General features: G+C 34.4%; 3 protein-coding genes across 4 annotated transcripts; 2 read left to right on the top strand and 1 right to left on the bottom strand.

Moving 5' to 3' along the window:
- The first annotated feature begins 11,165 nt into the window (after nt 1-11,165).
- LOC132280948 (uncharacterized) lies at nt 11,166-11,528 on the top strand. The gene has a single exon (XM_059782698.1). It carries the CDS (start codon nt 11,166-11,168, stop codon nt 11,526-11,528), a length of 363 nt encoding a protein of 120 aa, XP_059638681.1.
- Nucleotides 11,529-12,876: 1,348 nt separating this feature from the next.
- Nucleotides 12,877-17,175, top strand: LOC132314507 (transcription factor GTE8-like). Of its 2 annotated transcripts, none has more exons than XM_059813367.1 (10): nt 12,877-13,013; nt 13,938-14,585; nt 14,720-14,939; nt 15,025-15,077; nt 15,185-15,257; nt 15,340-15,423; nt 15,530-15,648; nt 15,757-15,823; nt 16,438-16,559; nt 16,664-17,175. In XM_059813367.1, the coding sequence occupies exons 2-10, from the start codon at nt 13,956-13,958 to the stop codon at nt 16,826-16,828; spliced, it is 1,533 nt and encodes a 510-aa protein (XP_059669350.1). In that variant the 5' UTR covers nt 12,877-13,013; nt 13,938-13,955; the 3' UTR covers nt 16,829-17,175. The 2 variants fall into 2 exon arrangements, with proteins under 2 accessions (XP_059669350.1, XP_059669354.1); XM_059813371.1 differs by having other exon boundaries at nt 13,856-14,585.
- Nucleotides 17,176-18,648: 1,473 nt separating this feature from the next.
- LOC132314499 (eukaryotic translation initiation factor 4E-1-like) lies at nt 18,649-24,843 on the bottom strand. The gene is made up of 5 exons (XM_059813360.1): nt 24,393-24,843; nt 21,418-21,583; nt 21,204-21,329; nt 19,122-19,187; nt 18,649-18,995 (listed from the first exon to the last, which is right to left on the bottom strand). Exons 1-5 carry the CDS (start codon nt 24,662-24,664, stop codon nt 18,945-18,947), a joined length of 681 nt encoding a protein of 226 aa, XP_059669343.1. The 5' UTR covers nt 24,665-24,843; the 3' UTR covers nt 18,649-18,944.
- Nucleotides 24,844-58,151: the final 33,308 nt, after the last annotated feature.

The raw sequence follows: 58,151 nt of genomic DNA, 5'->3' as shown, positions 1-58,151 counted from the left end.
TGTTAGGCTGTTTTATTCTATTTTTTCTAATAGTGTGCTGCATGTATGTTTTCATGGTATCTACACATAATGTTTATTCATTATGACTTTCTCATCCTAGAAGATTAAAAAAATGTGACAGATTAAATTATTTTCAGTTGTGTTGTTTGATCTAAAATATGTTTAGTTGTGTTGTTCGATCACATTTTAGATCATTAGAAAATTCAAGCAAGATTTTAAATTATATTAAGAACTAAATTCATACTTACACGCAACCCAAAACTACATGAGTTATTTGCTATTACCATTTGTTGAAAACTTTCATTTGTTGCAACTTTACTGATAAAAATGTTGCAATGCATCTCACTGGAAATGCGTCCAGTGGACAATGACTAGTGATACATTTGTATAAATCGATACATTTGAAATGACGGGACTTGTGTTTGAATATGAGAACATGATTAGTGACATTGGATACAAAAAGCTATACGAATTTTAGTCTTAAAATATGAAAGTTATACTTTCTTACAGTCCTTGTATTTCCAAGATCACCGCGGACATGGATTTTAACATTTGACACATACAAGCCTCTTCAGTTAATCTATGTTGAAAACAATACAATCTACAAGGGAATTTCTGATAACAACTTGAAAGGCTACTGGCAAATAATACGTTCTGCAAGTTGACTTCTGACTGAAATCTGCATTCCTCCTAGAACACTTGTAATTACACTATATGTTTATAAAAGAGTACACAGAAAATTGATATTATAGAAGGAGATCCGGGTATCTCTCTCGCAGCTAGTGGGTCCCACCTCCACATCAGGCTCTCCATCATTTTCCTTTACTATATCTGGTCTCTTCTCCTTTCGAGAAAAATGGTAGTACCAAATTTTCGAAGTTTAAAAACTGTCCTTCAGAGAATTAATTAATCTTGCTCTCACCATTATTATTTTCTTCTTTCTTTCTATATGCATATTTCCTGCTAACAGTAGATTTGCTAGAGAGCTTTTTTAATTCGCACAGAATAGTGTCTGAAGTTGTGTGATTCCGAGATAACTTTCTTTTTCAGCTAGTGTGAATATATATTATAAAAGACAAAAATGTTTTACAACACTGAAAATTAAGTACAAAATTTTTTAATATTTCATTTTTAAGGGTCGAAGTTTTAATTTTCAGTGTTTTACAACACTGAAAATTAAGTACAAAATTTTTTAATATTTCATTTTTAAGGGTCGAAGTTTTAAATACTAAATTTCTAATTTTTACTTTTTTCTTAAGGATAAATGTATCAATTCAATAACAAATTATCACTGATCAACTTTTTTCCCTTCTCTTGTTAGGTAAATGCTCACACAATGACAGTTTGGCCCAGGCAAAAAAAAAAAAGAAAAAGAAAAAAACTCACATAGTCCTCCCAATAAGTGTCCACTAATCCTTATTTGGAAAGGAGCGGTTATACCATATAGCCTAATGGCGCAGTAGTCACTTAGTATATTCAGTGATAATTTGATAAATGGGAGAAATATCTACAATACCTTTGGCTTATACACCATTAATCCCCTGTCCCAGGAATTTATCAGTAATATATACTGTATATCTAAAGTCTAAACGCTTGGCTCATATTCGGGGTAAGAGAGAGAGAGATTTGTGTGACGAATGAAGTTTGAATAGACTGATTGATGATTCCAACTGGGTTGGTCTCCACTTGCTCAGTTTGCAGTGATGCAGCTGGAACCTTTTCTCTCTCTATCTTTCATTTTCATTTTCATTTTGGTTTTATCAGTTGACCTCTTGTATGCAAATTATCAGTGAGTAAAATTTCCACTTGGTGATTGTTTTGTTTGGAGTATATATATATATATATGAAGAATTTGTTAAGAGTTTCTCTGCAATTTGCCATTTCTTTTCTACTAGGTTGTCTACACTGAAGAATTTGTTCTTTCCTCTGTTTAGCTGATGAGAGAAATGGTATGGAAGGACAGAAAAGGAAATTTTCTGAGTCTTTTTTGTTTTTTTGGACATGAATACATCCACAGCGTTGTCGAATTTATCAAAAGTAATATCTTGCATTTGGTTTCAGTATCACCTATGCGTATAAAATGACAATTTAAAATTTTAAAGTGTTTGGCTTTTCTTTTTTATTTCTTCAAAATTTACTCAGCAGCCAAGTTCATCATTTATGAATTTGCATTAAATTTTTATGCATTTCTGAAGCATTGAGAAATCAATGTAAACTTGCACACAGCTAAAACATTTCCAAGGCAGTGTTTCCCCTCTGAGATGACTGGTAATGTTTCTCGAAGATGAAGACATAATGTGCTAGGATGTATTATTTGTGTTTCAAAGGGGTCGTGAACATTGTATTGGACTTTGATTTGATTCATTTGTGTCTTTAGTCTACAGTAGATTTGATTTATTCTATTGTTTTGTTTGCTACAGTCAATTCAGTAGGAGCAGTTTTCCAATTAGTCGACATAAGCATCTTCCTCGTATATGCTGAGAAAGAGAAGAAGGTGAACCTTAATTTAGGTTCACAAACATTTATAGATAATTTTGAACTTATGGTTCTTTGATTGCCCCTGGATGTGGATAGCAGGTAAAGATATTGGGATTGTTGCTAGCAGTTTCTGCAGTATTCTCTATCAGAGCAACCTGAGCATCAAAGTACTAGCTCCATCTTCCTACTCGACAGATCTTTGTTGGTGTTGAAAAGGAAAGATTTGGTAGTAATACTACCAAATATTATTAATTGTAAATATAATATTTGGAGAATATTTTCTGTAAATAGAATATTGGTCAAATGTTGTAAAATAGGAAATTATTAAATAGGCCAGCTGTACGTGTATTCTCTCATATAAAGAGAACATGTGTAAACTCGTTAATTGTGTGCTAATACAGAGAAAAATGTTTTTTCTACTTTTCTTTCCTTTATTGTTTATATGGTATCAGAGCCACCCTAAGGGCAAAAAAAAAAAAAAAAAAACCCTAATTTTCTTTTCTGCACAATTTCTTCACTCATCAGCATGTCTGACGGTTCCTCCATGTCATCCTCGCCTATCACAACCCAATCAACAAATCCGACAACCCAAGCCCCCAGTACCGATTCTCACTTGGTTCAGATCACCAATATTCGCCTTAATGGTGACAATTATTTACGGTAGTCCCAGTCCGTTCGGATGTACATCAGAGGGCGGGGAAAGATTGGGTACCTGACGGGAGACAAGAAGGCACCAGCATCGGAGGACCCAACGTACGTGACCTGGGATGCAGAAAATTCAATGGTGATGACTTGGCTTGTGAACTCCATGGACGAGGATATTAGCTCCAACTATATGTGCTACTCCACAGCTAAGGAGCTCTGGGACAACGTGAATCAGATGTACTCTGATTTGGGAAATTAGTCTCAGATTTACAAATTGGCTCTAAAACTTGGTGAGATTCGGCAGGGAGAAGACTCGATCACCAAGTATTTCAATTCATTAAAGCGCATTTGGCACCAATCACTACAAACGGACCGTGGAGGCTCATCGTATTTACAAATTTCTTGCTGGGTTCAACGTGGAATTTGATGAAGTACGAGGACGGATCATTGGCAGGACTCTACTTCCTCCAATTGGTGAAGTGTTTGCTGAGGTTCGAAAAGAAAAGAGCTGCAGACATGTAATGTTGGGGAAGAAGACTACCAGCGGACCTGTTGAAAATTCTGCCCTTATTGTTGCCGAGACTGCTGCTAATAAAGCAGTTAATTTTCAGCGAATACCTGAAGAAAAGCCACAGGTTTGGTGCGACTTCTGCAGCAAACCACGCCATACTCGAGAGAACTGCTAGAAAATCCACGGAAAACCAGCGAATTGGAAGAGTAGCAAGCCTGGTGACAGAAATATGCGCGCGGTTCCTACTGCCAATGAAGCTGAGACAAGTCCCTTAAACAAGGAGCAGATGGATCACCTTCTGAAGCTGCTGAAATTTAATTCCTCATCTGGTATTCCTAATGTTTCTCTTGCACAAACAGGTAGTGTACTTAATGCCCTTTCTTGTTGTTTAAATTATACTCCATGGATCATCGATTCTGGAGCCTCAGATCATATGACTAGCCTTTCCAATCTTTTTAGCACTTACTCACCATGTTCTGGTCTTGAAAAAATTAGAATTGCAGATGGTAGTTTCTCACCTATTGCAGGAAAAGGTTTGATAAAATTATCCGATAATATAAATCTTAAAAATGTTCTCCATGTCCCTAAACTAGCCTGTAACCTTTTGTCTGTGAGTAAACTAACCAAAGAATCTAATTGTCGTGTAATTTTCTGTAATTCTTACTGTGAAATTCAGGACCGGAGCTTGGGGAAGAAGATTCGCAGTGCTCAGATAATAGATGGACTTTACTACTTTGATGGGGACTTCTCCAGTAATAAAAAGGCTCAGGGCCTTAGTAGTGTTAGTTCTAACTCTGTTTATGAACAAATAATGTTTTGGCATTTAAGACTAGGACATCCTAGCTTTCCATATCTTAAACATTCGTTTTCTACTTTATTTAAAGGTTTGAATTGTTCATCATTCTATTGTGAAAGTTGTTGCTTATCTAAGAGTCATCGTACTACTTATTTGCCAAAACCTTATACTTCTTCAAAACCATTTTATTTAATACATAGTGATGTTTGGGGACCTTCAAGAGTCACTACTATCTCTAGGAAAAAATGGTTTGTTACTTTTATAGATGATCATACCCGTTTATATTGGGTTTATTTGATGAATGAAAAGTCTGAGGTTGGAAATTTTTTTAAGGATTTTTACATAATGGTTGAAACTCAGTTTCAAGCAAAAATTAGTATTTTTCACACCGATAATGGAACCAAGTATTTTAATGAAATTTTGGGGAGTTTTTTTAAAGAAAAGGGTATTCATCATCGGTCTACGTGTGTGGATACCCCTCAACAAAATGAAATTGCTAAAAGAAAAAATAAACATTTACTTGAAGTGGCTCGTGCTATAATGTTTTCAATGAATGTTCCAAAATATCTTTGGGGGGAAGCTATTTTAACAGCTTCGTATTTGATTAATAGAATGCCTTCACGTGGTTTAAAATATAGCATGTCATTAGAATGTTTCAAAAGAACTTTTCCATTATCAAGGATATACTCAGATTTACCTCTATAGGTTTTTGGCTGCATAGCTTTTGTTCATATACCCAATAATACTCAGTCCAAACTTGATCCTCGAGCTGAAAAATGTGTTTTCATAGGGTATGCTTCTAATCAAAAGGGATATAAGTGTTATAATCCCCAAACAAGAAAATTTTATGTAAGTATGGATGTCTCTTTCTTTGAAAATAAATCCTACTTTCCCAAAAATTCTCTTCAGGGGGAGAATGAGGTGATGGAAGAAAATTTTTGGGATTTATCTCCTACTCCTTTACCAAATGTGATTTTGACTCCTTCACCTCGTCCTACTGTTGTTCCCGAAATTCAAAATCAGGAACAATGTGATAAAACCAATGAAAACAATGAAGAAAATCCTAGTCAAATAGTGCCAAACATTATTGTATCTGAAACAGGGGAAGAATCACTACAACCGGGCACAAAAGTTCCCAATACTGAGCCTCTGGTTTATACTCGGAGAATATTTCATCAAAAGAGTCGAAGTCAGCCTATTCCTCTTGGAATTGATCAATCTCAATCTCCGGGAACTGGACTTCCAGATATCATAGGTAATTCTGATCCTAACTCATCTTCAGTTCCTATTGTTTCTCCTACTTAAGAACTATCAGACCTCGATATTCCTATAGCTGTTAGGAAAGGCATTCGAATTAAATATCCAAATCTAAAATATCCCATTGCCAAATACCTTTCTTATGAAAAACTCTCTCATACTCATAGAGTTTTTGCCTCAAAAATCTCACACTTGTTTGTCCCGAGAAACATTCAGAAAGTTCTTGATGATCCGAATTGGAAGTTAGCAGTGATGGAAGAGATGAATGCTCTTAGAAGAAGTGGTACTTGGGAGATAATTGATTTACCTAAGGAGAAAAGAACAGTAGGCTGCAAGTGGGTCTTTACGGTGAAATGTAAAGCTGATGGTAGCATAGAGAGGTACAAGGAAAGACTAGTAGCAAAAGGGTTCACCCAGACCTATGGAATTAATTATCAAGAAACTTTTGCTCCTGTAGCCAAGATAAACTCAATCAGAATTTTGTTATCTTTAGCTGTGAATTTTAGCTGGCCATTACACCAGTTAGATGTAAAAAATGCTTTTTTAAATGGAGATCTTAAGGAGGAGGTCTTTATGAATCTACGACCTGGGTTTGAGGGAAAATTGGGACCTAATAAAGTCTGTAGACTGAAGAAATCTTTATATGGTCTCAAACAGTCCCCTAGAGCTTGGTTTGAGAGATTTTGAAGAGCTGTGAAGAATTGTGGCTACTGTCAGAGCCAAGCTGACCATACCATGTTCTACAAACACAGTAGAGAAGGTAAGGTTGCAGTGTTAATTGTCTATGTGGATGATATAGTCTTGATAGGTAATGACAATGAAGAATTGGAGAGACTGAAAAAAAGACTTGCAGCTGACTTTGAGATCAAGGATTTGGATGCATTAAAATACTTTCTTGGAATGGAGTTTGCTAGATCCAAAGAAGGTATATTTGTGAATCAATGTAAATATGTTCTTGATTTACTTAGTGAGACAGGTCTGCTAGGATGTAAACTAGTCGAGACACCCATTGAGCCCAACCTTAAGCTGTAGCATTCTAAAGATGAAGAAGTTCTAAATAGAGAGCAGCATCAAAGACTTGTTGGAAGACTGATCTACTTGTCACATACACGTCCAGATATAGCTTTTGCAATTAGCATGGTTAGCCAGTTCATGCATTCACCTGGAAGAGAACACTTTGATGCAGTGTACAGAATTCTAAGATACCTAAAGGGGACCCCTGGAAGAGGTCTATTGTTAAAAAACCGTGGGCATTTGCAAGTTGAAGCCTATACTGATGCAGATTGGGCTGGGTGTGCTATTGATAGACGGTCAACTTCTGGCTACTGCACCTTTGTTGGAGGTAACCTTGTCACCTGGCGGAGTAAAAAACAGAATGTAATAGCGAGAAGCAGCGCAGAGGCCGAGTTTAGATTAGTTGCTTATGGAATTTGTGAGGTGTTATGGATTAAGAGACTATTGGATGAATTAAAGGTCTCTAATCCATTACCTATGAAATTGTACTGTGACAATAAAGCTGCTATTTCGATTGCTCACAATCTAGTGCTTCATGACAGAACAAAGCACGTGGAAGTAGACAAACACTTCATCAAGGAACAGCTCGAAAATGGATTAATCTATATGCCATACATTCCTACTACCAAGCAAGTTGCAGATGTGCTTACAAAGGGACTTCCTACAAGACAGTTCGACCGACTAATTGGCAAGCTGATTATGGAGGATATCTTCAAACCAGCTTGAGGGGGAGTGTTGAAAAGGAAAGATTTGGTAGTAATACTCCAAATATTATTAGCTGTAAATATAATATTTGAAGAATATTTTCTGTAAATAGAATATTGGTCAAATGCTGTAAAATAGGAAATTATTAAATAGGCCAGCTAGGTATGTACGTGTATTTTCTCCAATAAAGAGAACTTGTGTAAACTCGTGAATTGTGTGCTAATACAGAGAAAAAGGTTTTTTTTTTTTTTTTTTCTTTCCTTTATTGTTTATAGTTGGATATTTGACCATTGCTTCTCCTCTATTTATTATTGTAGGTTCATTCTGAATATTTACCTTTACATCATAGATGGCTCATTTCCTTCTAACTGATACGATTTTATTTTAACAGAATTTGGTCATCAAAACCAAAAGCTCTCGTCGAATACATGCCATGTTATTTTTGACCTTTTTGATGAGTCTATCGCTCTTTGTTGATCGAAATATTTAAGCGTGACCTATTCATATCGGTAAGTAATCAACTAGCTTTTGATTTTTCTGCACACTTGCTTTAGATTCCAAATAGGACATGTTGACCCTACTAACATTACAACAGATACAGCTCTTTCTGTAAACACTAGTTTATTTGAGGGCACATAAGGTGGCAATATTTTAAAATTACACTATCAACTTTTCTGTTATAAAGCTTTGGTTGCTGTATCAGATTGATTCAAACCTCTCATTGAATGTTATGAACCCTTTATTCTTATGAAACTCTTTTTGTTGTCTTTATTTTCATCAAAAAAACAGGTCCCAAATGGAATTGGAAGCATTCTGGGTTGGGATTGTACTATTATTATCGTATTCATATCAATTCAAGAGAACCTTTGCTAGAATCTTATTCATTAGCAAGTTTGTTGGCAGAATTTGCTTATCTGCCTTTTTTTTTTTTGGTCCAGTGGGGAATTGGGTGTCCTTTTTCTTCTCCCAGTGAAGGAAAGTTGGGGGTAAATTTTGAAGGAGATTATATTGTAATCATTGTTGCATTTAAATTCTACGTTTTGTATTATTGCTGAAATTTCTTAATAAATGTTTACTCAACTGGTTGTGTATAAAAACCTTTCCCCCCCCCCCCCCCCCCAAAAAAAAGGTCGTGTATGTGATGTATTGTGTGAGAAAAAAAGAAGATGATGTATTGTGAATTAATCAAGAAAAAAATAATAATAAATAACGAAAAGCACTAGTATAATATTCATCGGCTAGTTGTGGATGCTGCTCCTACCCCCTTGTCTGCAAAGAGGATCCCAAGCTTTCTGGCACCATGAGTTTCTCTAACATTGAAGTATGAACATCCTAATTACAAAAATAAAATAAATAAATAAAAAAAATAAAAAATTGCTTTGGAGTAGTGATGGAGAGTTAGGCTTGGTAATTTGTGTTCGTAGTCATAATCGTATTGATGTAAGGTTGTTATACTAAGCAGATAAATTCAAACCCAACCCATTTAATAATCATGTCAAGAACCTTCAATATTAACCCAACTCGTTTAGTACCCAAACCCAACTCATCTAATAATCGTGTTAAGAACCTTCAACACTAACCCAATTCGTTTATTAAACGGGTAAATGTGAAAAATTTGTCACAATTAATCCAAATATTTAAAATAAGAAGAAAAATCATAAGGCATAGACAAGGTTTATGTTGAAATGACTTAACTATCTATAATAATGAGGTTTAAACAGGTAACATATTACATATGTCATATTCACGATTATAACACGTTGATTTAAACGAGTTACACGGGTTGAACATGTCAACCTTAATCCAATACAGTTAAGTAAAAGAGTTAATCGTGTCAACCCATTTATGACTCAAATTCATTTAAAATTAACCCAAACCCGCTTATCTCGTATTGTGTTCGAATCGTGTTGGTGAGTCGAGTCGTAATTTGCCATATGAAAAGTCTACTTTCTCTCTCTCAATTGGTGGACCCGTTAACAACTGCATGAGAATCGAATAAAAGAAAAATATCTAAACTTTTAACTTCCTACGATTTATTATTGTTATTATTTTTCCTCAAAAGCTTACAAAAACATGAGAAATTAGCAGCCATTGAGGCCACACATCCCATTAATATCACATGCCTACAACACTTAGTTTGATTAAATTTTCTTAGTTTGATTCTTGGGCTTGTACAACTTGATACAACTACACACACACACACACACAAATATATATATATATATATATATATATATATATATATATAATAACAAAAACAAATCAAGCCCTAGCTCAAGTGATAAAAATAAGGTCAGATTAAGCTCTAATTGGGGTATCTTATTGGGTCTGGCTGGGCCTTAAGCTTGGGTTACACTTTTATATATTGGGTCTGTAAGTTGCACTCCTAATTTGTAATTTGCTTTGTACATATTTTTGATAATAAGTGAAATCATATTTTTACCATTTTTAAGTGTATTTTTAATTTTTTTTATTGCATCTCATAACTAATATTATAATATATTTTTTTGGCATACTGAATAATTTTCTTTTTCCTTCCTTGTGTTTATTCAGGGACAATATTGCTTGGTGCAACACTAAAAAGTTACGTTCAGGTAAAATATACAAGTTTGGGATTTCTTATTTACTGTCTAAAAGCATTTTTATTTTAAAAAATTGCGTTTAAATGTGTTTGGTAATTATTAGAAGCGATTTTAATGGTTATCAAATTTAGTTCAGTTTAGTTCAGTAGGATGCGTTTTGAATAGAGGTTGAATATTTTAGGTAATTTTTTTTATTAGATAATTTTGTCCATTTTACTTATAATGATAATTATACCCCTTCCTTAATAAAGTTACTATTATCAAATATGGTAATATCATATTAAATTATATTATTGTAAAATTAGCAATAAAAGTAAATAATTTTATTGTCAAAACTAAATCAAAAAATCCAGTAGGCAATAACAATTATGTAGTAATTGCATAGGGTTAAATTCTGAAAATAAAACAATTACAGATAGTCATTTCGGTCAAATTTTTTTTTTTAAAAAAATTAAAAATAATTACAAATATGTTACTTGGTACCCAAGCATTTCACTGACTAAATACGTCTTTTCACCATCATAGCGTTTCATTGAAGCCGAAGTACATGACATAATTGTGTCCCAGCTTCGGTCATCTGCACCAGCCTTTCTGGATTTTAAATTTCTAAAACTGTCACTTCAGCTTTTTTAAGAGCCACATTAGCAATTCCAAGAAATACATCTCTCCAGAAACATGTACTCCATTAGGCTCTCCAAATTTTCCTTCTTAAAAAAAAAATTAAAATTAAAATTAATTAAATTAAATTTTTTATTATTAATTTTTTTTGACTTTTCCTAACGGCTATATTTTTCATCTTATATATTGAATATTCATTTGCTCATGTGAAAATCATCACTACATTCATCTCTCTCCATTGTAGCAAAATATCATTATCCATCTTTTTTAATTTTGAAATTTCAATGATTTCGTCATCACAAGTTTTTCTTTTGGCAGACTCTAATTCTTCATTTTCCCCGTCATGCTCTTCGGAAGATGACTTTATTGCCGCATTGATTCAACGAGATCAAGATGAATTCTATGAAATAATAAATTCAGTGAGGCCAGAGATAATTAAGCAAGTATTTCAAGTCTATAATAAGAAACAATAGATTCATCATGACTAAGAGGGAAGCCATTATTAGCTAATGAAGACTAGTTCAACGAGAATTACGCATATCCATTAGAGTACTTTCACATGCGATTCAGGATGCGACGAAAACTTTTTCTTTGTATCCTTAATGATGTCAAAGCTTATGATGACTACTTTGTCCAAAAAAAGGATGTGACTGGTCGTCTGGGATTATCTTCTATACAGAAAATAACAACTGCTGTTCGTATACTCACATATGGTTGTGCAGCCAATCATTATGATGAGTATATTAAAATGGGCGAGAGCACTGCCATTAAATGCTTGAAGGCATTTTGTAATGCTATTATTGTTGTGTATGCAGAGGAGTATATGCGCCCACCCAACGAAACCGACATAACACGTCTGCTTGAAGAAGGGGAGCAGATAGGATTCCTATATATGCTTGGTTCTATTGACTGTATGCACTAGGAGTGGAATAATTGCCCAGTGGAGTGGTACAACACATATAGGGGACGCTCTAGTAAGAATACTCTCATATTGGAAGTAGTTGCCTTATAAGATTTATGAATCTGACATGCATTCTTTAGAATGCCGAGTTCACATAATGATATAAATATGTTGGATCATTCCTCGGTACTCAACGGTATCGTCAATGACCAATTACCTTCGGTTAATTATATAGTGAATAGACATCACTATAGAGTAAGTTATTACTTATCTGATGGTATATATTCTAAGTGGACAACTTTGATGCAGACTACCCCACACCCAACCACTGGAAAAGAAAAATTGTTTACTCAACGACAAAAGACATGCAAAAAAGATATGGAACGAGCTTTGGGGGTATTACAGATCAAGTGGGCAATAACGCAAGGACCAGTGCGTTATTGGGAAAAAGATGACTTGCGCCTCATAATGAGAACGTGCATCATCCTTCACAATTTTATCATTGAAGATGAGCGTCACACAAATGTTGGAAAATGGACTCCACCACCGGAGGATGCAATCTCGATTCCGACTTTAAGTCATTGCCCATCGATTTTAGCGGCACACATATTATCTCGCCAACTTTATATTTGCAACAAAGAGACAAATAAACGGTTGATGAATGATTTGATGGAAAATTTTATGGAACCACTATTGTGATGAAGATGTTTAATTTATGTTGCATTTTGTTTGCTTTTTAGATATTATGACATTTCGTATACTAGAATTTTTATTATGTAATGATTTTTTAAGATTAAAAATAATGAATTGGAATAAGAAAATAATGATTACAAAATCCTATCGGAATAAGAAAATGAAATTTTAATTGTTTTTTTTTTAAAGAAAGTCTTACAAAATTGAATTTTTTAAACTTTTTTTTTTAAAAAAATTATAGCCGTTAAGGCACTATTTGTATCAGCCAAATAGCGTTGTAACAGCCAAATGCATTGTTTATGGCAGCAATTTAAAATTTAAAGCAAAAAAAAAATTATTTATTTTTGGCCCAAATAATTTTTTTTTTTGGACAAGCAATGCCTAAACAATATATTTTTTATTGAATGAATTTTATTTTATTAAAAAAAAAAAAAAAATGAGCTCAAAATAACCTATTTTTGGGCTTTTCCAAAAAAAAGAGCTGCAACAGTGCCTTAGTTTAAAAAAAACAAAAAAACCTTCAGGAAAAACGTCGTCGTTTTGCTAAAGGCAGGAAGGAAAAAAAAAAAAAAAAAACCTATCGGGCTCCGGCTCGCAGTATTCCGCGATGTGGGCCCGCCCACTTTCCCCCAGGCCGCTGCAGGCCCATTTTGGTCGCGGAATATAACTTGCCCTACACTAAAACCTATCGATCGGTTCGTGGTCTTTTCTCCAACTCACACACACAGTGACGATCAATACTCGCTTTCGCTTCTCCTCTTTGCAACCAATCGATCGACGAATCAAAGCTTTTGCTGTTCTTCTTAGATTCTGGTAAGTTCTTCAAACCTTATCCCTAATTACTGGTTCTTTAATGTTTCCTATTAATTCTTTTATATTTATTTTAGGTTAGTGTTAATTTTACGTTTATATAAACTACTGCATCAACGAATTGAAATTCATGCGATATTTGGAATTGGATTTAAGGACTAATTTTAGGTTATCCCTAATTACTGGTTCCGTATTAATTCTTTTGTCCTAATTTTTTTGAGAGTGAAAAAAGCAAAGTATGTATGAAGGTTAGTGTTAATTTGATGCATCAACGAATTGAAATTCATGCGATATTTGGAATTGGATTTAAGGACTAATTTTAGGTTATCCCTAATTACTGGTTCTTTAATGTTTCGTATTAATTCTTTTGTCCTAATTTTTTTGAGAGTGAAAAAAACAAAGTATTTATGAAGGTTAGCGTTAATTTTACGTTTATATAGACTGCATCAACGAATTGAAATTCATGCGATATTTGGAATTGGATTTAAGGACTAATTTTAGGTTATCCCTAATTACTGGTTCTTTAATGTTTCGTATTAATTCTTTTGTCCTAATTTTTTTGAGAGTGAAAAAACGAAGTATTTGTGAAGGTTAGCGTTAATTTTACGTTTATATAGACTGCATCAACGAATTGAAATTCATGCGATATTTGGAATTGGATTTAAGGACTAATTTTAGGTTATCGTTAATTACTGGTTCTTTAATGTTTCCTATTAATTCTTTTGTCCTAATTTTTTGAGAGTGAAAAAAACATAGTATTTATGAAGGCATTGCGAATAAATGAAGTGTGTTTAGTCCTGCATTAATGATTGTTCTCTGTTAATATGAAGCACATTTTGTTGCAGTGATTTGTGCATTGCTTTCTTTAGGTCAATGATTATGGTGTATGAGAGTTGATCTGGAAATCTGAACTCTGTTCCTCTTCAGTTTTTGTAGTTTCCAGCTATGTTTGCTGCTGAAACTATAGTAATGAGGAAGTTGAGGATCAAAACTGAATCCAAACAAACTAAGACTGAATCTACGACTCGATGCAACTTTGGCCAGCAGGCTGTCTTAAAGGTGAAGTTGTCGGAACCAGGCTGTCACATGCGAAGACCTCCAGGATTGGTAGAAAGTCAAAAGGTGAAGAGGCAGAAGATAGATCAGAGCGTGTCACAGCAGTGTTCTACCATTCTGAAGAAATTGACGACTAATCCATCTGCCTGGCCTTTCAATCAGCCAGTGGATCCTGATAAATTGAATATTCCTGATTACTTTTCTATAGTTTCTGAACCCATGGATTTGGGAACGATAAAGACCAAACTGGAGAAGAATTTGTATTCCAGCGCTGAAGAGTTTGCTTCTGATGTCAAACTGACCTTTTCCAACGCCATGCTGTATAATCCTCCAGACAACTATGTTCATCTCATGGCCAAGGATTTAGACAATATGTTTAATTCAGGATGGAAGTGCTTGGAGGCAAAATGGAATTGTAAGAGCAAAAGAGATGAACAAATGTTTATTTCAAGTGAAAGACCAAAGAATATTGATGTTTTAGGGCAGAATAGGAGTTCTTTGGAGATAAGAGCAGCAAAAGTAAGTAATTTTCGGGTGATTACCATATCAAAATTACTTTTACCTTTTAGTTTTTTGCAGTTGGTTCTAAAACTTCGTGTTGGTTTGGGTTCTTAAATGTATTATCTATTTGACCATCTCTCTTCTTTACACAGGCGGAGCCTACTAAAATGAAAGGAAATGGCAGGTTCCAATCTTCAGGGAAGATGTTCCACAATGGTATGAAGTGGCAGAATACAATTTCTGTTACGGGTACTAGAAGTGCTTCAGGTTCCAACAATATCAAACCTTCATTGGCTGTCTCCAAATGTGCATGTGGCAGTGTGAGATGCCAATGTGGACGTCAAAATGATTTTGTCTGTTCATCTTCAAGTGGTTAGTTGATATTTTCTCATGCTGCTTCTCTACTCTGGATTTCCAGTAGTTGACTGACTTAATTCCAATCTTGCTTTTGGTACAGATTTGTCTTCAGAGAAATCATTGGAACAAGATCATCATGATGCTTGTAGAACGGTACATATCTCAGTATTTTGTTCATGTCATGGATTTATAACGAGATTTATTATATTTGATTTGCTTGCTATTCAAATATGAGTAGAAATCTTTGTATATAAATCTAGGACTGCGAGGTACAAATGAGCACATCATCCCTGATGAGCACATCATCCCAGATGAGCAAATCAGATTCTGATGGTAAGGATTTGTATTAACTGATATTTTACCTGTTGTTTCTTGGTAATCTAAGAATTGACTTGACATCTGAAATTATTTAAAGGGGCCGCAAGTGCTTTGGATGAAGAAAAATTTTGTTCTAGTCCACAACTTTCGACACTTGCTACTACTTCTGCTTCTGGAGAAGGTTAGTTTGTTTGTAAGTTATGTCTGACTTAAGTGTTTTTAAATGCAACCACTCATATACTCATATATACATCCTTGCATTTCCGCTGTTTGTTCATTTGGTTTAGCTTGCACACCACTTATTGATGTCCAACTGTCACCAAAGAAGGCTCTCCGTCATGCAATGCTAAAGAGTCGCTTTGCAGATACTATCTTGAGAGCAGAACAGAAGGGACATTTAAATCATGTAATGAATTTTGATGTGCAGAATTATGATAGTTATTTCTAGCAAAGTTAGAAGTAGTATAGTGGTCGAGCATGCAGTGTTGCTTACTAAGTTTGTCATTGATCTCAGGGTGGTAAAGCTGATGTGTTAAAAATGAGGCAGGAGAAGGAAAAAATGAAAAGAATGCAGCATGAAGGTATTAAATGAACTTCGTACCTGTCTATAAATAGATATATGCTTTCAGTATTATATATTTGTATGTGCTACTGAGCTAACACATAATTCTCCCTTTTTAATATAATAATGACATTTCTTCTTAGATTTGAGTGAAAATTTGAAGGTCTAGAGGGTGGTTATTGACCTATCATGCACAAAATATTTAATTCTTTAATCTATTTCAAGCTGGTTGGGAATTGATGAAACGAAATTTGAAGTGTATTATGATGGTATTACAAATAGAATAGAACAGAACAGAATTGGGACAAGGAAAATGTTAAAGTAGGATGTGAGGACCTTTTAAGTGCCTGGTTTATCAAATACCCAAATCCTAAGACACATGGACTCGATAAACATTTATCTCTCTCTCTCTCTCTCTCTCTCTCTTGTGCGTGCGTTAAGGGATGGAGGCTAGACGAGAACATGAAATCTGTGATCTAATCAACTTTGGCAGCATTAATTCATCCTATCATATTATTTTTATTGGAGTTTTTATTCATTTTTGTTCTTACTATGAGGTGCTTCTCTTTTTATGGAAAAGCTATAGAAAGTTCTGCAACTTTGTTTTTGAACTGGTAATTTTACTGTTCACAGAGGTGTTAAGAATTCAAGCTGAAATCAAGGCTGCTGAAGCTGCCTCGCGACTAAGAGCAAAAGCTGAACTCAAAATGCAGCTGGAGAGAGAAAGAGAAGCTGCCCGACTTGAACTAGAGAAGGTATGTCTATGTCTCAGTATCTCTTTCATGTAGATGTTCAAATTTGTTGAGACACCTTTATTACAAAAGGGATCTTACCTGTTGTAAATCTTACCCACATTCAGATAGAGAAGAGCGTGGAGATTGATGAAAATTTGAAGATCTTTAAAGAACTTGAGATGCTTTGTGGGTGTTCGCCATTTGGTCGCTTCTGTAATGCGTTGGAACAGCTCGGTTTGTATATAAAGGAGGAGTACCTGGTGGGTGAGAACGAGGATATATATTCATAAATCTGAAAACTCTTTCTTTCGTCTGTGATTTTCACCAACTCTGATTGTATATTCTTGTTTAGTGGAGTGGGAAAAAAAAGGTTGGATGTAAATGATCTTCTCAGTGAAGGATTTTAGATGAGGCAAAAAAAGTGTAGCAATATAGATGATGAGTGGAACTTATTAGGTGGGGCCTCCTTCCCGTTCTCATCTCCATTTTTTGAGAGGGGATGTATCTGGATTTAGGGATATTAGAAACTGTTTATAATATATAGCTATAGCCTGAAGAGGGGGCTTCCATTGAGTTTCATATCCATGACTCTGTTGTATTGTCAATGCAAAGTTGATGTTTACCATTTTTCAGATTATGCGTCTGCTTTTCCCTGTCCCTACTACTATTTGATTTTGATACAAATATTATATATAGTACGGTCTTAAGCTGCGGTCACAAACCATCACAATCTGGTCTCAATTTTATAAGGTCTGTTGCATTTTGAATTTTCATGGTGACTTGTAAGGTTGTAATTTAATGTTTTCTTCTTTATTGCTGCTATTTTAAAACTAGGGGTGACAATTTATGCCTAAATTCATTAAACCCTTCAAGGAGATCTACTAAAATTAAATCGTTTGGACACTCAATTTAAGTGTGTTTTTCTCTTTCCTTTATAAAAAAAATATTATAAACATTTTTTTTTTGGTATTCAACAATCATAATAGTAATAATTATTAATATTATTGGAAGTTTAGGAGTTCTAAATGGTTGAAATCAAAATTTTAATGTAAGAACGAATTTTTTTTTTCATTTTAATATTCAACAATCATAATAATAATAATATTATTAATGTTACTAGAATAGTAGAAGTTTTCATATTATTAATAATATTTTTTGTAATAATATTAATCTTAATATTTTCTGTTATATATTAATATATTATTAATATTTTCCGTTGATCTCTCTATTCTCATTTTTGTCTCTCCTCCTATTCTCTAATCCCATGTTTCACTCTCATATTCTCTCTTCCCCGTTTCTCTCTCCTCTGTTTTCACGTTCTCTCTTCCCCGTGAGACCCAAAAATTAATAAATTTAATATAAAAACATTTTTTGTAATTTTTTTGGTATTCAATAATTAAAATAATTTGACAGTCTGTATTTAAAAATATTTAAGTAATTGGGTTGGGTATCCATTTAATACCCAATTCTTTTATGACCCATCATAAATGGGTTATTGATTCGTTCGTTCATGATCAACCCAACGCCCAAATCCACCAAATTGCTACCCCTACTCAAAATCATAATTTTAAAGAATCAGAAGCGTAATCAAAATCATAATTTTAAAGAATCAGAAGCTAAGGGGAGGAAGATAACTTTAAATTTTGTAGGATTTTAAATCACAGTAACTTCACTGACACAAAAGATTCCCCAAAAAAAAAAAAAAACACCAAAACAAAAAATTTCCCTATTTGTACCATCCTAAAAAATTTAGCTCTTTAAAATTTTCAGTATTCATTGTCTTTTGAATAATAGAAAATCCATTGATCATGTTACGAAACCAACAAAAAAAAAAAAAAAAAAAGACTACTTACTAATGAAGGATACTAAAAAATTTGTGTAACCCACGTAAAGCCACAAATTAAGAGCTCAAAGAGGTCAAAATTTAGTTCGAACATAGCTCTGTTCATTAGCTAAAAAATTTAGAAATTCAACCTAAAGATAAATCACATGATAGTTGTTAGAATGTAAAAATTATAAAAAAAGGGGGAATTGTAAACATGTACGAGTTATGAGGCACAAATCTACAAAAGTTACTCATTGGCCCTGTCAAAGTAAAAACATTCCCGGGAATCCAGAAAATAAAACCAGTGCAAATTGAATATTAGCATATACCTAACAAGAAGGTGCTGCAAGTTTCAAGAGAAAAGTTCACTGATAAACTCAACAACTCAAAGAGCCTTCCCTTCAACTATTTGGAATTGGGATTGTGCCGGGAAAATGTCAGTGATCTATGCTAAAAATCCACAATGGTAAAGCAACAAATCACAAGAAAACACGCATAGTTCGTTTAACATTCTGAATATAGTATCCAGCCTCTACTGCAATCCCAGACAGGCATATTGCATCCTCTTGGAACTGTACAGTTCATACGGTGTACTTATTCTTGGCAGCTCTGTCAAGTTTCTTTGCATCATCCTGAAATAGAAAGCAAAACATTTCAACTTCGTCGTAGCCGATCACCCACATAGGCCTTATTATGAGCCAGAAAGATTTGAGAAAATAAAGTTATTCTCGTGTTGCACACAAACCATAAATCCTTACATGAAATATATACCCTATACTCTCATTGTAATCAAGAAACTCCTTCCATTGCCTGCCAATGCTAATCTGCAAACAAAAACACACATCATACATGCTGCCAATTCTATCATTGGATACAAAGCAATAATTATAATAATAGTAATAATAATTATTATTATTATTATAATTAGACAGGAAAAAAATAATTAAGAACACAACGTGGCTTGTGCCAACACTTCATTTTGGCAACACAATACTCATCACTGATGTAACAATACATGATTCTGATGAATGCATATAATTACCAACTCTATGAACATCCACATTTTTATATTTGTTCTTTTTTATGGTCTGATTCAAAGGAGAAAGGAAAAGGAGAGGGATAAATTTTTCACTGTTTTGCTGGGACAGAAGGGAATTGAAAGGAAGACGCACCGAGAACCATTTCTTTTTCCCTTTTTTTCCTTTGGACCCACACCATATTCATCGTATCTTTATTATGCTTTACTTAATTATTTAAAGCATGCTATTATCAAACTATGCAATAACTTTTTCCTTCCTCTTTTTCTTCCTACTCAACCAAACAGGAAAAGATCCTTGCTATGCTTGGAAATACCTCTTTCGTCCCTCCTATCTTCTAATTTTTCATCCTTATTACCAAATGGAGTACTAATAAATGCACACCTACTCAGTGAGTAGCCTTCACAAATTCAGGTAATGAGCCACTCATATACTCTATCCCTCATTTATCACTTCTTGGAGAGCTCCTTCCTTCATGGAATTTTATCTTCCAAGACTCGCTGCAAGTTTACCCAAATCATGGCTCAAATAACAGTGCTCGATTCCATAAAGCACATCCATATATTCTCCCTCTTTTTCCCCATGCACTTCAATTTAATTTGTTTGAAATTTTAGTATCATAAGGCTACTAAGCACAAATGCACCTCAACAATAACTGATTCTTATCCTGACCAAAAGATATATTTCATGTAATTTAATTTGGTTGGGTTTATTCAAAATCCCTTATCAGTGCTTGGATTCCTAAATCCACATTTTAAAGTTAGTCCGCTTAAAATCTGTAGATCAAAATCCAAAACATTTGTGTGTATTATCCACCAAGTAATCTAAGAAAAGACACATATACAAAATATACACGTAGACACACGGAAAGAAGATGTTTGTGACATATTTACTTCATGTAGAAGAAATCTGATACAAATTATGTGAAAGCAGTAAAATAACAAAAACATCTCTACTTGGCAACAAATTTAAACTGTCCAATTAAACATAATTGGATAACTGATTAAACTAAAGCAAGAGATATCCCCACAGATACTAACAGATTGGATATAGCAAAAAACTAAAAAGGCTTCATTATTTCAGCGAAAAACTAAGAGGCTTCATTATTTTCTAGAGAGCAAAAAAGTTTTAGAAAAGCATCATTCAGTATAGTATAACCTTTGGAACTATTCATCATGACTTGTATGTTTCACCTTCACGTTGTTCAACATGTGTGATAATGTCAACAAGAGAAAGTGACCAAGAACTGAACAGTGCAAATCAATATATCCCTACAATGAATAAAATGACTAAGGCGTTGGAGACTTGGAAGTATCAGATGACAAATATATAGATTATCTGTGTATAATAGCTTGAATGCATTGTACCATATTTCCAGCTTTAATTACAAACGTGTTAAGATGCCATGTTGCAGAAAAAACTTGAGGTAAAAGAAGAAGAGGAACAATCACTCCAATCCCCAATAATTTATAAGTTAATTTTCTGTGATTACTCTGTTTCTTGACAACCAGGTAGAGAATTTTAATAAAAATAAGTAAAACCATCTTTGGAGATAAACCATTTTACTGCAAATGCAATCCGCATCATGATAAAGTTAAAGACCATTCAGGCATGATATGGTAATCCACAAGAAACCAAGTTAACTGACTATTACACTATCACATAGCATTTCTTAATAGACAATTCAAAATGATATATTGACACTTCTTTCCTTTTTCTTTTTCTTTTTTTGCCGGTAAGTAAGAACTAATACTTAGTTGAACTTTGAATAATATGGATTGATTTATTTATGCAAGTAACTACCTGAGCAGCTTCATTTGCAGCATTCTTTGTCCACAAAGCAATTTTTTCCTGCCTATTTCTGACATTGACAACTGCTCCACAGATTTCATCTCCATGATCAAACTGTTCTCCAATCATCGCCAGCAACTGTTACAAATTCATATAGAAAATTAGAGGGCAAATAAGAGTTTAGAATTCAATAATAATTTTTTTTTTTTTTATAGTTTAAACATACCGTATACAGCCAACAAGTGTCAGACTTCCCCTTAGCAAAGGTCACAGTCCACTTCCCTCCATTAGAACAAACAGGGTCCTCCCATTTTGGCTCAATTTTATATTTGAAACAATGGAAGTCTGCTCCCACAGCCAACTTGCTTGGATGGTGTATATTATTGTAAAGGCTGCATGCAATAATAAGGAACTTTTATATTATTGTAAGAAAATTAAAATAATCTAGGTATGTCAGTTCAAGAAGGTGTAAAACCAAAACCAACAATAAAAGATCGCAGTATTAAAGAAAGAATTTTTCCATCATGGAACAAACATTTACAGATCACTATAAAATTTTAGAAGGCAATTACCTTGAAGCAACATTCTAGGAAATCAGGTTGAGGTGGAGAATAGAGGTTTATGTCCTAAACAGAAATGCTGAAACCTAAAATTTAAAGGTAGAAACAAGGTACATCTCATGATACAAAGTCTCACCATACTTTCAAGCAATTTATTCCATGCATTAAATGAAAATAAGTTTCTCATCATCTTCACAAAATTATGATTGATCACATAAGATAAAAATAGAGGCACTGAAGACAGCACTAACTGATCAAGGATTACTGGAAAAAAGAATTAAGAACAGAGAAAACATTTTATTAAATTTGATGAGGTTAACATGGTAGTGAAACAATTTTCATGCTTTATTTCCTTTTCTCTTCATATCATTTTTAATGTACATCAAAATGATTATCAAATAGATATCTAAACAACACTAGCAGAAAACATGGTTCTTGTGAGCTTAAATAGCTCAAAACCCAAAAAGAGAAAAAATAGTAGACTCAGGTAGCTGCTTAACTGCTTCCAAATATCTAACATGCTATACATGTGTATATATATATTCTACAATCTACACTAATTAGAAAATATGCAACACATATAAAGTTCTACATCTCTATTTTTTTTTACTCACATTTTCACAATTACACTTGAACAATATAATAATTCAACTCCAAGCACCTACCCACACCGGATACTAACATGGCTATTCATTGTACCATATGTAAAAATTATATTGAACAATCAAAGCTAATTAGTTTCAATATATACGGTAGTGGTCAGACGCATATACAGGAGTAACCAGACCCATCATGATGTCTCAATTTTCATATACTTACAAAAAAAAAAAACACATGATTATTGGTTGAAATGCGTAACTTGCATTCATTCATCACCGAGCCCTTGGCTCAGTAGTATCTCCTCTTTCTCCCAGATGGGAGGTTGAAGGTTCAAGTCCATCAATCAGGTAATAGTGGGTGTGTGTGCTTAACAATGACACACGCATAACACACAAACAAAGAAAACAGGGAAAAAAGCATTTGCTTAAAAGCAACTAGTTTAAAGATCTCTGACATATCGTGGAATTCAGCGGAATTCATCACACAGAAAATGTGTTTAAGATGATCACAAGAAGACAGAAAAATTTGGTCAAAGAAGCTCAACTAAGAGAGAAAGAGATGCATATCCAGTCCCCCCTGAAAATAGATTATGTATAAATAATCACAAAAATAAAGGACACGTTTATCAACTTCATACAGCACACAGATAATATTTATTTTACCAAGTAGAAACAAGTACTACTTCACTTTGTTGAATCAACCAAAACCTACACAGATTCACCTTCACTGGGAGATTTATTAAATAGACACATAAAAGGTAGTTCCACTACAAGAAGTGTATACCTTGTAGGGAACCCACAAAAAGCATCATTAAAGAAACCTATGATTTTAACCAGCACACTGGTAACGCATTCAATCTGATATCCCAGAAACTATTACCTAATAAACATGTCACCCAAGAAACATATGACCAGTCAATGCCTTCAAAAAATGAGCACAAGAAAATGAAAAAAATTCAATGCACAACCAAAACAAACCTAAGTAGATTCCTATATAAACAGATGGTGATTTAATATCTATCATAATTCTTAAGGTGACTAAGATTAAAATTAACCAACAAATTTAGAAGAACTCTTTTTTCTGTTTAAATGGGTAAAGACCTTCACCTTGTGCCACTGATTCTAAATAAGTAAATTAAACAGTTAAACTGATGTAACATATCATTTAAGTTTGATTAAATCATCACTCCTTCCCTTAGTTTTGTTTATTTTGAATGATGATTTGTGTAATATTACAGCTACATAGCACATATCTCAAAGCCCCCCTGAGCAGCAATTCCATAATATAAAGCATACTCTACAGTTATATAAAAGCTACAACTAACCTTTATATTACAAACTTGTGGACTACAATTATCTCTTCAATTAATGAAAAAAATCCAACGATTATAAGAAAACTACTATTTATCACGTTCATATCCCACACACTCTCTATATACACCACAGAATAAAGGTAGCTCCTGGCCATCACTACCTAGAATGCGGATCGTTATGGAAATAGGAATTCTAAATTCTAATCAATTGAACATAGAAACATTCAAAATTAAAAAAATAAAGAAACACTTCAACACCCGAACAATTGCATCATCGCTAAAAATATATATATAACACCTTGTTGCTGTCTGTAATTATTAATTAGGGTACGAATGAACGATCAAGCAATCATATCTAACCCTAAGCCTACTTATCAAAAATATAAATAAAAAAAATAAAATAAAAAAGAAAAGAAAAGAAAAGAAAGATCTAACCCTAACCCTCCTCCACCACACTATCCCTAACCCTCGTCCACCACACTATCCCTCAAACATCCATCTCCAACTGATTAAGCCCTAATAAAATAATTGTTTCCAATTTGCTCATTTTAGTCGCAACCAAAATAAAAATTAACACAAGATCTCAACATTTCATTGTCGTTTTCTCTTCCTACCCAGCATTTTCAGGGATCAAATAGATGATTTAAATGGAGAGAAAAGATGAATTAAAGATCACATATATACATATGAAATATAATACAGAATACATATATATGTATGTATACGTACCCCCAGAACTCCTCGACGGTGGAGAAGGTGTAGATGGCGCGAATGGAACTACCCCAAGCGGCTTGCTTTGATTTGGCGGAGGGGTTGTCGAACCAGAACGTCCACGAGTGCTCCAGCACATGTGGTTGGCTGACGACGGCCGTCAGTTGTTTGGAAGACGACGATCCGTCATCGTCGCCGACGATCTCTCCTTCCTCTGGCTCTTCGTCATCATCGGGTTGAACCCTAGGATGGTGGTCCTCTAGGGTTAAAGATTTCTCTACATCCACCATTCTCTCTTTCTCTCGCTCTGTGTCTATTAGCTTATGTGGTCTCTGTTTCGCTTTGTCTCCGTAGTAGGGTATGTTATTTATATGGTATTATATATATATATATATATTGATAAATATGCCTATATATATACAGGGGTCATATAGCTGTAGATATGGCGCTGTGCTTTGGTTCTAGTTTTGGGCGATGTTTGTTCTTGGGGAAAATTGTCATGGAAAATATAGTTGGGAATTGGTTACTTTTGACAATAACTTTCCAGAAATAATACTTAATTATTGTAATTAAGTCCTCCAGCTATTTAATAATTAAAAAAAAATAGAGATTTTAGCTCTACAGAGCTTTTGATTGAATGAAATCTTCAGGTTTTAAAACTGAATTATGAGATTTTATATTTTAGATAACTGAATTTTTTTTTTCTTTTTTTCTAAGAAATTCTCTCCCTTTTATATTTTTTATAAAAACAATTTTCTCATTTATTTTATTTTATGAAGTCCTACTATTTTATCAATTGAACCACTTTTTTATTTTTTATTTTATATTTTTTATTCTAGTAATTAGAAACTTATTCTTATTTTTCGTAATTTTTAAAGTTGGCTGCCAAATAAGCCTTTATGCTCCACTATATATATAGTTGTAGTTTTAGGAGGCTCATTTATTTATTTATTTATTTGGGCTGGAGGCTCATCTATTCATTCATTATTAATAAGTAAACATATTTCTTTGTCATCATACATATGAGCTTTGGTATTTTAAATACACAAACCCACTATCTCGGTCGATAATTAATGACCATTGGGTGGCTGAATTTTTTTTTTATCTCCGGCGAAATTAAAAGGAGGAAAATTCAAACATTGACAAACTCACTGAGTTTTGATATTTCAGCTTTTATAAATAATTTTTTTATTAAAGAGATGCATTTTAGAACTAATTTCTAAAAATTAAAGAGGTGACCAAAAAAAAAAAAAAAAAACACACAAACCCACTATCTTGATCAATAATCAATGACCTCACTATCTGATCAATAATTAATGACCATTGGGTGACTGGATTTTTTTTCTTTTTTTTTCTTCACACTCATTAAAGTAGGTATGCGCTCTACTAATTGGGTGACCTAAATAATGCTTAGAGAAGCGATTTAGCAAATCAATCGTTAAAACATATAAGACTAGTTTGGTACGGTGGAATAAATTATAATGGGATAAGAATGGAGGTAGAAATGAAATGAGAATGAAATAGTCATTCCTTTTGTTGGAATATAGAGTGATTTGGATAGAATGACTATTCTTCAAGAATAATGGAAAATAATGATTTTAATTTTAAAATTAGCATCAAACACGAAAATGAAAAAAAATCTAATTCATTCTACTTTCTTTTATTTCATTTCACTACACCAAACTATCCCATAGAATAATATATTTAACCGTTGTTGCGAATTGAGCGTACCCACTCCCAACCGGTTGGACATTATTTTTACTTGTTAGCATGGATGTGTATTCGAATAAATCCAGCATAATACCTGCTAAATCCAACCCCTTGAGCAAGACAGAAAAAATTGTTTATTGAAAAAGAATAAAGGCTATTCATTGAGTACAGGAAGGCTTTGCTGCAGTGATTCGGGCAGTTTGGGGGCGAATATACATATATCTATGAGTATATTAAACAAAACTATCAACTGGGTTGACCGTAGTTTAATCACAAATATATAAATAGTTTATAATTATAAAATTAGGAAAGTGATAAATAAGAAAATTAGGGAAAGTGACTAAATTTATTCAAAAAATAGTTATTGCCTTTATTTATTACTTTTCTGATTTTATAATTACGAATTATTTATAAATTTGTGATTGAATTACATTAGTTATCACTAAAGATGACCTATATATCGGTAAGTAGACAAGTATTGTCTTTTCAAATTTATTTATAGTATAATCTGCCCATATTGATTGGTTTGGAACATTTTATTTTTCTTTCGAAAAGTTGGACAATTGGGAGAGAACGAAAGACATGGGTCATAGTCCATTGGGCAAACTTTGAACAAAACAAACCCAAAGCAATTAGGTTCACTACAGTTATACCCAACCTAGCAAAGCCCAAGGCAATGGAATAGCGCTTGCAACAACGTTCATCTCCGGTGGTACAAAGTCCAACACTACAAGCACGTTGAGCAGCCAACCCATTCTTACGAAGGAGTCTCTCTTTAAAATACACTAGGTTTCATCGTACTATTTTTTTTTTTTGTGAGAGTTGATACGAAATTAATTCGAATTCGATAGGGTTTAGGTATGAGTGAAAGCATTGTTTATTTGAAAATTTTGAGCGAAATGGAGAGTTGAAGGCTCCCCCAATTAATAAATACACTTAGCTGAGTCCCGCGCATCACTCCAATTTAGGTACTAAAATGGCATGTTGTCTATTACCGAATTTCTGATCCTATATATTGCAAATTTTCAAGTAATTAAGAGTTCAACTAGATGGAAATTTTCCATGGAAAAAAAGATCAACATAGTGTAGATTGTACGAATAGCACAACAGGATTATCCAGTTTCAATGAGGCAAGTCGGAGACTAATATTATACATTAATTTTAAGCACACGTACATAATTCACTTACAATATATAACTCAAACCACATCATACTCTACCATTTGTTTTTTTCTCTCATCTAATCATATATATATATGTGTGTGTGTGTGTGTGTGTGTGTGTGTGTATAATAATTACATGCCATCAAGTCTCATGGTCTTCTTCATTATTTTGAATCCTCATTTTCTCTAAGAATGACTTTCCACTGAGCTTACGGGAGAAGAAATCTTTGAAGTACTTTTCCATCACTACTCTCTTGAATAATGGGGGGTTTTGTGGGTTTATAAGGCTATGTGCAGGTCCAACCTCTGCTTCAAACTTGGGATTGAAAAACATGGCAATGGAGATTCTTTCTTTCATTGAATTCACTGTCGCCCTATTCTCAATGCTATTATACACGCCATTGCTAAAAATCTGCAAAAAAAATACAACCAAATTGAAAAGACACACAGCAATACATGTCTTATAACTTGACCATGAATTTTCTTATAGATATTGAATTGATCAAAACTGTGTAACTTACATTGGACCCTCTAATAATTAACAATTATGAGAAACCCAAAAACTGTTAGTCCATATATTAATAAATTCGATGATATTCTGTGATTTTGTTTACGAAACATTTTCTCATAATAAATGATCTTTAGTAATTTATCCTGGTATATACTTGTTCTTGTGAGTGCGGATAACTTACCAAAAATATATATATAGTGTTGGTGTAAAAAATAGTGTGTATAAAAAAAAAAGTGTATGACAAAGAAAAAATATATTATTTAATGATATAAATATTTGGGACCATATTGAGTATGTGTAATGGTTAGGGTTTGGTTTACTAAACAACCGTGAATGAGGGGAGAGAGAAATTGTGAAAAAAAATGAGATATTTTAAGAGATAAATAAAAGAAATGAGATATTTTAGGAGATAAATAATTTCTCTCTGAATTGATAAGGAGAGAGAAAATAAAAAAGAAGCGTTGATAAATTCTTTAGAATTATTGTTCAATTAGAAAACAATTACAATATATTATATATACAAGACAACTATAATATTTTGGGGCCTAACTCGCCTAAGGGTTGAGTCGCCCCATTGGCATGCCCCTAAAATAAAAGCCAAATGGGAAGTTAGGATCCATTGTGTGTATTTGTGTCTTTATTGCCAAACTAAAAAATAAATATATAAAAATAAATAAATGTTTTAATTAATTCCTAGCCAGTTTAATTTTAAAAGTGCCAATTGATCAGCCTATCTGATATATACATAAAGTTCATATATATGCCTATATGGATGCATGTCTGTGTGGGTGGAAAGAATACTAAAAAACGGTTGAAAATTAGGTAGCGTGAAATTTAGGCCAGATTCAACTGGCATATGATTACCACATTCATTTATTTTAATTTATATATGTAGATATATATGTGTGTGTGTGTACATATATGGAGAGAGAGAGGGAGAGAGAGCAAACCTCTAGAATGTCTCCAACATTCACTACAAACGAATCTGGGAGGAAATTTACAGGAATCCAAACTCCATCTTTTTTAACTTCAAAACCTTCCACTCCATTGACATGGAGAAGGATGGTGATACCGCTAGCATCTGAATGCGGCGTTAGGCCTATAACTAGCTCTGGTTGTGGACATGGAGGATAGTAAGTCATCCTCACTGATTGCATCCCATTTTCAAACATCTCTTCTCTCTCTCTCTTGTCAATCTTTAGAGCTTTGCCATCAACCCAAAAACCCTCATGGCAAGCTTCTGCAGCTCCGACAAGTAAGACTCCAAGCTATTCCTGCAGTAATATTAATCATCAAGATCATAAGAGCATGAAGTAAAGAGAAATATATACGTACTAGTATATATATATATATATATATATATATATAATTAGTCCAGTACACGAGAGTCTCGTCATTATGAGATTGGCACCTCAGTGCTGAAGGTAGTTCTGGTAGTAAGTGTGGCTTCCTTCTGTGTAAAGGATTGGTTATCATATAAAATCTGTCGGCCCAACCGACCTTTTGATCTTCAGATTGGCGTATGGTCTGTCCATGCCCTTCAACATCACCTGGCCTTTTTTTTGTATCTCATTTTCTCTTCCAATGGAAGGTTGAAGAATTCTTCAATCTCATATTTCAATTTCTCCACCAAAGGAAGAGCCAACTCCATGGTTCACCACCTATAAAAACACAATCATAATCTCTTTTTCTTTTTTTTTTTTTTTTTTTTTTTTTTTTTTTCTCAGTAAAGTACAGTCACACTCTTTTGGCAAAAAGACACTTAGATCAAATTTACCTATTTTTTGGACAAAGACACTCCCTGAAGGTTCAAAAATGGACAAAGACACCCCTTTACATGAGAAATTGACCAAATTACCCTTGGAGACTTTTTTAACTTTACAATTTAATAAATTGAACCAATTTACCCTCATAAACAATTCATTCATAAAAAAAAAAAATAATAAAAAAAAAACTTTATATTGTTCACTTTTTTTTTTTTTGTTATTTACTTTATAAATGTAATGTGGACATCTAAAATGATTTTTTGATCCAATACATATATTTCAGATAAATTATATTTTGTTATTACTTCTTTTCTTTTTCTTTTTTATTTTTAAATTAAGATGCTTAATTCTTTCATCTAAAAAAATTAAACCAATCTCTTTTTTTTAAAAATAAAAAATATGGTACCAGTATAAATTTATGCATCTTAAATTATATATCAAATATTGTGCATTTTCCAACATAAAAGGGAAAAATAATAATAATAAAACAAAGGGGGAAAAAAAAAAAAACAAAGGCATGCATAAAGTTAAGATGCATAAAGTTATACTGGTACCTATTTTCTTTTATATTGAAAAATGCATAATATTTGATATATAATTTAAGATGCATAAAGTTATACTGGTACCATATTTTTTATTTTTAAGTAAAAGAGATTGATTTAATTTTTTTAGATGAAAGAATTAAGCATCTTAATTTAAAAATAAAAAAAAAGAGAAGAAGTAATAACAAAATATAATTTATTAAAATATATGTATTGAATCAAAAAATCATTTTAGACATCTACATTTTTTAAAAGTTGGGATATTTATAAAGTAAATAACAAAAAAAAAAAAAAAAAAAAAAAAAGTGAACAATATAAAGTTTTTTTTTTTTTTTTTTTACTTTTTTTTTTTATGCATAAATTATTTATGAGTGTGGATTGGTCCAATTTATTTAATTGTAAAGTTAAAAAAAGTCTTCTAAACGGTCAAAGGGTAATTTGGTCAATTTTCATGTAAAGGAGTGTCTTTGTTCATTTTTGAACCTTCAGGGGTTGTCTTTGTCCAAAAAATAGGTAAGTTTCCTCTGAGTGTCCTTTTGCCAAACCTTAGGGGGTGTGGCTGTACTTTACTATTTTTTTTTTTTTTTTTTTTTTTTTAGCTAAGAACTTAATATATAACAGGTAAAATTACATATAGAAATTAATCTTAACGTATATTCAAGAATGTACATGATCATGTCGAGTAAATAATTACCTGATAGATGCCCATTTTGTGCATGTTGTTTAATACCTAATAGCTGAGCTCGAGTAATAGAGAACACATAATACATTAAATATATATCTCATAGATGACCATTGGATAAAGAATGAACTACCATTGTAAGCGAGGGTCCTTACTTAGGTAAAACGACTATTGGATAAAGAAGGAGTCAGCTTTCATGACCAATGGTTCTTACCCAAATGAAAGTAGTATAAATAGGGCTTAACTTTCACCATTTAGGGGGGTTGAAAAATACAGAGGCACAACCATAATCATAGAGAATGGTCTTCTAGAGCTCGAGCTACCATAGGGTGTTAAACAAATCTGCATTCTTTCTCTCAATCTCCTCTACGGAGAATCCCTTGTGCTAGCTTGGAGCTCCACTCAGCCTCTGATCTCAGCACCTCCGACAAACGTGAAATGATCTCCTCACATCATCACGAATCATCATCAACATTTTGGCGACTTCACTGGGAATGATCATTTCATCAATGTCGAGTTTGCAAGAGATTAGTCCTCTATGGATCTACTGCTTCAAAAAGGTGATTTCGTTCCAAACTCAATTTCTTGAAGCTTGCTCTAGTTTCAAACAAACATTTTCATCTTTAGATTTTTGTTTCACCTCTATTGTATAGCATGCCATGTTATTTACATTCAACAATATGATTTACACGCCATGAATCTTATACTCCGCTATCTATCTGAAAAATCATTTTCTTCATCATTATTTTTGATTGATTCCTCGTGGGTCGCATGTCTGCTAGTTAAAAAAATTGGCCATTTATTGAGGCAGCATCTCCCCTTCAAAGCATGACACCTCGAGCAACCCACTACCCTTAGTCCAGCCTCGACTTAAAACGGGTTTTGTAAAATGGCCATATTCAGAGTCGAGGGCCCAATATGTATATCAATCTTCCTTTACCTATAATGATGATAAAGAAAGGTTGTACTGTCCTAATCTCTTCACATATAAAAATAGAATGCGTAGATATATATCTCTATTGTTCATATATATATATTGTGTACTTTACCTGATTAATCTTTTTATACACATTTTTTGATAAGAGATGTATGACACCTGCCACCATCTACTCTGTAACTTTTTCACTAGAGTCTGTCCACTCACCATAGTATTAAAAGCAAAGAAGGGAAATCATTAAATCCCACACACAGTTGATAGTCCATCCAAATGTAAAGAGTTCTACAGGAATCTCATTTGTCACTCACCGTGCAAACTTTTATCTGTTGGCTATTTAAATTGTCCTGTGACACAAAATCTTAAAGGTCTTATTCACGTAAAGACACTCTTATTCGAGGTCATCGAGGTCCCATTTTTCATCTCTTTAATTATGATAAGTATTTTCTACTATTATTATTATTGTTACATTACCCACCTATCTGTAACTTCTCTTTTGCACATGTATTACACATACCTCTGACACATGTTAGACACTTTCTGCAATTGTAGCTTGTACTACTTTGTTGGTCTACCCATTACCCTATGCACACAGTTTTGCATGTGCTAAAATGACAATTGCTACTTTGACCCAGTCACACTATGAACTGACCAAGGCAAGCTATTACACTGTATAGTAAACTATGCCACATATTGTATGCACCTCAGCTTTGCTTCAAAGCTTATATAATTATAGCCAACTACAACTCCATAAAGTTATAACATAATAATTAAAGAAAAATTGAACTAATAGTAAGAGTAAATTAAAATTATATCTCTTTGTTTTATTATTGTTGCATAAGCTTTGGATGGTTGATAAATCACTTATTTTAACTTTCACTATTTATGCACGTGACTTTGTTTATTTTCAATTTAAGCTTTTAATTATCAGCATTATTAATCTTAATTATCTCCCTGGTTCGAATGTAACATTAAATATATATATATATATATATATATATATATATATATATATATGCCTGTACATATTATAATTGACTTAGACTCTACATGTTGCATATGTAATATAGCAGTAGTACATATATGTGCAAAGGACTAAAGTTCATTCTTCCATTGTGGATAACTTTTAAATATATATTTGCCTGTATTATTGACTTAGACTCTACATGTTGCATATGTAATATATATATATATATATATATATATATATATATATATATTTTAACACCAAAACAGAAAACTAAATTAAAGGAGGAAAACATACAATCTGAGAGAAAAGTATTTGACAACCACGTGGGCCATATGCTCCACTCCATATCACCACAACCACAACCACAACCACAACCACAACCGACTTCTAAAGCCTTTTGGCCCACCAAGTGAGCAACCACATTACGAATTCTAGGAGTCCAAGCAAGGGACAAATTCGGATAAACGCAGAGAATAAAAGAGATGTCATCCATGACCACTACGAGAGAATCCACAGTAGGTGTAAGACTCTGCACAGACTGACTATCCCCTTCCACCACCACATGATGATAACCCCAGTCCCTTAACAGATATAGAGAAGCTCGCAAAACCAAACCCTCAGCCAAAGCGAGACAGCAAACATGATTAAAGAAAAAAGATGCAATTTTAATTGGTTGGCCCAAATGGTTTCTCAAAACTAAACCACCACCACAAGACTTGGAGAGGACATTAAAAGCAGCGTCGTAATTAAGTTTAAGACGACCCTCCGACGGGGCAAGCCACATTTCAGAACGAGTTGGGGAAGGCGGCGGAGGGAGAGATAGTAACCTATGCTGACGGGAAACCTCTGAATATTCATTAAAAGCCATGGAAGCTCTCTGAGCAACCAGGAAAGGATCTCTAGCAAAATTGTTAAAAATAAGATCATTCCTACTTTTCCAAATAGACCAACATATGAAAGCTGTTAGCCTGCAATAATCTGCAGCTTCTGCCAAGGAAGACCAACGCTCACACAACTCAAACCACCGCTTCTTCCAAGAGGTAGGTTGAATATCAGAGAAATCAATGCGAAGTGGGCTGAGCTTCTAAACTTAGCATGCAAACGGACAAGTACAAAGAAGGTGATCCACCATTTCGTCGAACATTCCACAATATGCACAACATGCAACATCCGAAGCACCCCGTTTGAAAAGCTGTTGATTAACTGGAAGCGTTCATGGAGACTTTGCCACATGAAAATCTGCACTTTCTTATAGGCTCGGAGACGCTCTTGCCACAAAAATCCTTTAAGAGCATCAAAACTGCAGCCATCGAAAGGAGAAGGAAGAGGAGGGGGCCTAAGGATAGACAAGTTGCAAATGTAATATAGCAATAGTACATACATGTGCAAAGGACTAAAGTTTAATCTTCCACTATAGATAACTTTTAATTTATTTATTTGTTTTTAAGTCATTATCCCATAAAATCTCCTTTTTCTTCTGTGTTTCCATTGACATCATCCATATTTGTCAGCTTAGTTAATGTATCACAGATTTTTATGTATCAAAAAAAAAAAAAAAAAAAAAAAAAAAAAAAAAAAAAAATGTATCACAGATTTCACAGCTTTATGTCCTCTCATCCTTTTTTTTTTTTTTTTTTTAACATTAATTGTTGACCATGAATATTTTACTAACGAATCGAGGAGTGCTTTGGGTCAGCATCATTCAAGCACTGTTTCGCGCATTCCCCTCCCGCTACTTGAGTTCGATCAGCTTCGTGCCAACGCTTGCTCGCTCGCGGGTTGAGCACAACACTAGCAACTGTTTTAACAAAAATATATTAATAATGTTCTATAAATTAATCTTGTAAATGTTGTCAATGATTCGGGGACATTTTCATTCTGCAATCTAGAGAGAGAAACAATCTGTAACCCTAGAAATCACCTCCACTGGCATTCTCAGATCCATCTCGTAGATTTCTCATCCCAACCTTCCTTTATACTCCTTCATTGTCAGCTTCAAAGAGTTTCGGCAATTTAGACAATCTAACCATGAATCGGAACCCTATGTTGCGTTCTTCATCCTCACCGCCCATTTCACCATCACCGTCCTCTTCATCAGGAAGAGTTTCATGATTCTAGCTCCGAGCGAACCTGGTAAGATAGCTATGTACTTGCCTGAGTTCTATGCCGGCTGCACCTTTGGTGGTACTATGGCCTGTGGTCTCACTCACAAGTCTGCCGCCTCCTTCGCGAACTCCTCCGGCCAGGCTCAATCCAACCACTTCGATGTCGTTTGCACCCTCGAAGAACTCTACTCTGTTTAAGGCTTTCGCGGCGCATTAGCTATGAATGGAACACTCTTAATTTTGTCCTCCCTCGCTGATATCATCAAACTTGTCAAGTACACCAATGAAATTCCGTTCACGAAACCAGTTTGTTGTCGTTACCCATTGAAGCAAACAGTTTTGAGCTTCCCTCAAGGAACGAGCTCTCTTTCATGGGTTTGCCTCAATAAATTTGATATCTAGTGAGTTTCCCTCGAGGAACTCACCTTCACGAAGATTACTCCTTCGAATGAGTTATTTTTCATAAACTCATCTCCCCGCCTCTCTCTCTCTAAAACAACAGAAACAACGAGGATCTCGTAGTCCAACTCCTTTGGATCTCGAGTCTGTTACCTCTTTGAATCTCCAAAGAGCACTTCCCAACTCCTTCCGAACTCGAGCCTGGAGCCTCGACACTTCCCTCAAAGAAGCACCATCCTCTTTTCTTACCCTCAAACAAGATTTATGTCAATGTATTGTTTCATAAACCATACTTCTAGGTACTACTGGAACTCATGCTTTCACCTGTTAACCCCTAGAACCATTGATCTTTTAAGAATTCTGCAACCTCCTCGAGGTCACCTGTCTTTGCCTCTAATGCTCGAGCAATGCTCATCGCAGCCCTGATGTGGGTCAGCTCCTCTTATTGCTCGAGCGCCGCTTCGGGCTACACTTCATCGTGGCTAGAACATAGCTCCAGTAGCCGTTTCAACAAAGGAGTATTGTAGTAATAATTACAAAATAATATTGTTAATGTTGTCCATGATTCGAGGACCCTCTCTTCTTTTTTCTTATTTTCTTATATATGAATTTAATTTTCATTTCCTTTTGGTTCATTTCTTAGGCTCTGGTCCACCCATCCTGTTCATTTTTGCCAACAAATAACCCAAAAGGTCACTCAACTTATTATAATTTCTTTAAGTGATCTATTCACTCGCCATCAACCCATTTTTTATTTTTATTTATTTATTCATTTTTATCCACCTAAAATCCGAACCTTCTATGCATGGTACTTTGTCTTCTCAATAACTTTTCACGAATTAGGACCCTACATATGCTTCTTAGCCTTGGGTTCTTCACGCTCACGATTTCCAAGTCTTAGTGTTCTTCAGCGCAATCCTTTATTGCAAATTTCAAGTCCTTGCCACAACTTCGGGGTTATCTAGAGAGTTCCCCTCCATGAGATTCACAAATTTAATCTTCTAACGAGTTTCCTCCCCCGTAAGCTCACTTCCACAAAAGCTGACCTCTTTAGACGTGAGATCCCTTCATTTAGCTCACCTTCGTTTCCTCTTAGGATAATTTTATCCTTTGTCTGCTAGAAGTTGTTGTGCAAACACTTCTACCAGACAGGGGGGTAGGAGAGTAAATCCTATTTTGTATTGTCCTATAATATATATTTTTTATGTATCTCCTCGAGGGGCTTGTTAAAAAAAAAATTATTATTTTATTATTATGAGATCAAAAATTTTCCTTCGAGTAAGGTGTTTGATTACCCTTGTTTTCCTTTTCCACGCTCGATCTTCACTAATAACATTTTTTGACAAAGTTTGATCGGGACTAGCGTGCACCTCACAAAATACATCTCTCACTCGAGCACCCCTTATAACTCGAGTGCAACTTCAAAGCAACACCTTCTCTCTCGATGCCTCTACATCTTAGGACAACATCTCTCACAACTTCCCTGCCTTGGGTCAACATTGCACGACATATCTAATGCGTCTCAATATTTATACTCAATCCCTTTCATTTTAATTATTTCGACTAACTGATAGTTACGTTTTTCTTTTATTATTATTATTACTAGTGTTGTTGTTGTTCATTATGTCATATTTCTATTATTACATCATAATGTTTTTGTCCTTGATAAATCGATCTCTTCACTATTGAGTCGAAATTAAGAGGTACAATTATCAATTCATTTTGTTTAAAAAAAAAAAATTCATTCTAGTTACCATTACTGTTACAAAAAAACTGCATCTCGCACTATTTCATAACTTTACTAGGTGATGCAAATTACACCACATAACCTGAATTGGAATCAAGACAGAATTATTTTATTGATTATTACATCCTATTACAGCTTGTTTTCTAACAATATGATTTTGTTATGCGAGGAACATCTCAACTTGGATAAAATGTGCTTAATACATCGACTTGTGGTGCGCCTATCTATAATAAAGGCTGAAGCTCCATGGGATCCCTACGCTATCCAGAGGGAACTTTAAGCACATAGACACACACACACACACACACACACACACACACATATATGTGTGTGTATAGAAATAATAATTGACAACTGAGCACTGATAAGTCTCAGTTCTGGCTAAAAGAAAAAAATAATGAGGAGTTCCTCTTTACGGATAAACCTCAATGAGTTGATTGAGATCCTCTCTACGAATATTTTCTTTTTACACGCAGTCTTTTGCTCGAGCTCCCTCTTCGCGACCTCGAGTAGGGGGGCAAAATGTTGATATACGTGCCACGACATCTGTTTGAGTGGCACCATCTCTGAAAATAAGCACACTTGGCCAGTACTTATCTGGCGTGCTCTTGAAAGGACCAAATATCCTCGAGTTACTAGTCCTATAACTAAACTCACTGACCGAGGAAGGGGTCACTACCCTTCCTCTACTGTGGTTGCGCCCCGCTCCAGTCGGATGGGCCCCTCCTCCCCTCTTTTTCGAGGTTACTTCCTGCAAGCGTAATCTCGGGCATTTTTCTCTCGAGCTCTGTTTAACTGTAAGGACCTCGAGAAGCAGAATTAGGTTAGCTCACATTTATGAAATTGATTTTTCTACTGAGCTCCATTCTGATAGCTCACATTTATAAAGCTGACCTTTTTACCGAGTTCGCCTCTGATGGCTCACATTTATGAAGCTGACCTTTTTATCAAGCTCTCCTATGATAGCTCACATTTATCAAACTGACTTTTCTATTAAGCTCCCAGCTAGTTCACATTTATGAAACTGACTTTTCTATTGAGCTCCCCTCGCTTAATTCACATTTATGAAACTGATCTTTCTACTGAGCTCCCCTCGGTTAACTCACATTTACAAAACTAGGTCTCTAAGGAGGTCCCTTCGATTAACCCATTCTTCATAAAGCTAACCACTCTATCGAGTTCCATTCATTTTACCTCATTTACAAAAACTAACTTCTTTACGAACTCCTTTTAGTAAGTTCATATCTTCACAAAGTTGAGTTCTCTAACAAGCTCATCTTCATAAGGATAATTTATTGAGAGCATTCCTCTTAGTCATCTTGCCCTCTACAAGACTCATTTCTCTAGAGAGCTTCCCTCTATGAGATCATTTTCATAAAGTTAATTTAGAGCGTTTCTTTCGATCAGCTCGCCCTTTGTGTAAATCTCCTCACTTTCATATGACTCGCTTTTGTAAAACGCCTATCTCTGATGAGCTCTTCTCGAGAAAGCTCATCTCCTCAAATTTGACTTCCTTGGCAAATTCATTTCTGTTAGAAGAGGTTTAGCCGCCTTTACTCCAGACAATGGAGAGAAAGCTGGTACGGGGGCATCTGCTCTGACATTCCTGCCCAATAAATCAAACTAGAGCTCTAAGGCCCGCCATAGAAGCAATGTTTTATTGAATAGGGACCAAACCTGTAGTTGATTATTTTCAATCTTCTGATATATCATATATTTATAATATATCATAAATTCAACTGACATGTGAAATAGACAAAACTTGTCCCTTTAATGAGCTCTCCTTGATGAGTTCATTTCTATACTTCTTTAAAGAGTTCATTTAGCTTACCTTTGTAAACTCATCTATTTTATAAGCTTTCCTCGATGAGTTCATTCTCATACTCTCGTAGGGAACTCAGTTAGCTCACTTATATCTTTAAAGAATTCCCTTTTCTACCTCAGTCTTTTGCTCGAGCTCCCTCCTCGCAGCCTTGAGCTCCCTCCTCGTGACCTTAAGCAGGGGGGCAAAATGTTGATATATGTGCCACGACGTCTGTTTGAGTGGCACTATCTCTGAAAATAAGCACACTTGGCCAGTACTTATCTGGCGTGCTCCTGAAAAGGACCAAGTATTCTCGAGCTACTCTTCTTATTACTAAACTCACTGACCGAGAAAGGGGTCGCTACCCTTCCTTTCCTGTGGACGCGCCCCGCTCCAGTCGGATGGGCCCCTCCTCCCCTCTTTTCTGAGGTTGCTTCCTGCAGGCATAACCTCGGGCATTTTTCTCTTGAGATCCCTTTGACTATAAGGACCTCAAGACGCAAAGCTAGGATAGAGCACGCGGGGCTGAGAAGGCGGAACCCCGAGGAAAGCTCTTTCCTTATCTTCAGTTGCGGGAATCTGAGTATCAGTGGTTAGGTGGCTGGGTTCCAAGGATCGCCTCATTTCGAGGTCTACACAAGGGGGAGAAAATGTTTAATACCTAATAGCTGAGCACATTAAATATATTTCACAAAATGACCATTGGATAAAGAAGGAACTACCATTGTAACCAAGGGTCCTTACCTAGGCAAAGCGACCATTGGATAAAAAGGGAGTTAGCTCTCATGACCAAGGATCCTTACCCAAATGAAAGTAGTATAAATAGGGCTTAACTCTCACCATTTAGGGGGGTTGAAAAATACAGAGGCACAACCATATTCATAGAGAATGGTCTTCTAGAGCTCGAGCTACCATAGGGTGTTAAACAAATCTGCCTTCTCTCTCTCAATCTCCTCTACGAAGAATCCCTTGCACTAGCTTGGAGCTCCACTCGGCCTCTGATCTCAGCACCCCCGACAGACGTAGAATGATCTCCTCGCATCATCATAAACCATCATCAACACATGTCAAATGCAATTTCTGTAGTTCGTCTTCGTTTGCTTCATCCAAAATCAAATGTTTCATGTCAATGACAGGGATTGTTTTGCCGAATGAAAGAATTAAAGGTTCTCAATCTACTTGAACGTAGCGTTTTGGCATGGCCTCTGCATAGAGCACTCTTTCACCTTCTCCTGAACACTCATTAAACTCCCAGAGCCAGAGGTCACTGGTTTTGACGATGCCATTGTTAAGCTCTAATGCACCTATGCAACTGCATCTTGAGATGTGAATTTATAAAGCCACAAATTAAACACCTTTCGGTAAAAGATATACAAAGAGAAAATGGTAATTAGGAAACAAATATGATTTAATTAATGGTGTCAGGTCTAGACTTTCAAAATTTTATTTTGTGTGGTGATAAATATGCTACTAATTTCACATATGAAAATACAAATTTGGGTTGAATGTTAAGTAATCACCCAGTGGGGACCACACTCCACGCGAACTGAACTCAGAGAGAAAGTTCATAACAAAAGATGTGATGATGATTTTGTTTGGATAATGCAAAATTTATTTATAAAATATTGGTATTATTGACTTGTACAAACTTTCAAGAATATCATCTTTCCTTCTTCTTTAAAAACATGCATGTGTGAACTAATTTCGGATTGAATTATAGCTTTCTGGTGCAAATGTACGGCTACCACCCACCAATGGCATTATGCTTTTAAAACTAACCTTTTTGTATCAGTTGAAAAGGTAATCAATTATCTTTAAGCAAAAACCTTTGCATTGTGTATTCTATGCAACACTGAAGATGAATCCCATGATCATCTATTCTTTTCTTGTACATTTGTCAAACCCTTGTGGAGCTTTTTTCAAGCAAGATGTGGTTTCTACACCCAACCACCCTCTTGGACAGAATTTATTGTTTGGGCATCGCACCATTGGAGGGGGAATTTAGGATTCAATAGCAATGCAATATTCAAGTTGGGACTAGCAGCCCTTGTCTATCATATTTGGACTGAGATGAACAACAGAATCTTCAAAAAGAGAACACTCAGTGCTAATTCAATCATTCACCTGTTCTTGGAGACAGTTCGAGCAAATCTACTTACCTCTACAATCACTGATTCATTCTACACCACCAGAATTGCTTTGGAATGGAATATTCCTGAAGCAGTGATTCGTCCACCTGCAAAACCACCTGACTTGAATTGCTGAAACTCTTCACCACTGCTGGATATTAGCTCCCTGATCACCGGATTGTTGTGTTGATTAATTTCACACAGTACTATTGTTGGGCTGCTTTGTATGTCTACAATATTGGTTGTTCCCTTTGAACCCTTTGGGCTGTGTTTGTATAGTGCTATTGTGTTAGCATTGGGCTAACTACTGGGCTGTATCTTTTCTCCAATTTTAATATTAAATTAAACTTTCAAAAAAAAAAAAAAAAAAACCTTTGCATGTCCCTACATCAAGGATGACTCTGTCTTCGCCCCTCTCTCTTTATTGTTGTAAGATTAATCACAAAAAACAACAGAGAGATCAAACACACATAATTAGAACACACCGATTTTATTTACTTCACCCAAAATTTAAAATTACGTTCAATTGTTCAAAGGTTGTTAGAATTTTACTATAATGATCAAAACAATAGTAAAATTACTCTCAAAAATTTTAAACCTTAGATTCACATAATTAAATCTTAATGTACAATATCTATCAAGCTCCACATTACCCATCATCTAACATGTGTTGTTACTGAATCACTATTACCTAGACTTCACGAGTGCAAAATACTTCTTTACCAAGAAACAATTAAAAAGGTGATCAATTAAAGCAACTTCAAATATTACGTCAAGAAGAATCAATTAGCTGCAATTTCTTAATCTGTAAACAAAAACCTTGCATGTCCCTACACGGACAAGTATTTTTTTTTTTTTTTTCTCTCTCTCTCTCTCTTTCTTAGTTGGGACTCACACATACTGCCTCTACTGAGGTTCGAACTCTGACTTCCCTTTGGGAAGTAAGAACCTTATACAGCTAGATAACAGGCCTGTTGGTAATTATTGTCCTCCACTCTTCTTTCTATTATTGTCAAAAATAATAATAATAAATAATAAATAAAAAGAAGAAGAAGAAGAAGAAAAAAGATCAAATACATGTACAGAGGTTTTATTTGGTTTACTCAAAAATTAGGACTACGTCCAAAAGTTGTAAAAATTTCACTATAATGGTCAAAACAGTAACAAAAATTACCAAAATGCCCTTAAAAAAATTCGAACCTTAAATCCTTATAGGTGGATCTTGATGAACAATATCTATCTCTATCTCCCATATATATACATATATATATCTCCCTATGTCTATCTCTATCTCCCTAGATATATATATAACATGTGATGTTCCTGAATCACTATTAGTTAAAGTTCATGAGTGCAAAACACTTCTTTACCAAGAAACAAGATGTTTGCATGGATCGAATTCAATTCGATCAATGTCATGCACACATCATTCATGCAAAGGAAAAAGAAAAGTAAAGAAAAACTAATAGACTAATTCAAAGGAAAAAGAAAAGTAAAGAAAAACTAATAGTCTAATTCGATCAATGTCATGCACACTTCATTCATGCAAACGAAAAAAAAAAGTACAGAAAAACTAGTAGTGTAAGTTAGTTGGATGTTGGAACATTTATCACGGCACCAATAATCAATTAAGGACAATACTTGCCTACTTACCGGTGAGTAGAAGGTTTATACTTACCATCAATGTGGCACAACAACAAAGTGACAAGTGTTCCTATAATGTAAAAAAAAAAAATCATGACTAAATACTTTCTTTTATTTATTTGACTAATGTTAATAAGCCTATTTTAACGCAAATACTCTAGCAGGGAATGGTTAGATTTACCTAGTAGGGAGCGGTTAGGTTTACAATTGAACTTTAAGTCTCACCATCATAAAAAAGTTTAATCCAATTCCTTCAACATAATTTTTTTCTTTTTTTTTTTTTTTTTTTGGGCCTGGGTTTGATTCCGATTTTATGAGAAAAAGAAATAATCAAATTAGGATTTGATTAAGATTTTATTGGGTTTAACCCAAATAACTTTTCAAATTTTTTATTTTTTATTTTATATTGGAGGGACACTTGTCACTTTATTGTCATGCCACGTGAGTAGTAAGTATAAAGTTTCTACTCACCGGTGAGTAGGCAAGTATTGTCCTAAAATTAATAGTATAAATTATCCTAACACAATTAAATTAAATTATTACATTCCTGAAAAAATGTTGATTCCACCTAATAATTTGATCGAGAAGGCTAACCGGTCAATAATTCTTTGCATACATTGAATAAGGTTAAAATTTTATTATTTGTCTCAATATATTTAAATCTAAATAATATAATCTTAAAAGCAAAATACGCACCTTTTTTTCATTAGGCTTAAACTTTGATTTTATCAGGAAAAAAATTAAGTTAATTTTTTCTATTAAATTATTAAATCTGACTAGTGTTCGTTTGAACATAAACAAAACACTGTGAGACCCACCAATAAATTTCAACCATTCACATAACCACCAATGGATTTCAAGTATTCAAAGAGGCGGACCACTTCATATGAATTCACTATATATAGAATGTTCTCTTATTTTTCTCGTGAACTTAATTGCATCAATCAATTGAACATTACTCTTAGAGATTTCGTGCTCATTAACATCTGACTTATTTATTTATTTGGTGAATTGACTTTAAGTAACATAAAGATAAAAATTTTATAGTACTTGTCTCGATCTTTTCAAATATAACTATTTAAATTTATAAAACGGGATTTTTTAATAAATGTAACTCTTTGCTTCTTCATCCTTTAACATTGAGCTTCTATATATGTTCTCGCATATGCCTCTCAACACTGAAATAAATTTACCCTTCAAAAAAAAAAAAAAAGGAACATTGAAATAAATTTAAATTATAAAAATTTCATGTGCTTAATTAATGTGTTCAACCTTTTTTTTCCCCCAAAAAACTTAATCAATATGTACAAGTGAATGTTGGGCTAAAAGGACATTAATGTTGCAACTATTCCAAATACTGCTCCATATATGTTTGAAAACTCAATAGATAAATTTGATCATATATATGATAATCAAATCACAGTGGTTTTATCTTTCTTTCTATATTTTGATTGTGAAAAGGAGTAACGTAGAATTCAAAATCTATATTAAGGTAATGACAGGTAATTTTCTAAAAGTAAGTCACAAAGGATATTTTATAGTAGTAATCGAAGTCAATTATTCCCTCCGTCTCATATTTAGTGTCGCCTTTGATAACCGTGTGAGTCACGGTTATCAAAGGCGACATTAAATATAGGACGGAGGGAGTATATATTATACCATAAGATAATTACATTTTTATTGAATCTATTTTTTATAAAATGATTTTTTCTTTTCTTTTCATAGGTTATTAAACAAAAGTTATAGTTCATTTAATGTTTTACACATCACCCAACTTGCATTGAGTTGGTCCGGTCCTAGTTAGTTTCTACACCATTTACAAAAGTTTCAATTTGTGCTTGTGTAAATCCTTGCCGACAACAGAAACATGAATATCATGGATGAGACTGTTCATGTGATCATTGCGAATTTACAATGTTTTTATTGACATTTAAAATAACTTTTTAATAACCTGTATCATAATTTTGAGAGCAGTAAGTGCATTATGATTTTTCACCGAGGTCAATGGTTGCCTTATTATTATTATCACTTTCACGTATTAGGTGAATAGGTGTTGCTTATCTTGTTTAATTTTCTATTTTTAGTATTGAAGAATGTAAAACTTTAAGAAAAGGTCATCCATTTACAGTTCGGTTGTGTAGTGCATTCTTAGCACAAGTGCACTCCAATACCGATTTGTTAAAAGTTTTCAATATTGTAGAATGTTAAACTTTAGTTGCACTAATATAAAATGTTCACTGCATAAATGTAAAATGTTTATTGCATGAATGCCAAATTTAAAAATATTTTGAGAGTGTAAATAATATTCGTCCGACCACCTCTTCCGGCAACCTCCTCAATGTAATTCTCAAAATTCCTCCTCCACCACCACCACCGCCACCACCCCCTCTACTGCAAACCAGTAAAACTCCTATACTAATTTGGTAATTTTTTTCAATATTATAGAATGTAAAATGTTCACTTTATTAATGTAAAATGTTCATTGCAGTTTAGTGCAGTTTGTTAAACTTGAAAATATTTCATAGTGTACTCTTGATTTTCTCATCTTCGATCCGCGATGACAAAAATAATAAATCGGTCAAGAAATCGGACACTCACAAGTATTTAGCTCAGACAAATCAAACAAGAGTGTTCAAGACTCGAGTGACTTTAGCTTAGTGTTCAAGAGTAAAATCCTATATATATATATATATATATATATATAGGATTTTATATAGGATTTAGGGGGTGTTTTGAACTTTATATACATATATAGTGAAAATGAACATATTTAGTATTACTTTTGTCTATATTATTTTTTATAGAATTGTTAGAAACATTTTGATTTTAAATTATTTTTATATCAGCAACTCGAAGGTCTATCGAATGCAAATAATATGCGAGAGGAAGGAAATTTGCGATCCAAATGTATATATATTAGGATTAAGTGCAAAAAAAACTCCTGATATATAGAATTTGTGCAAAAATAGTCCTTGCTTTTTTAAAATGTGCATTTCAGTCCATAAAATTCAAAAAATATGCAAATAAACCCATCTAACCATTTTTTAGTCAAAATTAACATAAAATAAATTCAAAACCCCTACTTTGCCCTTTTCTTTTCCTATTCTACCCTTCTCTCCTACTCTCCACTACCACCATCCTCACCATTTCATATGCACCCAGTGAAAGAATCCACAAAGAGCCAGCCATTGTTTTCAAATCCATACTGAAGTCTGCTAACCCTCTGTAAAGACGAGAAAGCTTTTTGCAGGGTCCACATTAGGGGGAATCCTTTGTACCAGAATAGGGGCTTAGTCAAGGATTATGGTTCTTTAGTCGGTCTCACAAAGAAAATGAAAGAAAACCTCATCCGTAGAGCATGAACCTGCAGCGCCATTCACAAGCTTTTGCTTTTGGGTTCGGGTTATTGGCATCCCTGCGCCCAACAAATTAAGAGGTATGGAGTGAAATAACTGTTATTTCAACACCAATTGAATTAACACCACCACCATTAGTCATTTTCAAATTGAACCAATAATATTGCATTAATTGACAACACTTATTCAATAAAAAAGATTGTTATTAAGATGAACAAACATGTCAATAGAAATCAAGAACAACAGAGCTCATCAAATTAACAACACCGTACCATTAGTCTTTTTCAAACTGAACGAATAATATCGCATTAATTAGCTTACAATCTATTGTAATTGATAGGGAAAAATAAACATACCCTTCCTTGACCTAACGATAGAGGCAACTAAGCGATGACCAGCCGCCAGACCTCATATTTCCATTGGATAAGAATGATTAGATTTCATTATCAAGGATAATGAAATCTGATGTGGTTCAATATGGTAAGGATAACCCTGGCACAATTGGAGGAAGTCAAAAGGGTTAAATCATATCCCCGACAAATCTAGTAACAAATGGATTTCCTCTGATCTCGCACAAGCGAATCTCCTCTGATCCCGCAAATGAACTGATGGAGAGCGACTATAAGAATGAGATCCTACCGGTCAATAAAGATACAACAAAAAATGATTATTAAATCCCTGCCTTTCTTTTAGACCTTCGGTGAATGGCTTGATCGTCGGAGAGCTCTTGGCAGGCACCACACCGGTGCCATCAAGCTTCATCGATCTTCTACTCTTTTCATTGCAGGAAAACGGTGCCGCATTGGACCGCGTGGATTTCTCCCCCAACAGTTGGCGCCGTCTGTGGGAAACAACGATTCCCTTAAATCAATAAATTACTCGGTTGGGCATATGCATTTGCGGTCCGATACGGTAACTAGAAAAGAAATATCGTTGCAGGGATCCAGTCAAAGAGAAGGATTGGGTGAGTACCCAGACGTCCCGAATGACCAAGAACGGCTTGTAGCGTTAGAACTACAGGTCCAAACTCTGAATTAGGGCATGAACCAGTTAATCCAGCAAAATGCAGAGATCCTGCAACATCTTATCCCGGCGGGACCACCACCTCAATAAGAATTGTCCGACTCAAATCCTCCCAATCTGAATGATGGGGGAAAAAACGAGGAGGACTGAGAAAACGATCCTCCTCACGAGTTCGAGGCAGAACAAAGCCAAGTCGAAAACTGACACAGAGAACCTCCTACTCCGCCTCTGCGGAATCCCCAGTCTCAGACAAGCACAACCTTTTTTGTTAAGGAAAAGACAGAGAAAGTTACCTATTTTGACCTGCAGATCGAGGATCTTAAGGCGAAAATGAAAAATGTAATGCAGGCTATGAAAGGGAAAGGTCATGCTGCCATAGATGACTTGGTGCAGAGGACCAACTTGTTATTCAGCCCCGTCGTTATGAAATGCCCCTTGCCTAGCAAATTCAAGATGCCCTCGTTCGAAAGCTTCGATGGGACCAAAGATCCCCTCGATCACCTGGAGACCTTTCAAGCTCTCATGCATTTATACGCCGTACCAGATGAAATCATGTGCCGAGCTTTTCCAACTACATTTAAGGGATCAGCAAGAGTTTGGTTCAACAAGTTGAAGCCAGGAACCCTCAACATCTTTGAAGAACTGAGTAAGTAGTTTGTGAGCCACTTCATTGCAGGTCAGAGGCATAGGAGGCCGGCCACCTACCTACTTACTGTGAAGTAACATAAGGGAGAGTCGATCCTGGAATACATCACCCGATTCAACACAGAGATGTTGCAGGTAGAAGAGGTGGACGACAATGTGGCTTTGACCGCTTTCATAGGAGGACTCCAAACCTCCAGATTCTTATGCGGGCTCAGGCATAAAGTGGATAATATCATACCAAATGGTGGAGTGGATCGTTACAAATGGTATCAGAGCTTGACCTAGCTGAAAGTGTGCCGACGGGGACGTCGGGCCTCAAGAGGGGTCGATTGTGATGACCTTGTGTGCGGGTGTACCGTGGGCGGGTGCGAGACATTGTCAGGCTATCACACTGGCGAGCAACGGGTGCACAATCCCACATCGCCTGGGTAAGGGAAAGGTAAAGTCTTATATGTAAGTGTGTCACTCCAATTGATATGAGGCCTTTTGGGGTAAAGTCCAAGAGCAAAACTGTGCAGGCTCAGGCCTAAAGCGGACAATATCATACCATATAGTGGAATGGGTCGTTACAAAAAGATAATTTATAAGTTGACCAAATAATATAATATTAATCTGATATCTATTTAATTTAATCACCAAATAATAGAAGTAAATCACGTGTCAAAATCATGCGGGTCACAAATATAAGAAAATGTCTTATAGTCTCCCACTTGGCCTATGTGATAACTTCTATAGTGGTTTAGTAAAAGAGTCATTAGTGTGCACCATAAATTAGATTGACTTATTAAGTTGGTCATCATAAATACTATGGTAAATAAACTACCAATGCAAGCAATGGTGGTTATACGTCCCTAAATGACACAGTCCCTTCCATATACCATAACACTAGTAACATATTCAACATAGTCTATAAATGAGAGGTATCAATAATGTCTTTTTCAAGACAATTCCTATTACCATTTATTAAAGCAATACGTACATGTACATTAATTAATAGGAAATATCAGAAACATATTTAATCAGCGCAAAATGTCAAATATATATAAGCAATGTTAAGCAATTCACAATTAAAAAATAATCATCATTGACTACATTCAAGACCCATTCTTTCAACATATTCCATAAATTTCTTGGGTGGTAGTCCATTCATAATGGATTGCAATCATAGTTGTGTGCTTATATGTTCAATAGACATTCGTTGTTTCTAAAAATCTTCATTAATGATAAAGAATTTCAACTTTAGAATACCTATCATTTTTTATACAAAAAGATCAACAATTGCAGTATAAATTTTCAATAATCTAAAAATGGTACCTATAACTCCAAGTCCTGAAATAAATTCTGCAACCATAAATTGTAGCCTCAAAGCATGCTATAAATTAAAAATTCATAATAGACAAAGTAATAATAAATTACTTTACACTTTTTTATAATATTGTTCCTCTAGCCAAAAGGAGTAAATAACCAATTGTGAATTAATAATTATCCACATATTCATAAAAATGTCTTTCTAAGTGTGAGCATATAATCTATTATCCTCTACCAACTTGTATATACATCAAACTCTACAATATATGCATAAGGAATATTATTTCGTTTTTTTACCTTCCAGCTAACTCATTCTTTGGGATTATATTAGGCTGAATTTATCCCATTTTCTATATGAAACAATACTAGTTGAACAATGTTCCATATCAAATCTTTCTAGAACTCCTTCAATATATGCTTTCTGAGATAATCCTAAAAATCCACGTAATCTATTATGAAATATTTCCATTCCTATCACGTAGGATACCTCATCTATATATTTCATTTCAAAATTCTTAGAGGTAACTTTTAATAAACTAAGATCACTACTAGCAAACAAAATATCAACAATATATAGAATTAGAAATGTCAACTTACTCCCACTAACCTTCTAGTATATACACTGATCAATAGTGTGTTCCTTAAAATTAAAAGAAATAATGGTATCATTGAACTTAATATACCATTGTCAAGAAGCTTGTTTAAGTCTATATATTGACATCTTAAGTTTATAGACCATATATTCTTTATCCTCTAATTTGAAGCCTTCAGGCTGTTCCATATGGACTTCCTCTTTTAAATTCCTAATCATAAAAATTGTATTCATATCCATTTGATGTAACTCTAAATCATAATAAGGTACTAATACCATAATAATTCTAAAAGAATCCTTCTTAGATATTGGAGAGAATGTTTCTTTATAATCTCTTCATTCATAGCACTAATCCATTTAGTAAAATCATTATTGTCAATAACTTGTGAATATATAATCGGATCCTTATATATCTCACTATCAAAATCAGATTCTTACTGATATATCACATAGTCATCCGGAATATCAGATCTCATTTCTCTTTGAGATCTTCTTAATGTTATTCCTCTATGGTTCTTCTATAATCTATTCATTGGTGACAATCTCATCATAGAGTTATTGATCATTCAATTATTCTTCGTTGTTATACGGTTCAACAACTGAAGGAATAATTATTTCCTTAGAAGTTATGGGGAAAGGAATTTGTACAATAACTTCTTGAATGATCACATTCTTATCTTTATTACTCCTACTGACTTCACTATTCTCAATAAGTTTGACATTTTCGGTTTTAACAATTCTCGTACTATGTTTAAGATAGTAAAACTTGTACCCTTTAGATTATGGGTAACAAGTAATTACTTAATATACTCCTAAACATATCCATAAGAGTACGATTACATCTTTCAGCTACACGTTTCTGCTGTGGCATGCTTAACATAGTATGTATTGAACACAAATGCCATACATTTCAAGAAGTTTAGCAAACATACTTTCCGTAATATTCACCACCTCTATATGACCTTATGATTTTCACTTTTCTATCTAGTTGTTTTCAACCTCATCTGTGTATACTTCAAGAGTACCCACTGGTTGAGATTTTTCATGCAACAAATAGATATATCCATAACGTTAAAAATCAACTATAAAGGCGATAAAATATTTTTCTCCACCAAAAGATGGAACATCATAAGGTATACAAATATCTGTATGAATAATTTTAAGAAACTATGTACTTATTGTGGCTCATTTATTTGTGTGTTTGGTTTGTTTATCCTTAATACAATCCACACACACACACACCAAAATTAGTAAAGTTTAGATTTAGAAGAATCACATCCTTTACTAATTTTCCTACCTTTTGATGAGCGCTGAAAAATGTTCATTTAGACCCCTTAAGCTTAGGTATTCTAGGACCTTTATCTATCTTACTTTCCTGTTTTAGACTAATTTCATGTTATTGCCCTTTTTAGGTGCTTATCCCCAAAATAAGCTAACTTAGCTAAATAAGAGCATAATTGAAGCAATCTTGAGATGAATCAAAGAAATGAGCAAAGTAGGAGCAAAAAGAAGCAAGTGGTGGAAATTCAGTAAGTTCGATCGATCTCAGGAAATATTCGATCAATCCAACTTTGATCGATTTCAGCATTTCTAGATGGATCCAAGCTTTTTTGTCCTTATCCAAAGATCCCACAAGGTTTGATCGATTCAACAATTCTCAGATCGATCGAAAAATTTTCATCTTATCCTGTTGTACCACCCTACCTACCACTTTTGTCTCATTCCCCAAAATATCTCAGATCTGTCCTTATCCAAAAAGGCACCGCCATAGAGGATCGATCCAGCTTAAGTTCGAAAGATCTCAGCCATGTTCGATCGATCTCAGAGAATGTTCGATCGATCGAACTTCCCCAAGTGCGAGAAAATTTAATTTCCAGCTCATTAAAAGTTGTCTCATATCCAATCATTAGGAGGAATACTGGTGTACGAGCCCAGGTCATTGGGGGTGACATTTTGACCTACCTATATAAGGAATATGAGCCATTCTTGAGAATAGACTTGAAAAAGACTTTTGACACAATTTTCATATCATATTCTTAGTGAGGAAGAAAAAAAGAGAGGAGGCTAGAGACACAAGCTTGGAGTTTTTCTATCAACCACGACGAGGAGCAATTTCTACCATGGAGTTAGCCCTTGAGGGTTGGAGGACACCATCTATGAGTGGCTAAACATCCTCTTGGGGCTAGAGTTAGCCCTAAGCATGCTTTTTACATCTTGATTTATGTATTTTTGAGGGGATTTGTATTGTGATATATGTTTTGACATTTTTATATACATAGATCTTGTTTATTCAATAATTTGTGTGGTTTAATGCTTCCAATTGATCATTTCATTCTATCCATATGTCTATGTATACTAGAATAGATGTTCATGTGTTTGTCTTTATATTTTGTGTTATTGATGCATGCTTATGTGTATTAATGCTATAAATCTAGAGATTGTCAAGACATAGTGCTTAATAGAATGCTCTTGTGGTATATTTGATGGTTCATACTCATTTCTTGATGGATTGTGCATCTCCCTTAGTTTAATTAGTTTAATTTCATGTTATTAGCTTAATTATAGTGTAGTTGTAATTTAGATGTTAAATGGGAGGACAATCCATGCTTGTTCTTTGATGTTCCATATTTATGAAAACAAGTAACATATGTCTTTAACCTTGTGATGTGTTTGGATTGTGAGCTTAAAGAAAGGATTAATGGCTTAGTTTGATATATTGTGCTATCCACTATGTTGCTTATACAATATATACTTAATTAGTCATCCATGCTTGTTGAAACAACCACACATACACACTATTATTGCAATACATGTTTTCCCCCTTATTAATCATTCATTAAGGGTGTAGAAAAGCTATGCTTAGTGGTGATCTCTAAACCCCAAGATCTCTCTCTCTTTTTCTCTCTCTATTGCATTTAATTGTTTACTTTAGTTTAAATTGCATCTTAGTATAATTCAATCACCAACCAATCTTTTGATTACTTGACCTACTAACCCTAATCTCAATTCCACAACCTAATACGACCCACCAATCCCTTGGGATGATCCCTACTCGCCCTAACTGTATTTTTAGTGAAAGGTAGTAGTGACAAATTATAAATGTAAAACTTGGACATACTCATCTTAGTCCTTCTCTTTGCAAACTTTTGGTGCTTGATGACGATGCATCACCAAGTTTTTGGTTCCATTGCCAGGGATTGATTGAAGGCAACGTCGTATTTGTGGAATCAATTAGGAATTAGTACTCTTTTGATCATGTCTTTACTTTATTTTCATTTTCATTTTGGTTACTTATTATGTTGGTTCTTGTTTGACTAGATGCATTGAGTTAGAAGGTGAGCAAAATAGCATTTTAAGTAAGGAGCTAAGCAAAAGCAAAAAAAAAAGCTAAAATCTAAAAAAATTTGCAAGGCTAAAATTGAAAATTGAATTGAAGTGTTAAAGGACCCTTTGTGAGCTTTTTCTTAACTCAAGCTCTAGTTAAATCGTCGGCTCGTGTGAAGGCTTGTTTTCCATTTCTTAGATAAATCGTGAGCCCACGTGGAGGCAATTTACTTTTATTTGCATGTTGTTTAAGCATGGGAGTATTGGATCATTGTATGTGGAGATTTGTTGATTGATTTGTTGCGGGGGCGAAGTGTTTGCTTAGTTGATTTCATTGTTGTGTTTCTTGAATTTCATGCGGTCTTAACCAACCCCATCATAACCAATGGAAAATTTAGAGGGTCATCTTTGTTATTTAGACCTGAACTTCATGGAGCATCTTCCTTTCAACCAATTTCCTCACGGAGTTCAAGCTCCAATTCCTTCAATTTTACGAATAAATTTTTTCCGTTTAATTTTCTTTTATGAGTTCGGTTTTTCATCACTTAGTGTCATCTCGAGTGCTCAGAAATAGTTTTCGAGACTCTTTCATTTGGATTGACAACTTCCTTTGAGGACCGAGTCATTTTCACATTTTCACTTTTCGGGTACTATTCACTTTTCGTCATTTTCCCTATTCTGTCTTTTCCCCATTGGTCACTTTTTGACACAACCTCATTTTTCATGCTCAGAGTTGATTTTTGACTTCACGTATCTTTATTCTATGTGGTTTCCATAAAGTATGTATCTTTACTTTTGCAGAAAAGTACTCTGGTTACTCCCGGTGTGCATAGGGGCATGGATGCATAGTTCTTCAGAATCTTTTTCTTTTCTAAGGGTGTTTTTCATAAATATCTTTTAAAAATATTTTATTTCAGGGGTTTTTAAGAAAATATCTTTTTAAAGATATTTTCATTCTGGGCAGTTTTGCAGTTAACCCTTTTTATAGGGGTCATTGTGCAATTAACGAAAGTTATTGCAAAATACCTCGTTTTGAGCCTGGATTCTCGTACAGGATTCATTTTCATATTTCGTCGAGTCATGTACTCTTAGAATTTCCTCCTGGTCATTTTTCCCAGTTTTAGGGACTTTTGACCCCAGTTGCCGCCGAATTTGTTCGGGGCATATCTCTCTGTTTAGGACTCAGTTTTTGACGTCGTTTATTCCATTATTCATATTTTCTCATTTTGGATCTTTTTCATTCATGGAGTTTTGCCGTTTGAGCCCGTTTGCTGAAATTCCATTTTTCCGGACCCGGCAGGACCCTTTCGGGGGCACTTTTAGGGTTTTTCTATAAATAGGGTGACTTAAAGTGAAAATCACTTTTCACCATCTTCCTCTCCTCTCTTTGGCCGGTAGCCATGGTATCCCCTTGGGTTGCCACCTTCTCTCTTCTTTTCCGGCCACTTCCCTCGTGTGAAACGCCGTAGTATCTTAGTGTTTATTGCTCGCTTTGACTATGCGCACCTTTTCCCCTTATTAGAACCCTTTTTTGGCCATTTTTAGAGTTCGGGTTTGAAACCAAGTTTGGATTTTCATGGTACCTCCTTGGTGTTTAATGTTCCTCTCGTTGTTCCCGACATAACCTACGAGTATCGTCGAATTCGGAGCATTTTTCTTTCGGTGGGGATTTGGGATTTCATCTCAAATGGAGGTAAAAGGTGTTATAATTTATATCCTTGATGTATTGCATACTATTGATGCTTATACAACTCCTTTACATGTCTTTGTATCAAATCTAGGAATTTTATTTATATATTTTTCTTGTATGAGATTTGATTTTCCCGGTTGGGTGTAGCTTGGTTTAAACATGTGGCATGATAGAATATTACCCATTGATATGTTCATTGATATATATTAAATTGAGAGTATTTGGACAAATATTGGAGTTTTTATTTAATATTTTTCTTGAATGAAAATTTAATTCATGTGGCCTTATTTAGCTTGAAATTGATATGTGATGTCATATTATATTAGGCCCTAGCATACTTTTCAACATAGGTAAATTTGAGAGTAATCAGAGGTGTTTTAAAATCTAGAGATGATTGATTAATTAATTTATTTCAAGTGCACTATTCATTCCATTGGATTTTCGATTTGACATTCTTGATGCGCATGCCATATACTTTCACATATATTATTTTGAGAATTTTTGGACAACTTTGATTTATAGAGAAATTAATTAATTAGGTTAATCAATTTCTACTTAATGTTCTAATGAGTTAGACTTGTATTTCATGGGGCTTTTGTCTTTTTATCATGCATCATGACTTGTTGTATCTTGGTTTCACTAATATAGTTAATGGACTTGCATAATTGTCTTGGAGTGATTTAATTATTCATGTATGGCTAGACAAATAATTAAATCATGTATCTTATATTAGTGGTATGTTTACATCAATAGATTTTATGTGCTATATATCCTAGTTTGTAGACTATGTAGATGCATAAAATGATTCCTTGACATTTCACATGCCATGATAGTTGAGAACTTAGGGCATGACTTGTGTGTTTCAAAAATCTTGGTTGTGCATGAAACGTGTCTATTGCAATTCTTGTATCTTGATGCCTTCTTAACTTATACAACTTGTTGATTTTGGAAACTCGGGGATATCAATCAAGAAGTGACATGGCTAGGACTTGGTTCTAATACGAGAGATAGAGAACTCCCTACACTATCATGCGCACTAGGGGAAGGTACCCTTGGGTTAGTAGCCCTAAAGTGATCCCAAGAGAATGATTTTCTATCGTGTGCACTAGGGGAAGGTACCCATGGGTTAGTAGCCCTAAAGTGATCCCAAGAGTACGGTTTTAATCCGGGCGATATCTAAGTTTCCACATTGTTTGATTTCACTCTTTAAATTTCAAGTGTTGCATTCCTTGAATATTTAAAACTCTTTCGTGTTATAGGAAATGTTCCATCCTTGTTTAATTGCATAGATATTATGCCTTGTTCTTGATTTCATGTATAAATCTTGTCGTGTTAATTGGTATGTCCCAATCATGTAAATTGCATTGATAATGTGATCCTTGTATTCTAGTATGCTCTTGTCGTGTTGTATGGATTATCCCAACCTTGTTCAGTTTCATAAACATCGTGATTCATGTTGCTTCATGTTGATATGATTTAGGAATGATCCTATATAAGCTTCTTGACTTAGATTCTAGGTGGCATGGACCATATGTAATGATTTATGTCAATATGCAAAATCTCTAAACTCTTAGATTTCAAGTGTTAGCTCTTAAAGATATAAGAACCTTGTCGTGTTATATGGAGTATTTTTAACCTTGTTTAATTGCATAGACATTATGCTTACTTCGTGTATTTAGACCTCATTCAGTATACTTGAAACTGTGCACTTGCTTCTTGTATTTAGATTCCATTTAGTATACTCGTGTCTTGTATACTTGCTTTGTGTGTTTCCGATATCTTTTAGTATACCTGTGTTTTGTATACTTACCTCGCATGCTTTCATCTTTGTATAGTACACTTGTAACCGGTATGCTTGTATGTCGTGTATCTCACTTCAATTGCATGAGTAGCTTAGGATGATCCCTGAGTCTCACTTTAACATAGACGTTAAGTGGCATGTCCCTTTTCAATTGTTTCAAGTTAATGTAAAAATCTCTAAAGAAATCGAGTCTATGCATGTTCATTCTCTACGAGTAAACTTGTTTACTCACCCCAAAGTTACTGGGGATTTTGTTCAGGTACGAAGACTTGGTTCGGGATGCTCATCATTCCTTGGATGACTAGTGGCTTTTAAGTTTCCATTTCATGCAAATGTTAGCATGAGATGCCTTTTGTAGCTTTTTATGTCAAAACGTGTATATTTGATTTCATATATGTAATGTGTACATAAGTACACCTTTTGTTTCGTATTTGACATGTATGAGATGAGGCCGGAAGTCAATGACATGTATTTTGTATCAAATGTAAATTTTGACTTCTTGAAATATTATAAAAATATTGAAAAATGTTAAGTTATTGTATCACCATGGGTGCATCGAGTGTGGTAATTCCATTTTCATTTTTTCATAGGGTCCCATTAATCATGTTTGAAGTTAGCCAAGGGCCAAATGGTCATTTGACTCCATTTTATAATTTTAGATTTCAAAATTTCCATTTCATGTTCATTTTTGCCTTTTTGGCCGTCAGGGGGTCGGATTTTACATCGGCAGTATTTTTAAGGTGTGGGTCATTGTAGCACGTCTTAATAGGTAAGTTACATTTGCGTGCAAGATCGTTTTCATGAAAAACTCTTTCGTTGGTGAAATGAGCCTCCTACGGACTCATTTCACATTTTTCTCGCATAATCCGGTTCAAGGGTATTTTGGGGATTTTCTTTGAGAAATAAATTCCGTTCTTAACTTTGTCACATAGAAAATGTGATTTTAGGGGGAGTTTTTTCATGACATTTTTCCAAAAAATGTTATCTTGATCTCGAAAATCGTGTTCCAAACTAGTTTTCTGTAAATACATTGTTTCTGCTGCATTTTACTGTTTTTGTCAAGGTTAAACCAGTTCAAGATGGTTGAACCGGTTCAGGATGTCAAAATTGGTCCAGCATGGGCATACTGTTCATGTTGAACCGGTTCAAGTCTTGCAGAACCTGTTTGCAGGTTCAGCTTTGGTCTTCCAATTTTGAATTGCCGCTACTTCTTCGTTTTAACTCCGAATTGGTCCATTCTTGAGTCTAAATTGACCGTGTCGAAGTAAAATTTCCAATGGTACAAATTTTAGCTTCAGATTCTTCTTCTAGCTCAAGATATCCTTGTTTTAGTGAGAGGGTGTCGGTTTTGGTTCGAACTGGGATAGGGTTCATTTGGGATTTCTCTTCCTTTGGTCTTGGGACTTCATGTGAAGTTACCAAAGGATGTTTTTGGATGTTTTTGATCTCATTTGACTTGTTGGAAGTCAAATTCCTTCCTCTAAGGGTAAAATGACCGTTTTACCCTTAGTCCTTCTTTTGGTAGGGCTTTGATACATTTATCTTCGTTTTGCTTCCATTGAGCCTTGAAACTCTTTGAAAGTCCATTCTTATGTCCTAGGGATAACGTACATCTCTATGGACTTGTTTTCAAGTTGCTTCCGCACTTTATTCCTTCGGGTTCTGTGACGTCATAGAAGGTTATCTTAGGTTCTTAGAGGTGTGTTGTGCCTTAGGAGACTGTTGTCTTATTTCTTACTTCCGCATTCTGGATCCACTTTAGGTCATTATAGGACATACTGGGTTGAAAAATCCAGGGTCGTCACAATGAGTACCAACAAAAAAATGCATAGTAATGATATCAATTAATAATTTCGTTTTAGACATTTATCTACAATACGAAAACATTCTTATAGTCAAATATTCCTTAGCACTATCACTATGGGAAACAATT

Source organism: Cornus florida, unplaced genomic scaffold (genome assembly GCF_030987335.1).
Source record: "Cornus florida cultivar Cherokee Brave unplaced genomic scaffold, ASM3098733v1 CherokeeBrave_3.0.0_Hap2_Chr01, whole genome shotgun sequence".
NCBI classification, from domain to species: Eukaryota; Viridiplantae; Streptophyta; class Magnoliopsida; order Cornales; family Cornaceae; genus Cornus; species Cornus florida.
Note: the sequence above shows the minus strand (reverse complement) of the source record. Positions and strands in the feature narration are given on the sequence as shown.

Bases quoted from the DNA above. Each gene is read 5' to 3' on its own strand.
- LOC132280948 (XM_059782698.1), top strand. From the start codon at position 11,166: ATGCGATTCAGGATGCGACGAAAACTTTTTCTTTGTATCCTTAATGAT.
- LOC132314507 (XM_059813367.1), top strand. From the start codon at position 13,956: ATGTTTGCTGCTGAAACTATAGTAATGAGGAAGTTGAGGATCAAAACT. The intron at 14,586-14,719 runs GTAAGTAATTTT...TTCTTTACACAG, and splicing joins TGGAGATAAGAGCAGCAAAA to GCGGAGCCTACTAAAATGAA. The intron at 14,940-15,024 runs GTTAGTTGATAT...CTTTTGGTACAG, and splicing joins TGTCTGTTCATCTTCAAGTG to ATTTGTCTTCAGAGAAATCA.
- LOC132314499 (XM_059813360.1), bottom strand. From the start codon at position 24,664: ATGGTGGATGTAGAGAAATCTTTAACCCTAGAGGACCACCATCCTAGG. The intron at 21,330-21,417 runs GTATGTTTAAAC...AATTTGTAACAG, and splicing joins ACACTTGTTGGCTGTATACG to TTGCTGGCGATGATTGGAGA. The intron at 19,188-21,203 runs GTAGTTACTTGC...TTTTGTTTGCAG, and splicing joins CTGCAAATGAAGCTGCTCAG to ATTAGCATTGGCAGGCAATG.